General features: G+C 25.0%; 1 protein-coding gene across 2 annotated transcripts; it reads right to left on the bottom strand.

Annotated features, from left to right (window-relative positions):
* Window positions 1-297: 297 nt before the first annotated feature.
* On the bottom strand, window positions 298-30,439 carry LOC145849858 (uncharacterized). 2 transcript variants are annotated; one of them, XM_082954942.1, is made up of 26 exons: window positions 30,306-30,439; window positions 29,674-29,735; window positions 29,194-29,280; window positions 28,828-28,891; window positions 25,423-25,482; window positions 24,911-25,061; window positions 24,533-24,627; window positions 23,687-23,805; window positions 23,240-23,397; window positions 21,976-22,064; window positions 21,743-21,784; window positions 21,548-21,632; window positions 18,105-18,160; window positions 16,793-16,873; window positions 15,457-15,663; window positions 14,046-14,193; window positions 13,152-13,265; window positions 11,614-11,807; window positions 8,134-8,244; window positions 7,331-7,427; window positions 6,660-6,760; window positions 3,710-6,215; window positions 3,319-3,486; window positions 2,979-3,042; window positions 1,933-2,798; window positions 1,595-1,856 (listed from the first exon to the last, which is right to left on the bottom strand). In XM_082954942.1, the coding sequence occupies exons 1-26, from the start codon at window positions 30,390-30,392 to the stop codon at window positions 1,729-1,731; spliced, it is 5,940 nt and encodes a 1,979-aa protein (XP_082811068.1). In that variant the 5' UTR covers window positions 30,393-30,439; the 3' UTR covers window positions 1,595-1,728. The 2 variants fall into 2 exon arrangements, with proteins under 2 accessions (XP_082811067.1, XP_082811068.1); XM_082954941.1 differs by having other exon boundaries at window positions 298-2,798.
* Window positions 30,440-53,918: the final 23,479 nt, after the last annotated feature.

Below are 53,918 nucleotides of genomic sequence, written 5' to 3'. Positions count from 1 at the left end.
AAAAATATAAACCTTATCACCTTTTAAATATAACAAATAACAAAAAATTTCAAGTATTAGCAGCCAAAAATAAACAAAATACTTATTTACTATTGAAACTAACCTATATAAAAACAATACAAAAAGTATAAAGGTTTTATTTATATATAAAAAATTATTTTATTAGGCACAACAATTATCCATATACCAAGTTAGTCCTAGTATTAAACTGTATTTATATATATTTTAAACGATAATTTAAATATTTTACTTAAAAGGAAAGTTTTAAATAATCCTTTAAGCATTAAACTAGCAGATTTAAATACATATTCTATTAGTAACATGTTCAACTTTGAATTAAAAAACACTGTGTGCGCATGTTTCAAAAACGTTAAATTAAAAATCCTAGCAACTTACATTAATAAATATATTACTGTACAAATGGCCCCTATGACGTCATAATAAAAATGAGTCGGCTGCTTGCATAAAAGTTGCAGAGGTTTCAACAAAAATAAGAACTCAAAAATAGCTCAAGCAAAAGGCACCGGAATTTAAATTAAACGTTTGAAGCAACTATAACAGAGTTTTAGTAAAATATTTCGGATAACGATCTAAACTTTAAAAAAAAATCATTTTAAACTTAGGTCAGTAATGAGATAGTTCAGCTAATAGATAAGTAGTATGCGATATACTAAATAAATAAAAATGAATGTAAGTCAAACTTTCGGTATAGTTTTAAATAATTGACACTTAGCTGAACATTAAATAAACTCTGAACGACATTAATACTATAAAACCACAAAAAAAAAAAACATCCAAACAACAAAACTAAACTACAAACAAAACTCTTTAAAATGTTTGCATTTTTGTTGTAGTTTTAAGGAGAATTAAAACTTTAGTAAGATTTTCACTCTTAATAAGCTTTTAGTTTATAATGGTCATTGTCGAAAATTTCCCATTTTATAAACTACTTGTGCCTCTTTGACCCGTTTTTTCTTTGATCTTTGCTCCTCTTCCTTATCTTTGGTCTCGGAGGAGGCGGCGGAGGGGACCTTTTTTCATTGCTTGGCGTCGTCGGGTTGCTACGAGGTGTCTGGGGAGATTTTTCTTTAGGAGTTGGGGGCTTTTTCTGGGGAAAAAGGTTGACCGTCGGTTGTACAGTTGGAAAGTGGTGGTGAAGATCCGGTTGCATTTGGTTGCCCTGGTTACCCGTTATTGTGGGAATCGTCGAAATGTTTGATATCTTGCTCATGTCGGGCCACATCTGTCCGTATTGTTCAAGACCAGGCGTTGGATTCATTTGGTACAAATGTGTTCCGTAGAAATTGTGGGGCTGCGTCAAGTTGCTCGGCAAAGGCGAAATTTGCGGAGGGTTCAAAGTTTTTGTGGTGAAGTTAGGAGGGGGGTAATTATTCAAATAGGAAATTTGTGGCGGAGGAACATTTATCTGGGAGGTGGGCGGAGGCGGTGGTATCTGGGTGATTCCTAAACTCTGAGGATCGTAAGGCAAACTAATTGGTGGCATATTAAGAGGTGCGACACTTGGTGGTGGTATACTTGGCGGTGGGACATGTGGTAGTCGAATATTTGGTGGAGGCTGACCAATTTTCGGTGGTAGACCTTGCGGCGGTAGAGGTCCAAGTTGGGGTCTTTTTGGTGGTTGTCCCAGCGACATATTCAGAGCCTTTGGGGTGTTCGAAGAAGAAATTTTAGGACTCTGACTAATTTGGGAAATTTTTGGACTTTGGCCTAAACTTGGCGCGGGTCCTCTTGGTAGAGGCGGTCGTGGTGCAAACCTATTTGAATTAGGCGGGTAGTAGAAATTATCGTTGCCGGGAAACCTCGGTCTTTTTGCATCAGGAGTCCCTTGAAAGTTTCTGTTAATAGGATTATAAGGGAACCTAGAAGGTCGCTGGTTATTAGGCAATTTAAAGTTGTTGGTAGGGAACTTACCTGGGACTTTATTGAACTTTTTATGTTGCGGCGTATAAACAGTAGCTTTTGTCTGCTGACCAGCTAAAACAGGCTTGTTTTGCACTGGAGTTGTTGTCGTAGGTCCAACAGATTTTGCAAAACTTTTTGACACTGTCGCAGGTTTCATAGGAGTTTTTGAAAATGTTGCAAGTTTTGCAGGAGGTTTTGTCGCTGCCACAGGTTTCACTGGAGTTTTTGCTATTGTTGCAAGTTTTACAGAATTTTTTGGCACTGTCATAGATTTTACAAGAGTTTTCAAAACTGGTGATGGTTTTGCAGGAGTTTTTGAAACTGTTGGAGGCCTAACAGGAGTTTTCGACACGATTGTAGGTTTAACAGAATTTTTCGAAAATCCAGAAAATTTTGAAGGTGTTTTTGTAGTAACTGAAAAAGTTTTAGACGTCTCTGTTTTAATTAAATTCTTAGCAGCTGCAGGCTTTGTTACTGGTACTTTAGCTTGCAGCGGTTTTGGTGCAACAAGTTTTTGGGGCGCAGGTTTGACAGTAGTTTTAGCTGTAGAAGTTGACTTTGTGCTTACATTTTGAACTGAAACATTTTGTGTTGCGGGTTTTTGGGTTTGAGGTTTAACTTGAACCTTTGTTGATGAAGCTGATAATTTGGGTGTGACAGATTTTACTATTGGTTTAGAGGTGACAGGTTTTACTTGGGGTTTTGCTGTTGAAGTAACAGTTACTGGTTTTGACTTTACAAGTGTAGATTTAGCCACAGCTGGCTTTGTAGGTTGCTGCTCTTTAGCATGAAACTTCGTAATTGCTTGTTTATTAGAAGCAGTTGTTTTTGTTGTTGTGAGATTTGGACTACTTACCACAGTGGCTGGAAGTAACCTGAACAGAAAACAAATATTTTTCAAGTTAGATAGTTATTAAACATTTGGAAAAGTGTTTTATATAGTAAATAAAAAACCTTTAAAAATTAGTTTTAAATAAGTTGTCCTGTACGAACTAATTAAAGTTAATAAACAAATATCACTATCAAAATAATATACTTAATAAAAAAATATTTACCTTTTCTTTAAAGGAGAAGCAATACTTTTATTAAAGTTTGAATTCTTTTTGACAGCAGGGTTACCTGTAAAAGTTTTGTATGTTTATTTTACGTTATTCAGATTTTTCATATTAAAAAAATATTTAATGTACCAATTAATGATATATAGTTAGAGTTTTAAATCTATTTTACTAAGTATATGTTTGGTTATAGGAGGTTTATACAATTTTTGTATTATATAAAACTTTTAACAATATAAAATCCAAAAAAATAAAGCTTACAGAGTATAACATGATAGTATTAAGAATCTGCTAGTTCATTTAAAGTACTAGCTTTTTATTATATCTTTAACATTTTCACTTGAAGTTTTAGTAGTTGGTACGTTCACTACAGTACTAGTAGTTGGAGGCTTCTCAGTAACTTTCGGGACTGATGGTTTCGTTGAAGCCTGTACTTTTTCAGAAACAGATTCAGATGGTAACTTTTGGGTCTTGGTTACTGTAGTTGTAGCTGGTTTTACATTAGTTGCTGCAATTAAAAAGTAACATAGTGATGTACATTTAGCAAAAGTGAATCTAGTTTAACTTTTAAGTAAATAAAAAGTTGTCTCTTGGAGATAAATAATTTGATAAACTTATGTAAGTTTTCATGTTTTTTTATTTATCGAACTTGGTTTTAAAAAATTAGTGGAACAAAATTGCTTATTTAGATAATTAGTTTTAATGTAATGTTTTACAATACAATAACTTACCTTTCATTTTATTTAATTGGATAGAGCTAGTCCGTGCAGCCATTTGCTTTTTCGTTTTGGGCCAGTCTTCTTGAACCACTGGTTTTTCGGCTTTTTTGACCACAGTCTTAGCAACAGGCTGGGCAGCTTTTGCTGGCAAAACTGTATTTTTAGTCATGTTGACAACCTTTTTCGGAAGGACGTCAACAGTTTTATCAGCATGTTTCTTTTCAGTAGTTTGGGGCTTTGAAACTTCTCCAGATGTTGCAACTTTAACTTCAACCGGTTTGAAGTTTGTTGAAGTAATGTTGGCAATTTTCTGCGGTTCCAGAGCTTTGGAAACCTTAATTGTAGGTTTAGAGACATCAGCTTTTGACGTAGGAATTTTTATATCTGTTTTGTTTTCTTGAATCAAAGTTACCTGGGTTGGACTAATCAAAGTTGAAGACTTTTTGACTACTGACTGTTGTGGCTGAACAACCTGGACCAAATTTTGAGGTGTATTTTGTACAACATTTATATTGTCGATTGATTGTCGGGCAATGTTTTTATCTGCAACTGGTTGTTGGTTGACATTTCGATAAAAATTTGGTTGTTGGACAACATTTTGGTTGGTAACTAGTTGTTGGGTAACCTTTTGGTTGGTAACTAGTTGTGGGACAACATTTTGGTTAACAACTGGTTTTTGCGCTACATTTTCACCAGTTATCGGCTTTTGTATAAAACTTTGATGAGTAATTGGTTGTTGGGCTACTTTTTTATTGACTACTGGTTGTTGTACTAAGTTGTTGTTAATTAGCGGTTTGTGGACAGCACTTTGCTGCATTTTGTTAAGTGTTTGCTGTATTGGTGTTTCGATTGCAACACTTGATGTAGCTTTATCTACATTAGGTGAAGTCATATTAACAGGTGCTATTTTAACAGTTTCAGGTTTTAAAACTTTTGCAACATCGGACATTTTAACTTTACTAGATTTAGACGCATCAAGTTGCTGGTTTGTTGCTAGATACTTAACTTCAGATACCTGTTTGGAAAACAGATGGCTCTCATTGCTTTTATTGGCAATTACCATATTTTGATTTGTAACTTTATCCTTCGGAATTAATGTTCCCATTTGCATTAAAGTTTGGGCAGTATCGACCATTCTTGGATCATGTGTCGTCGTCAGAGATTGGTGTATAGTCGTAGTTGCTACGTATGGTTGTTCCGGACCCTTAGATAACTTTGAGATGTTTTCCGTTTTGTCTTTCTTAAAAACAACGGTAGTTTCCTTAAAATGAAGCAAATCTTGAATTTCTTCCATTGAAGTGTTCGATAAGGTGTTTGCTGTTCGCTTAACAACAGGGGGGACTGGCAGATTCTGTACGTTCGTTGATTGTAAACTCTGCTGGTTGTTGCTGATTGGTTGATACATTTTTTGGCTATTACTCACCGGCTGGTATGTTTGCTGACTTATATGTATCGGATGTTGCTGGTACTGTTGGTGCTGAAAAGATTTGTGGACAGCAGCAGGGTTGTGGACCATTTGAGAATGTTGAGCTTGAACTAATTGAGCCGTATTTTGATGAGGTCGCATACTTAGATGGGACAAGTTTTGATGATCAGCTACCGGCAGCTGAGTTTGACTTTTAAAGGATGCGTTGTTGATGTGTTGGGATTGCTGCAACGTGTTTTGGTGAGGCTGGACATTTTGGTAGACTTCATTGTTAGTTATCTGGTTAGAAGTAATCTGTGAGACCGTTAGTGACTTGTCAATAATATTTGGTTTGCCAGTTGGTGGTTGACTAGTCTTATCGATGATATTTGGTCTGATTATTTGGAATTGACCCTGGAACTGGTGGTTTAATATTTGTTGGTTTGGATGGTGGTACATGTATTGGGAATTTCCTGTTATTTGCGTCTGGCTTTGAGTACTCGGCTGATTACCAGAAACTGTTTGTTGGTGGCTAGGCTGGGAGCTGTGAACGGCAAATTGGTTATTAGGTTTGTACTGCACCACTGGTTGAGATCCCAATTTTCCAGGATATTGAAAAGTTGAAATTACATTGTTATGTTTACCTTGGGAGTTAACATTTCCTTGCAATGAATCCGGTTGGCTCATGGTCCTCCGAGCTTGCATAGGAACGAGACTGGGGGGTTGAACCTGCTTTGTTGCAGGGGACGATATCTTTTTGGGTGTATATTTGAGAGAGTTAATTTGGTAAACTTGAGGAGAGTTTTGCTGCATTTCTATTGCCGACTTATTTTTAGCAACTGTCGCCATAGCAACCTGAGGAATCTCTGGGGGGTGATAGAGTTCCCCATTGTTGCTAGGCAAAACTTGGGAGAACGAAGAGATTTTTCTATCTGAAATATCTTCAGTTTTCTTCTTTTTCCTTTCTTTGCCGCTTTTCGTTGAACTTCTGCTAGAAGAGGTTGATTTAGTTCTCTTGGTTCCTCTACTTCCTGGCTGCTTAGCAACGTGTTGGTTACCTGACAAATGTGGAGAGTTGAACTGCTGTTGGTTGTCAATATAACCGCTTTGAACCTGCATTAAAATTACCAATAAAAGGAACAACTTAGATATTAAAAAATAATTTATTTTTTATTTCTGAAAGCATTAATAAGAATTATTTATTTTCTTAAAAGATTAGTGTTTATTGAATTATTTGTAATTTCACATTTTAATTCTATTTATCAAGTGATATAAACTATTTAAATCTATTTGTTATGCAAACTTTTTTTATTTATACAAAGTATACTACATAAGTATAAGTTTGCAACTCAGAACTTAATTGATATCTTTGACCATATAAATAAGACAATCTAGCTTATGTTAAAAGATTTTTATTTTTCTAACAATTTCATCAATAAGTAAAACACTTCATAAAATAAACATATTAATATTTTATTTCAAAACCTATTTTTTTCATTTCTATAAAAACAAACAGTCCAAACATTTATTAAATTATCTATAGCTGGCTATACTAACTGGAATATTATTATAAGGAATTCTAATTTGTCCGCTGTAGCCTAAGTTTATGTTGTTATTACAGAGGACAACTTCTTCATGTCTATCCATACCCTGAAAGACTGTAACAAAAATATTTAATTTTTAACAGTGTTTTGAATTTTATATCATTAACACCAATAAAAAACAACATTTTTTTTATACTGTTGTAAACTTATTTAATTAAAAAAACATTACCTATTAACTGGTTGATTAATAAGTATTATCAGTACATTTAAATTTATATTTTTCTTGTTAAAGATGTTTCAAGATAGTTTAACTTAAAGTAATTAAAGTTAAAAACTATAATAACTTTATCTATGCAGTAAAAGCTTAAAACTAAAAAAAAAAAAATTAAATAAAAACTTAAGAATTTCACAACTTTTAACATGAAAGATTACAAACATATATTTATTTTTAATTAAGTATATTTTTCATCAGTTTTCATTGATATTAAAATGTAACTAAACGAATTTTTTTATTATATCTGAATGGATAATACAATTGTATAACAATCATAAAATGTTGTAAAAACTGTTTCCAAATTTTATTAAAAGAGGTATAAATACTTTTTAATCTAAAATACATTATAAAACAATTTTACTACAAGTATATATATATTTATTTCGGTAAATATTAGTAAAAATATTAACCAAAGCTTGGAAGATCTTTGTCTAGTTGATTTTTCATCTTCTCTAATTCTTGAACATTTTCACCCATTTGCTGGTACATCGGCTGGCTAAGTTTCATCTAAAAAAAGGTTGTCTTAGTTAAAATTACATAATAAGTTTGTTGTTGTTGTAATTTTTTTTCCTAATAATCCCAACTTTGTTCTAATAAATATTTTAGTAGTTTTTAATTTTGTATTTTCGAAAAACTCTATTTAATTGAAAGTTAATTCTATATCACGAAAATAAACCTTTTTCAATAAAAAAAAGTAAAACTATACCACTCTGATTCGATATTTTTTCGTAATGTAGAAAAGTTAATTTTTTGCAGAAGGCTACAATTATCAAAAAAAGTTTTATAATTTTTACATTCCAAACACTAATTAATAGAAATACTACCACGAATTAATAAAAATTAAAGAACTTAACTTAATTTAAAGACAAATTAAGGAGTTAAATAAAAGCTTTACATTTTACAATTTTTAGGTTATATATAAATTTTAAAAACTATAACACAAACAAAATGCTAGATTGAAAACGTTTACAAAATACTTTATAACTCAGAATTAAGTGATAAAATTTTTCAGTTTTATTCTTAAGCTTTTATGGTCAGATAAATGTTGTCAGTCTTAAAAATGATAAAAGAGCTGAATAATTAAACAATTTTTATAAATAAGAAAACTCAAAAAAGATTCAGAATTTCAAAATTTGAAATTTTAAGCGAATATCTACTTATTGTATTAATAAGATGTACTCAATAGTAAATATGTATTAAAATCTATACTTACCAGGTTTTTAAAAATATCATTGTTCTTGATAAATTGATTGGTAATTTTCTTGAACAAAGGTAGATATGATAGGAAGTGGTTATTAATATTCAGATTTTTGATCAACTTGAACTGTAAAAATAAACGCTTGAATTAACTATTGAAATAGTTAAATTCTTATTATTGTATAAACAAGTAGTTGTAGTTAAGCCTCAAGCTTTCTGATAATAAATGCAAATCTTTTCTTGTTTTTTATACATCAGGATTTGTCAAAAACATTTGGCTAATTTATTCCAGGTTTTTAAAATTTCCTCAAGGTTTTTAAAAGTAAACATTTTCGGGATTAAAGTTAAGTTTAAGGTAAAAACTGTGTTAAATAGAATAAAAACATTGAAAAGATAGTGTAAAGCTACTTCAAATGTGTTTTCTAATATATAAAAAAATTTGGTGACAAAATTTTTTTATCTATATGGTTAATTTTTTGTGTCAAATCAAAATTTTTCTACATATCATGTAAAAATTGATTGGTAATTTTCTTGAACAAAGGTAGATATGATAGGAAGTGATTATTAATATTCAGATTTTTGATCAACTTGAACTGTAAAAATAAACGCTTGAATTAACTATTAAAATAGTTAAATTCTTATTATTGTATAAACAAGTAGTTGTAGTTAAGCCTCAAGCTTTCTGATAATAAATGAAAATCCTTTCTTGTTTTTTTATACATCAGGATTTGTCAAAAACATTTGGCTAATTTATTCCAGGTTTTTAAAATTTCCTCAAGGTTTTTAAAAGTAAACATTTTCGGGATTAAAGTTAAGTTTAAGGTAAAAACTGTGTTAAATAGAATAAAAACTTTGAAAAGATAGTGTAAAGCTACTTCAAATGTGTTTTCTAATATATAAAAAAATTTGGTGACAAATTTTTTTTATCTATATGGTTAATTTTTTGTGTCAAATCAAAATTTTTCTACATATCATGTAAAAATTGTTTAAAATTCCAGGTTTTTTAATGATTTTTGTTCAAAATTCCAGGTTTTTTTTGTCAAATTCCAGGGTTTTCCAGGTTTCCAAGTTTTTTGTCAACTCTGATACGTCTTAAAAATAAAATTTAACAACTTCAAATTTAACAACAATTTCTAATCAGGGTTGCAAAAGGACTTTTCAAATTTTTTTCTAGGTTTCCTGAATTTATTCCAGATTTTTTAGGCGTAAGTTTTTTGTTTTTTTTTGGAAAATTAAATTTAAGGCTAAAAACTATCCTTCTTAATAGTTTAAAAGTATTGAAAATATACTGTAATGCTACTTTGAATAAATTTTATAATAAACAAAGTCTTAAATAAAACAAACAAAAATTAATTATTATGATAGACGTTTCGTATCTTAACTAAACTTCATTGTTTTCATGTAAAAATTGTTAAAAACTTCAGATATTTTATGTCTACATTGTCAATTTCTAGGTTTTTTCAGGTTTTATAGAAACCCTGTCTAATGCAAAAACAAATTTTGACAAGAAAACTTTTATATTATTTTTTATACTGATTACTGAGAAATACCAAAAGAATAAGTTGCAAATTGTAATACAAATTATTAAAAATTGATTTTATATAAGTAAGATCTTTGAAAGTGACTTTTATAAAACTTAAGAAAGACCAACGCATCATTAGCATTAAAACAATTCGAAAATTAATAATTAACGTGAAAAAAGTATTTTTTAACTTCTACAATAAACAAAAATAACTTGTTTTTTTTTTTATATTACAAACTTATTTTTGTTAGTAATAACTTTAAAATAAGTTATTATTCCACAGCAAAGAATTTGTAAATCATCATTGCCTAAGCGCATGAAACACAGTGTTAAACAATAAACTTTAATTCTAAAACAGTTACATTGATAGCTATAAACTTAATTTTATTTAAAATTTAATATGTTGAACTAGTTAAAAAAGACAAAAGTTATAAGATATTGTTGAAAGAATTATATATTTATAACAAATATAAAAAATGTTGTATTTATCTTAAGTAACTTTGAAAAAAATTAACAACCTCATAAAAATATTATGCATAAATAACACTGGGTGTTTACAATAAGTTTTTGTACTTTGTATTTCAGGTTTTACTCTATAAAACTAAACGTTAAACATGCTAAGTATAAAAGATTAACAAACATCGATTTGTCACTTAAAATTGGCAATAACTTTCTAAAATTCTTCTGCCAAATGAATAGAAGCTATTTAGTAGCAACGAATCTATTTAAATATAAAAACAAGCTGTTAAGAAAATTAAAGGAGACTAACTAGTTTTTTTCTATTTTAATAGTAATGATCAAAATTTCTGTCATAAATTCTAAAAACATTCAAATAATAACTATAAAAGTTTAAAAAACTACAAATTCAATGACGCTAAAATTAGTAGTAGCTCATAAAATCTTGCTAGTAAAATGAAACAAACAAGTAAAAAAAAACTTTTTAAAACATTAATTTACCAAGAAAATATAAGTTTAAGACTGTTTTATTTCGATATAATATCTAAATTAAAAAATAAATAAGGACTTTAGAAAATCATACAGTGCATCTTTACTTTACTTAATGTTTAAAAAAATTAAATGTATTAAGCTTGGTAACATAAGTAAACACTTCAAAAAATACTTTTTAATAGAAACATTATATAAAAAAATTATTGTTTTAAACTTAAAATTTCCAAAAGGTTATTTTGACTAGTTAATCTTGAAGTTTGTTTTGATTAAATTTATTATGTCATTTGATTGTATCTTTATAAAATAAATTTGCCTTTAAGTTTTATGCTCTTTTTTGTCCACAAAATTTTATTTCACTTCAAATGCAACAAAAGTTTTTGTTTTGTGCGATTTTTTTTTTAAACTACAAATTTAAGTGTCTATTTGATATTATCAATTTATTAATCTATCTATTTAATTAGTTTTGTTTAAGTGGCTCGGGTTTGATAGCCGGAGTCCAGCGTTTTAAACTAAACCACAGAAGAAGAAAAAATCATTTAAAAATATAGAGACATATTTCTCAAACTTAAAAAATTATATATTATTTTATGTGTTAATGGCTATATACTTATTAGAATACCAATATTAGTTAGATTATTTTAAGTTAAAAAAATTGTTTAAAAAAAAGTATAGTAGTTTGTTAAAAAATACCACAAAAAATGTTTAGCCTATAACTAATCGTATTTATGAGATAAAAATAATGTATAGTTTCATTTAGAGTAAAAAGTTTAATACTTTTATTCTAATACAACACATTAAGTTAATAATAAATAAACGTTACAGTTTTGCTATTGCTATCTATTTGAAGTATATAAAACTGTTTTTTTCAAAGCTTCTTATGAAAATAAAAGGTAAACATGGGATAAATAAACTAGACAAAATATCTGATCCGTATAAAAAGTATAATCATATATTATTTTCCTAATTTATTTCAAAAGTATCATCACTTTTTACTAAACAACACTATACATACAAAAAGCCACCAACCTGCATTTCTCTTTTGTCCATTTTTCTTTTAGTTTCATTTTCGGTGTGTTTCATCTGATCCTCCAACCTGTTCATTTCCTCCCTCAGCTGCAACTTGTCCTGTGTCCTCTCTTTCTTGTCCCTCTTAACCAGCGAGCTGTCTTCCGCGTTCTTGGCTTGCAGCAATTGCTCCACCATATTCTGCTTCAGCATCACTGCAAATTGTGTGAAAATATCTACCGGGTTGATTTCATGTTAACTTACAGCCGAAACAAAATAATTCAAAGACTTCAAATTAAAAGAAGCCCATGTGAGGTTTTAAATGTGTGAAAATTTTTAAAACACAAATAAAACAAGAGCGTAACTGCATCTTATAAGCTTAAAGTACAAACTACAAGCCAGTTTTTATAGAATTAAAAATCTTATTTAACTTTTGAGAAACTGTAATTTTTGAAAAAGTTTCCGATACAAACGTATGGACCAAATTTTTCGAGGTAAATTTTCTCGGAAATTTAAAAACTTACTAAAAATCTATTTTCTCCTTATTTCTTTGAGTAAGAGACGTCAAACTTTCAGGAAATGTTCTATTTTAGTTTAAAAGACTTTTACTGTTGCGATTTTAAAAATATTATAAATTAAATTATATAATTTTTTTTTAATAGGAGGTTTGGTTTTTTTATAAAAACTTTATTTTTCTAAATTAAAACCATTGTATTAAATCTTTTTTTAAATTTAATAATGGATTTTCTGTAAAAATTTGAAAAATATTGGTTAAAAATGAAGTAAAAGATAGATTTCTAACGAAATGGTCTTTTTTTGCGTATTCGGTTTGTGCCTTCCATAAGGAACCTATTAAGGTCACCGACTTTGATCGCCTATATCTCAAAAATTACTTTAAAATTTTTTAAGCAGTTAGAAATTTGTGATAACGCAGATAAAACTGTATAAAACAAAATCAAGTTGTAAAAGTTAAGAAGTACCCCCATATGCCCTTAACTTAGCATAGAATTTATTATATAAACTTTGTGATAAAAATTTGATAAAAAAATTAAGAGCTTGAAGAAAAAAATGTGAAAAATTATTTTTGTAATGGCTTTTAAGAAAGTAAATTATTAAAAAACTTAAAACAATACAACCTAAGAAATATTGAAATACATTTTGCAATAAATACAAAACTACACAAAATATAATCAAAATAGTTGAAAATTTCAAGCTAAATATTAAATTATAGAACAAACAATTTATAACAAAAATATTGTATTAAATAACTAAAGCTACTCAGCCAACAAGAAAGTTGTATTGGAGCAACATGCACTATAAGTATTTGCGCAACAAAAGCTACCTACGCATCGGTATGAAGGAAATATTTAAGTTGTAATCAAGCAAGAAGCAGTTAAATCATTTCAAATATTTTCTACTAAATAATATTAAGAAGAATTTTTGTTTTAATTCAAAGTAGACATTTACAATTTTATAAATCAACTAAATTAAAATACCAGTATTTGATTATTTTTTAATTTATTTTTTCAAAAATGATTTATAATTAGCTTTAAACTTACACAGGTATCTGTTTATTGCAGCAGTATCGCTTTCAGTAAGTTTATGTTGCTTATCATCATTTGTAACATATAGTATTGGTAAGGACAGACCATCAATATTAGCACCATTTTCATCTAAAAATATTCGTAGAACATTACAAAAAAATCAAGTTTCTATTAAAATTTATGAATTGTTAACTAAATCAAATAAATTTTTATTTAAAAATATTCAAATAAAACCATAGTAGGGTTTTTTAAAACAAGTGATATTTTTACATCTACTTGCAACAGTTGCTTTTTACTAAAATAAAAAAATTAAAGTATCTTTTAAGATATATGCGATCAAAGTTGTTGAACAGAATTTTTTATGAATAATTAATCAATTCAAGGTAAAACAATATTTTAATATACCTACAACACGTCTTAATCAAGAAGACACAGATCTGCTTAATTCTAATGCTAAAGCCTACACTATTTCAATAATTTTTGTATCACCCAGTTAAGGAAAAAGCAAGTATTCTATCAGGGTTGCCACTCGTTTTTTCAAATTTTTTTCCAGGTTTTCCAAATTTCTTCCAGGTTTTTAAAAGTACACATTTTTACATTGTTTTAAGTTAATTTCTATTTAAGAAACTGTGTTAAATAGTATAAAAATATTGAAAAGATACTGTAAAGTTACTTTAAATGTGCTTTTTAGTAAAAAAATTTTTTGATGATGACAAAAAATCTTAATTATATGATGGATTTTTTTTTATCAAATCAAAATTTTACAGCTGAAAATGTTAAAATTATTAAAAATTCCAGGTTTTTTAATCAAAATTCCAGGTTATTTAAGCCTAAATTGTCAAATTTTAGGTTTCCAGGTAAAGTGGCAACCCTGATTCTATGTTAAATTAAAGCATTAAAATAAGTCACCTTTGACATCACAATTACGAGTCTTCTGATCGAGATAGACAATGTTTTCGTTGATGACAGGCTGCTGCTGCTGCTTCTGCTTCCTTCCCCTCCGACTCTTCACAACTGGCACATCCTCCTTCGTGTCCTCTGCACTCTTGTGCATCTTCTAGTGGTTAAAATGTTAATTATAAAATAATTGGAGTCAAAGAAACAAAAGTATTGAAATTGTCAAAATGTATTTTAGAATTTAAAAGTCACAAAAAGCAAATAAATATAATACGTATATATTATGTTTTAATTCATACATTCATATTTCACCTGTATTTTCTAGATATATTTTTGTAATTAACTGAGTTCAAAAAACTTATTAAATTTGATAACTAACTGACATTGTTTGTAATAAAGTTTAAGCATACTCACTTATTTAAACAGTTACAATTTAGTTTACAATAAAAACCAATAAAATATTGTTATTTATAAAAGTATTATTCAAATTTAATGTCGATTTTTTTAAGAAAAAGGTCAAAAAAACAAGGTCAGAATCTAATCTGAGTTCACATTTATTATTCAAAAACTGTTGCAAACATAGCTACAATCAAATACAAGTCTATATTAAACAAAGTTCATATAATTTATATAAAAAATTAATCTTGGCTCAAATCAATAAATTAAATTATGAAAACGATTGATTTTTTTGAGTACTTTATTTGTATATTTTTAAAAATAGGGTTCAAATATAAATTTTGTAAAAAAAACTTAAAGCTACATAAAATACATTTTTGTATGCTGTTCTTTCTTAATTGAGATTTAATGTTGTAATAAGATAAAACAACTTTAAACATTTATAAAACTATACATGTTGTAAACAATTATTTTTAATAGAAAAATGTATTAAAATTGTAACGCATAACTCCTTAAGTTGAGTTTCAAGACAAATAAGTTATTTTTGAAGAAAATGCGTTTATAAGATATCAAAAAAACAGATTAATTTTAAAACATCCCCGGCGGCACTTAAAGATATTTTGTGAATGAAAGTAAAAACTAGCTTTTTTAAACAATTTTGTTATTGTAGTTTGTATAAAAATTTACTTAAAGTTAAGTTTATACTATTTATTCTAAAGTAGTTTAAAACGTAAAATCAAAACTAACTTATCTTTAACATTTTGATATAACAAAAGATTTGATCGAACAAAATAATCTTATAAAGACAATATCGTGTTTGTAGTAAATAAGTATATTTTAGTTTAGATGTGATTTTCTTGAAAATTTGTTATTATAACTAACTTTTTCAAAACTTAAGTTACTACTAAAAATATTTGAACTAAAAAATATTTAGTGTTTTTTTGTTAATTTTTATTTATTATAAAACTTTATAAAAAACACTTAATAAAACTATTTTGTTAATTATGTTATAATTGGAGAAACTAACCCTAGAAGTGTGATCAAGATTGTTCCTTTCACTTCTTCTTTTTCCCTGCGATTGATTTGCTTTTCTGGGAGGTCTCAGCTGTCGCTTCTTCTTTTCACTTCCTTCATCTTCAAAATTTTCTTTCTGATCTTCTACGTGCTCCTTTGAATCTACTTTTGATGTCTCGATGATGTTCGTACTTCCGGAAATTGCATGTTCGTCCGAATGCTGAATTACAAGTTTACTCGAATTAATATAAAACTTACTAATAAACGGAACTATTTATAAAGTTTTGTTTTAGTAAATCAATGATATTAATTAATACTTTCCAGTAACTACAATAATAATTTGAAGTTGAAAACTTTGATTGTTGCTCTCAAAAAAAGTATATAACATTCAATTTAATTTACAATGTTTGGGAATACTATATAGGTTATACATATTACATTTAATTAGTTTTTTATTAACAGCTTCTTTAACGTTTCTTACTTCTATAACTTGACTATTTCATTTTCCAAAAAATGCCTAACAAGAAATGAATTCAGTATACCCAACCATTAAAATTAAATTATGCACTAAGGTAAAGGTTGTTTAAGTTATAAAATTGACGAATAATACCTTACGGAAATGTTATTTCTTTTTTGTTGTAACTTTTATTCGTTTTATTTAAATTAATCAAATTTCCTTAAAAACTAATCAATCCACTATTCAAATATACAAATGACTTTAATTTAAATACAAAATACAACTCTAGTTTAAATAATCAAATGCAAATTTTATTTTAACTTGTAATCTTAAATACTATAGAGACTTGTGGATTGCATCTATTAATTTGAAAATTTGTAAATTAACAACATAATTAGTATAAAGTAAAAAATATATAACTTAAATGTTTAAAATGTATCCAATTACTTTTTCTTTTTCAAGTGAAACTAGACCGCTAAAAAATCTAATTAAAATTCAAACTCTATTATAAAATAAAGTTTGTATTAATTTAATTATTGTTATTTAACATTTGTTATGCCAAAAGAAAATATTTTCAAAAACTAAAAAATATAATTAATTACAATATTTCATTAATTTTTGCAACTTTTTAAAGTAAATAATTTGTAGTTATACTTAAGTCACAGCTTTCTTTGATAAAATTTCTAATTAAAAGCTTGTAAGAATTTTTATCTTTAAGTAAGATCATACTTTGTACTTCAATTTAAGAAGTTTAATAATCTTTATTGAAAACACAAAAGTGTTATAAAATGATTAAAATATTTCAAGGTTATACTAAGTTGGTGTATGATACTAAGTTAACTAAATAAAATAAATATCATATACTATAGCAAAACTAAGACATAAGCTCTACCTTCAAATCCTGACTAGAAATACTACTAGAAGATGACTTCAGATCTTCTTCAGAATTTTGGTTCTTTATTCTGGTTCGAGTCTGAGAAATTGAAAGAAAGAAATATGAAAAATCTTATTTTTGAACCAACTAACATGTTTTTAAACTATATGACGTACATTAAAAAATAATATAATTTTATTACAGTTCTATTTTAAATTTATATGTGATAAAACAAATATTATAAATTAATTAAATTTTGGCTGAGTTTAAACTTGCATAAATATTTTCAAGCAAGTGTTTACTATGTCAATTTAAAATAGAAACATTTGTTTTTAGAGTTATTAAAAGGGTTGTTTAAGCTATTTAGGTGAAATAATAGAATTGATTAGATTAAGTGATAAATAAAAACTGAGCATTAATATTTATCAACTTAAGGTCGTTACGCGTTTTTATAAAATTAATAAAAATAATTTTTAATCTTTTTATATACTTCACGAGTTATAAATTTTTTGTCCCTTTGTAGAGTAAACTTAAAGTTTTAAAAACATAAAGAATACTAATTGCTTGAATTAACTTAAATTAAAATTTGTTTACGTTTTAAATTATTATATGTATTAATTGTATAAATCACAAAACTTTTTTTTATGTTTTGTATTTTATTTTTATGCTTTTGAAAAATATAATTTTTCGTAGGCTGCTCCTAATACTAGGAACAACTATCGTGTTAAAATCTAAAAACAATTTTTAAAAGATCTAGCAGGTACTAATCTAGCCGATCATTTTAATCATAGATCACAAAACTAGTACTACAGAATAAAGAATGAAATGTGCTAGAACAATTATATGGTGTATATGTAAAAAATTGTTTTAAAACAAATAATTGATAAAAATATATTTTTGGACATATAAGACTAATTAATAGAAATCAAAATTTAATATATCTTTTTCAGAACTATATTTTATCAAACAGTGAGAATATTTAATAGTATTTTATATGAGAGCTGAATTTAAAATTGTAGATTAAAATTTAAATAAAATTGTAGTCTTCCAGTGACTTTTTTGGTTTGAGTAAAATAATTTAAACAAAAAAGACTTTACATTAGTATAAGCTAAAATATAATTTGAATCATATTGTTCTGTAAAGCATATTTTAGCTCTTCATGAAAAACCAATCAATTTCAATCAAAGCAATTGCACGTATTTAAATTAAAAATTAAAATAACAATGTTCAGTCAATTCAGTAACTAAATACATTTATTAACTTATTTTTAGTTGTTTGAACTTAGGTAAAATATTCTTTTTTCAAATTAATAACAATAATAACACCAACTTTTCTTTGTTTACGCCCCATTACTGATTTTTCTTTAGCTTTTCTCTCTTGGATATCTGCATGTTATTTATTAGTATTTGTTTACTCTTTTTAATGGTATAAAAACTTCATGTTTATTACATCTATTTTAAAACTCTGATTGTTTGAAAGAGCTAATGTTTTTTTTAAATAAAAAATCACCCTCAATCATTTAGAATATTTAAATAATAAAGTCACACTTTCCAGTTTCAAAATTTCAAAACTATTTTTATAATATAAAAACTATTCTAATATTTTCAAATCTGAAAAACTTTAATCAAAAATTAATCGCAGTTAAATAATAGGGGTAAACTTTTTTTTTAGTTTACATGCCAGATTTAGCAGAAAAGGTCTTTCCAAGCCAGATTTTTTTTAAACCCTTTACGAACCAGGGTTGTTAAATAATTATTCTCGACAGCGTAGTTTAAAAAAATTATATCATGAAAATTAATAATGAGTTTTTTAAACTCAAATTTACAATTCAGTTATTATTTAACAAATACAATTGTGCACTGAAAACCAAATAAGGAGCACACTTCAAAACATATTTGTAAAAATCTCAATTTTATCTGTTTTTAAAAGTTTTTTAAAAGCTAACACGTCGCTGGCTAAAGAATTTTTCTTAGCGGGCAAAAAAATTACCATTCTTTTATTGTAAAGTCACACTATAATATAATATATATACAATCTAGCCACAAAAACAATCAATTTCAAGGGCATAGGGGAGTCCAACACTTATTTTTATTTTTAACTAAAATAAACATTAGCTCTTATTTCGAGGCGTGGAGTATATACTATAAGATACATTTTAGAGAATAAAAACCATCAATAAACTTTAAAGATACAACCAGTTTAAAAAAACACTTAATACAACCTTATGGAATCAAAGTTTTTAAAGGCTGACTTTCTCAGAGTTTTGAAAAATTCACTAAAAATCTATATCGTTTTTAATTTTAAAGCTAGTGACCACAATTTTTACGAAATGTTCCTTGCACTATAAGAAAAAATTGTATTATAAGGCATAAGAAAATAACAATAATAAAATTTATAACCAAAAGAAAAAGAAAAATTAATATTTTTTTTTATAAAAAAATACTTTTACTCAAAACTTTAAAAATTCCTAAAAAATGATTGTTTATTATTAAGTTGAGATTAAACTGAGAAATTTTGACAAATATTGCTAAAAAATTATAGGAGTAGATAGATTTTTAATATAAAAGTATTTTTATGCCTTTTTACTTTAGTTCTTCAAGAAGAATCCTGTCGAACTGTCTGACTGTGTACCCTCATATCTAAAACTAATTTTCTTTATGACAAGAGATAAAATGCGACTGTTATCTAAGTTTAAAATCTTTAAAAAAAACCAACATGTAAAAAAAAATGCCTTAACCTATGCCCTTAGTTTATCTTTAATATAAAACATCCTTTTGAAAATTATTTAGTATATCATACTTTAATAACTTTATTAAAATAACCTTAATTGACTTGAACTAAAATAATTTGAATATGACTGGTCAAATAAGTATATAAAGAGTTAATGAAGTTGTAAATTGATAAGTGTAGTTTAGCTAAAAATACAACATACTAGTAAAAATATTTTCAAATATGATTTTTGATTTTCTTTTTTGCATTAAATAAAATGTTCATATTTAAATTATAAGCAACTATTTAATCGAAAATGTTTGAAAATAAATTTTTTTGTATAAAATAAAAAATTGGTTGGATATTTCAGATAAACCGAGTAAGAATACCTTTATACTTAAGGATATCATTTTAGATATAAAAATAATAAAAATTTAAATAAAGAAGTTTATATCCAAACACATATATTGTAATAATTAAATCAAAACAATGCAAGATTACTTGGAAAATAGTAAAAAGTAAAATATTTAGTTTAAATGTAGACAGGAAATAATGAGAACTTAATTAGAATTAACAACCAACTAGCAAATAATTTAATAGTAAATTGTTAAAAATAAGAATATCAGTTACACTACATAGAATTGCAAAAAAACTCTCGGAAAATGCAACGGTAGATGAAACCAACAGAGCATGACAAGTCACACAGTTCTCTCAATTTTCACAAACGTATCTCTCGTTTTTACAGCTACTTGAAAATCTCAAGCGCTTTCTTTTTTCCCGCCGTGAAAAATTTTACTTTAAAACTTGTAATATATGTAAATATATTTGTATGCATTAAGTGCAGTATTATCTATCATTTGTGTTCAACTTGCAAAATAATCTTTGATAAAAAAACTTAAAGAAAGTACTGACTAGGTCGTTATTCTATTTTGTGTCCTAAAACTTTAAAGGTCAAAAACTACTTTCTAGTGAAAAAATTACTACGTGTTTTATAATATCTAGAAATTATGTAATACAACATACTATTGTTTATGTGTTGACTACGGATTTTTTAAGCTATATATTTTTTAAATATAAACTTAAATAGTAAAGCAATTACACGTAAAAGTTTACTTGAAATAACAAAAATTAATATTAAACAGATATTTATGTTAACTTTCTAGTTTTATAATATTTAATTTTAGGAATTAAATATCTGTTAAGCTTAGAAAACTCAGAGAGGAATTACGAATAATTAGTGTGAATATTTATTTTGTTTAAATTAAAAGCTTTCCGCCTTTTATGAAATAGTTTCAATGTGAAATAAAATGAGTCACTAGAAAAATGATCTTTATGTCACTTATACTTAATAGGTCTGATATAAAACTGATTTCTGAGTTTATTCCAATGATTCATATTAAGTTTCATATTAGTTATTTTATTTACTAAGATTCATTTATTAACTCAAAAATTCATAAAAATTTAAGTGTACAATAATTTTTTTTTTCATTAAAATAGGTTATACATGAAGTCCAAATTACATCTACTTTTTTTAATCAAACAAAACACCTTAATAAATTTAGTTTAAAAATAGTCGAGAAAACCCGCTTGCTTATAAGTATTTTACTTGAAATGTTTAACTAAACTCAAAATAACAGTCCTACTTACAAAAATAACTTAAAACTTAAAACCTTATTACGTTTAGTTTTCTACTTAAAAAATTAATATACTTCATTTGTTTTTTTAGTATGACAAAAATCAAAATATACACTTAGTTAACTTTGCAGGAATGAAAAAGTTTAAAATATAAAAAAACTTTACAAAAATAATAATAAAGCGTTCGTAACACCCTTAGTTTACAATTTATAAAAGTCAACACAATTTTTAAGTAATTCCATACAAAACTATTATTTTTTACTACAGCAGTAAAAATGCTGTTTCATATAGAAATATATTACTTCGCTATTTTTTAACTTCGTTGACATTGATAATATTTTGCTATTTTAATTTTCATTGTTAACTTTTGTTGTATATTTTTTTTTAGTTTTCAAACACCTTTAGTTCACTTATATTTTATAACTAACTTATTTGTTGTTCATTGTTTGGAGACGGAGAGTGGGTTTCCATGGTATCCTGAGAAGCCACTGAATTAGGTCGAGAAGTTTTAGCCTAGAATTTATTTGTAATTTTTCAAAAAAGTTAAATTTTGTTTATAGAAACAAAAAATAAGCAAAAATAATAATAAATTTTTATAATGTTAATATTAAATATTTTCTTACTTGAGAATTCATCCAGTCGTACAACTTTGATTCATCAAGTTTCTGTTTAGTGTAAAAGTAATTAACAATCTAAATTTAGTTTGAGAACTTAAATTATAACATTATCACGCAAATACAATGATCATATAGATACAACTTAGTGTTAATTACAACTTGTTTTTTATACATCAAATAATAAAAGTAAAAAGATTACTAATATAACAATTATTTATACTCAGAAGTTAAACTCTTACGTGTATAAAGAAAGTAACTGGCGTTGAAGTCCAACTAACTGAATGACAATCACCTTGAATCTCACCATAAGTCATAATTGACTCAAGTTCTGTAATTCAAATACAAACTTAAATATAATTAAATTTAAAATAAAAACATTAAATATTATTTTCACGTTTATTAATTATATTTTATTTTGATTTATTATAAAATTGGTTACAAAACTACTTTGGTACAAATAGAATTACCTCAGTATATATCATTTAATTAAGTTAAACTACATTTGCATAAACGTAAACTAAAAGTATATAGTAGAAATAAACCTTAAATCAGAGAGTAAAGTTTTTTTTTTGCAAAAATTAAGGCTTAGTATTTTAAAGGGAATATTTATTTAAACAGAATTCAATACATAGAATCAATTTTTGAAATAAAGTCAGTTTTGTAAAAAGTGTTGGTTTCGTTTTAAGTAATTTTATAAACTTATACTTACTAGAACTAAGAAGTATGAAACATATCTATATCTTCTTAAATTTCCAAGAAAGACTTTTTTTATTTAAAAACATTTGAAAAGTTAACTATACTAAGTATTAAAATAAAATATTTAAGTAAACAAAATAACGGAAAAAAAAATATTTCGAAAAAAATTCTTATAGCAATTTTTAGTTAAGGCGAAGATAGCTTAAATTACTTAGGATAAAATAAAGTATTTAATAGAAAAATAATTTTTTTTAGTTTGTAGTTTTTTTCATAATAAAACCTACTAAATTATTAACTTCATTTTTAAAAAGCTTATTCTTTTAATTTCTAAAGCATATGATTGCTAAGATATTGTTATGCATATTTAGGTCAATTTTTTAAAACTAGTTCTTTTTTATTTTGAAACTACTAATAGTGATACATTATTACTCTTTGAAAAAAGTAATAAAAAACCATAATAGTCAAGAATTATGAAAGAAACTAAAATTTTAAACGGAGTCAAGAGTGACTAAAACTTAGTGATCTACCGGATCCATGAACTTATAAAAGCTTTATTTTTGTAAATTAAATCTATTTTAAATTCTTAACTGATAAAATACAATAGTGTTATAAAAAAATTAAGATTGGCAATCAACTGGACTCAGTCTTTTTTGTTAAATTATGCAACCCGCTATACCTTGGTTTAGAAAAAGAGATTCGTAATCCGATGGATAAATACTTAAAACAAATAGTACATAGACCTATTTTAAGAATCTATTGCTATATGTTTTTTTCAAGTAAATAAAAATATTAAAATACACTCCTAACCTCTGTAATTTCTACCAGTTATTTCCCTGTCTTTCATAGTTCTAAGAGGAGCGCTGACCACTATTCTAAGACTGTTTCTATGTTCATGTTGCTCTATTATCTTTTTAATATTCTCGTTCAATTCAGGTCCAAACTTGTAGTTGTTTGAAAATATTGCACTGTTTTTTATTGTGGTTGCTTTAATAAAACTGATTCTGCTTCAATGGTGATTTTTTTTTCACACAATATTGGCAAGTTTTATTCAACTTACACGTTGATAATAAATAAAATATATTTTCTAAAAAATATACTCATGATATAAAAAAAAAACTTTTTAGTTTAAGAATAAATATAAAAATTTTTGATGTTATAAATAAGATTGAAAACAAACAGCTTGTTACCAAAAGCAATTTCCAAACTTTTTTGTAAAAACCAGTTGACTTCATTAATATATCGAAAGTAACTAACGTGGACTGTTTAATTTCTTCCACCCAAGGTTCGTCTAAGAAGCTGTCTTTCACAAGTTTGAATGGCTGGTACTTTTTGCCATACCAATCCATAAAAAATTTGAAGTGAAGCTCCATTTTCTTGAAATTTGACATTAACAATAAATTTTAAGTCTAACTTTTTTTTAAATGTAGACAAAATTTGTTAAAATGAATACTAATTTTACTAATTTGATTTTTTTATGAAAGAAAAATTAATTGTTTTTAAGTAAGCTACAACCTTAAAATTACCTATAAGTTATATATTATGTACTAATTATTTTCGATTTTTATAAATTTAAAGTTAAAACTTACAATGTTTAAAGAAATATTTCTTTGCATCATGAGTTAGCAAAAGTGTTTTAAATACAGGGTTGTTGAATGTTTTTAAAAAACTTTATTCAGGTTTTTTTTTCAGGTTTTTAAATATAATTGTTTTTTATATTTTAAGTTTAGAATTAAATTTAGGGTAAACAACTGTATTAAATAGTATAACGACATTAAAAAGATATGTTAAAGCTTCTTTACATGTGTTTATTGATAAAAATATTTGATGGTGACAAAAATTTTTTTATTATCTATCCAATAGATTTTTTATCAAATCGAAATTTTACTACTTAACATCTTAAAGGTGTTTAAAATTCCAAGTTTTTTAGTGATTTTTTGCAACCCTGTAAAAAGCCTTGTGTAACTTAAATGGTAAAAACGATGATTTAAATATCTAAATTTTACATCTTATCAATAATCAAATGATAATTTAAAACCAGTTAAGACACTGTGTGTTAGATTGTATTTTTATTCAAAACAACATATATCTAATCTTAAATACTTTTGCAAATTCAGCGGGTATATCTTGTATTTCGACTCCAATACATTCCTTGCAATCAGTATAAGCTGCTGCAGTAAGGACCACGTTTCCAACTCCTTTAAAGTATAAATGAAAATAATAATTAAGAATAACTCAACTTCAACACTAAAGTAGGAATTAATAATATTTTTTAAATGTGTCTAAACATTTTAATTGGTGCAATATAGAACAATCCAAATTTCTGTTTTACAATTGAAAGTGTTATTTAAACAGATGGTACTAATACATATTTAAAAACCACAAATTTTACATGTATTTTTTTTTATAACTCGTAAGTGACTATTATTATTTTAATTCATTTTCAATTAATTTTCTCTAAAAACATATTACAGTACAAACCACTTCCAAGATCTATGAATTTGTCATTTTCGTTTAAATTCATTTCATCGAAAATTTTAGTGCTAAAATCAAACAAGGTCTCTCCATAAACTCTAGACTCTTGTGGACCTCTATTTAATTTGTTGGGATCTGTAACTGCCCTTAAGTAAACCTAAATAAGAGATGAAGTACTTAAGCGATAATTTGAGTCTTTATACACTGTATACAATTTTTTATTGAGTTCTAAAATTTGTAACTGTACACATTAGCAAGTTACTACAAAAAAAGAACTTTTTTTCATTAAAAAATTACAGAACTTTTTAAAACTTATATTTTTTAATATAACATATTAAAATATCGCACTTAAGTGCAGTTTTAATAAAGAACTCAAAAGGTTCAATAACCTTTCAGATCTAATTAATATATTCTTTTAAAGTTATAAATCTATTATTCTTTAAATTATTAAATTTGTTTCAATAACTTTTAAGAACTAAATTGTTGCATGCTAAATAAAAAACAAAGAATAAATTAACCTGTTTCATAATATGCCTAAGTAGTGACTTTGAAGCTTTATGTTTTTTTATCCTTGTGCTCTGCAATATTTTTTTATGAAGAAAAAAGTACTAAAATAATAACTATTTATTCAAAACATAATATAGACTTTTGATAGTGCAAAAAAAAAATTGTTTTACATCAATAAAAAATTAATAACACCTTATTAAAATATTTATATTATATTATATAACAAAACAATTAATTTTATTTTAAGAATTATTTTTCAATTAAATGTAGATAGTGGACCATATATTAAAAAATTATATCATTTTTATATCGTATAAATTTAAAACAAAATTCAATTCAAAAATAAACACGTAGTCAATTCAAACAGAAGCATTTATTTTCAACTAAACAAGTAACTTTTAATTTTGAAACAAAGCAATTTATTCTATAGAAAACATAATTTTAATAATTATATAGAGAGTATGTTCATTTTATTTAGTTTTTAATTATGTTTATAAATAAGTAGTAAAAATTAAATATATTATATTTAAAAACCAAGTATATTGAAATCAATTTAAAATACAGGTAATATAATACTATTTCAATACAAAGCTTGCAGATGAAAATATTAATTATTTTCAATTAGACTAAAAAAAAAACCTTTTTTAGTTCAGTTTTAAATCTTTTAACCAAAATAAAATTGATTACAAGGTTGCCAAATGTTTTGGTAACTTTCTTCCAGGTAGAAAAAAAAAGTGTTTTTGTCTATTTCTAGTATAAAATTAAACTTAAGGTAAAAATGTCTTAAATAGTATAATAACATTGAAAAGACAATGTAAAGCTACTTAAAATTTGTTTATTTTTATGAAAAAAAATTATGATACAAAAAAATTATCTTTATGTCAAGTTTTTTGTATTTTATCAAAACTTCGTTACTTTATGAGTAAAAAATTATTCCAGTTTTTTTAGTGATTTTTGTTAGAAATTCCAGGTTTTGTCAATATTTCTTAAATTCCAGTTTTTCCAGGATTCCAGGTTTTTTTCTAACTCGGTTATTAGCAACTGTTTTAAATTATATGCTTTTTTATACATATTTTTAATATAAAAATAAACAATTTTTTTAATACTAAACTGAGAAGTTTTAAATATTTTAGAAACAAATTTGAACTTCTTACATGGCTTTTAAATGAACATAAGCTCATAAAAATATACAAAATAAAGGTTTTAAATTTATGAAAAGTCTAAGTTTTTTCTATAACTTTATTAATAAAAGTATAATGAAGTTAACTGAAACTATAGACTATTAAAATTTATCAAATGGACAGCATAACTCAATTAAGTTTACCATTTGAAAAAGGTATAATAATGAGTTATCATACCTTGATGTACTGGTAAAAAGAAAAAATACAGAATTTGTAACTACTATTTCAGAAAAGAAAATTTACAAGTGATTATCTGAATTTTCAGTCACAATGTGGTCTGAAACGAAAAGTCAATCTAACTAAGACATTGTGTCATCGTGCGAATTTAATGTGTTCACCTGAACTCTTTGAAAAAAAAATTAATATACTAAGACTTTATTGTATAGGAATGCGTATCTTCTTGAACTAGTAAGTAGAACTATTAAATCTCACCTAAATGGTTTAAAAGAGATTTAATCATTTAGAATTAAAAGAGAACTCCTTATTCCGGAATAAGGCCAAATAGTACGAAATATGAGTTTTGTTATCAATTTTTACTTAGCTCGAATTAAAAAAAAAAAATTGAATTTTTTTTTTGTTATTTATATATGAATTAATGCCATACAGATTTTTTATTTTCCAACTCTTAATATTCCGTTTTATTTGGCCTTATTCCGAAATAAGGAATTCTGGAATAAGGCCAAATAGTACGAAATATTAACAGTTGGAAAAAAAATCTGTATTGCATTTATTCACATATAAAATATAAAAAAATTAAAAAAATTAATTAAAATTCTTTTTTTAATTCGAGCTAAGTAAAAATTAATAACAAAACTCTTATTTTTTAAGGGGCCCCACACTAAGTCAAACCCAAACCCAATGGATTTTTTTTTATTAAAAGCAAAGGACCGTTCTCTAGAATACAAAAAAAAATTAATTAGCTATTAAGATAAGGAAAATAATTTGGTCTAAAGTTTGGACATTTTTTTTAAATTCTTAAAAAACGTTACCAAGCCAACTTCACACTCGTAAATGGAACCTATATGTATTTTAAATAGAAAACCTACCCTTTGGAAGCAAAAATAATTTGACTATATATTTAATGCTGTTTTTGGTGTTTATATTTTTGTATTTAATTAGCTTCAATAATTAGTATTTTGATTAGTTTTGTGTAATTGACTTTGTATTTAATTAATATTTGTTTATGATGATTACTACTGTTTCTATATAAGTAACTATTTTATTTATTGCTATGTATCCACTTATTAAAATAGCGCGAAACACATTTGAATTTGGTACCTAGTGTCTTTTGTATATTGTTTAAAGTTATATAAAAAAAAATTAAGAGAAAGAAGAACAGGTTTTATTTTGAGTATTTAAAAGTATAGTTATTTGCCTTAACTAAAAAAGAATGCTCAATTTACTGGGATGTAAAGAGCTTATAGTATTTAAAAGAGTATTTAAAAGAAAAAATATCAATCCATATTGTTAAATGTTTAAAAAAGTATAAGTTAAATAAAAGGAGACGAACATATAACAATCGATAATAAAAACTTTTTTTTTACAAAAAGTTAAAAGCTATATTTTTAAAGGTTGCGACATTTTTTAAGCTACATTAATTTGTGTAAAAAAACTAAATTTCAGTTAATTTTTTCTGCAAAAAGGCTTACTATAAAAACTTTTGTTATTGAAAACTGCATTTTTTATTTCTACATATAATATGAAATGTTATATAGCTGATAATCCGATATAGCATTAATTATATTATATATATATATACAAAAACAGACTTATATATTCATGCAAGTAAAACTATTTAAAAACTTGTAAAAGTTTCAAGTTTACTAAACCAAGTGTTTAGTACTGTGATTTTTTAAATTTTGTGAGTTGTAATTCTACAACTATCATCTAAATTAAATAAATAAATTTTAATCAACTTTCGCTGAAGTTTACAATGAATACTTAAATAAAGTCAATACTAAAATAAACAAGTTTTAAGGAAGTTACAATATTTAATGTTGGTATGAGTACTTTGTTATGAAAACTTAACCAATAAACTACAATAATATTCAAAACAATGATATCTCTCGAACACTAGTTTTCAAAACTTATTAGGTATAAAAAAAAATTATTACACAGTTTTTATAGATTAATAAATATTGTAACAAAGATTTTTTAACTAAAATCAGTCAGATTACACAAGTTTTAAAGGTTAAAAAACAACTGCATTTGAAGCTAAGCAGTAAAATTACTCACAAGTTTATACATGGACTTAATCGCTTTGTTGAATTTCTGGCAAATTTTTTCTACAACTTCGAACCTGTTGAAAGCATTAGCTGTTAAACAATATACATTTCTTAACTTTAACTTTTAACTCCTATAGTAGAAATATTTAAGTTGATCAGCTTGTTTCAACTTGATAAACTTTTTGTATATTGGTGTTTTACAAAGTTTTACCCTTAGTGAAAAACCAGTTGATAAATAAAACAATAAATATTTACTGTTACTATAAAATTACTATATTACTTTACTGAGAAGCTTTAAGTGTTAAGTTTTAGTCTATTAGTAACAACTAACAAAAATTTTCAAAGGTTTTACTTATACAATGAGACATTCACTTACTTTGTTAAATCATTTAGATCACTACTATTTAAGATATTTTTATCCACTACAATCGCTGTGGATGCAGGAAGCTCATCCCTTACCAATCTAAAAATAAATGTATAATTTTATTGGTTAGTAAAAGCAAACTGTAAGAATCATCCTTTTGTAAAATAGTTGTGTTTCAAAATTAATTACTATTTATTAAACTAGAAATTAAGAGTGTAAGTTTTAAAAAAAATATGTAAATGTCTTTACTGCTACAAAAACAATAATTTGAAGTTAAAATATAGATTTTAAATATAGAACCTGGTGCTATAGCATATAGTTTTACTTTTCAATAACATGTTACAAATAATATTTTAATTTTTTCAATTTTGAAATACTATAACAAAAGTTTTGCTTAAAAAATATAATTGTAGGCACTTAATATATATCAAACCATAACATTATTATTTTTTCATTTTTTTATTTCTTAGATATTTTAAACAATTAGAAAACCTAATAGTTTGAATGATCTCTTCACCAATTCTTCTAATTTCCTCTGTGCTGGGCGAACCATCCTGTAAATACATATAAATTTATACATTTATTTTGTTAGATAGTATGTAAGAAACTTTGAATACAGTTTTAACATTATTTAGTCCAAGGATTTAAGAATCAATATAGCGTTTTTTTCAAATTTTTTTTATATTAAATAAAATAGTATTTTACGTCCAATATTGACTTCGCAATTTTTTTCAAATTAGTAACTTTGACATCCTTAAATAAAAATCTAAATTTGTTAGAACTCCAAATATAACTCACGGCAGTATAGATATGAGCTAATAATATGTTTTTACAGTATTTAAGAAAGACTAGTATAAAACAGTTAATTTGTACACTACATTAAAAATCATCAAGAATATATGCACTAAAAACACTGTTTATAAGTAGTTCTATGTAAAAATCAATATATCTTTATATAACTTCATTTTGCCCAATAATATCAATTTAGGATTTTAATAACACTTTTTAATTGCATCATACTTATTGTATACAAATAAGATACATTTTAATCTATTGATATAATAAAATAATAATCTAAAAGATAGGTATAATAAAAACTATTCAAAAACTTAAAAATTACTAACATTTTTGTTTTTCGGCCAATTATAGATGATAGGCTTGGCTCCAACAAGACTAGTTAGTGTTAATGTCTGTACTTTTTCACTTGCCATCAAATACTATATACATTTGTTTTAAATTTTCTAACTTTTATAAATATCTGCAAAAAAAAGTTGTTCACATTGTATTTAAGCCAGTTTAATTAACTATTTTATTACATTAGTTTACAACAAATATATATGTATATATATTAAAGGTTTTATACAAAGTTCTGATCGATAGTGCTCGACAAATCAAATTGGAGCTTAATATTTATTTATTTAATTATATAAAAACTATAATTCAAACAGCTGTTTCACACATTGAAATGTAAAATTTCATGTGATCGTCAGTGAGTTGTAGTTTATTATAATAGTGAACAGAAATTTCGATTTTAGAATTTTTTATAGTAATTATGACGTAGTAATGGTACAGTTTATTGTACGATTAGTTGAATTTGAAATACGCTGTAAATGTTATTCTATGCTTTTTAGGAAAGTTTAAAAAGGTTATTTTGGAAAAATGTTTTAAGCTATTAGAAAAATTTTTTAGGCTGTTGGGAAAAATGTTATAAAATGCTATAAAATACTCGTGTTTGCCGCTTCGATTTTATATTTAGTTGTATATTTAGTTATACTAAACAAGAAAAGCAAAAGACAAAACATATGCATCCATTATCAAAAATACTTTTTTAACAAAATTAAAACCAACTAAATATTAAAACAAAATAAAATCGAAGCGGCAAACACGAGTATTTTATAGCATTTTATAACATTTTTCCCAACAGCCTAAAAAATTTTTCTAATAGCTTAAAACATTTTTCCAAAATAACCTTTTTAAACTTTCCTAAAAAGCATAGAATAACATTTACAGCGTATTTCAAATTCAACTAATCGTACAATAAACTGTACCATTACTACGTCATAATTACTATAAAAAATTCTAAAATCGAAATTTCTGTTCACTATTATAATAAACTACAACTCACTGACGATCACATGAAATTTTACATTTCAATGTGTGAAACAGCTGTTTGAATTATAGTTTTTATATAATTAAATAAATAAATATATGTATATATATATATATATATATATATCTACAAGTTATTAACCACATTAAATACAAGCATTCTAATCACTGCATTAGGATATTAGTATTTTTTCAATAATTTATTATTAACTACATAAGCTTCCATACATTTGCTTCTTTGTAACTTATTAATATCAATATTACTGTATAGTATATATATATATGTGTGTCTTAAGCTATGCTTTCTTCCTAAAAGAGTTACATTTTCAGTAAACAATTTTAAATGGATATGTTATTTTTAGTCTAAGAAAACATAAGCAAAAATGTATCAGGCCAAAGCCTGGACTTACAAAGGCCATGAGACAAGCTCAAGTTAACATAATTAAGTTAACATTTCAGTAATTTTTAATTAAAATGTTTATTAAATAAATTCAAAACACAGTTCATAAACAATTTTTTTTAATTTTAGGTATGCCTGACATTTTTGAGACAACAATTCATTTTGGTTAGTAATTCAGAGAGATTTTAGAAAAAAAAAGAATTTTAGAGAAAAGAGCTTTGGCATAGCTAGTTTAGAACTCATGTGAATTGGCAAATGAAACTATTAATTTATTACTTGACTAGTAAAAGTTTAAATTTTTACTAAGGTTGATTATTCAAAAACAAATGTTTTAAGTCTAAAACTGCGACAATATGTAACTAATTTTTTGATCCAATTGAATAAGATGTGATAACTATCAATCTTAATTTAAGTGACATAAAGTTACTGTTAACAAAAGTTTACTATTTTATTCACACCGTTGAAGTATCTTCAGCTTATCTAAAAATGAACAAAAATAAATATTAAATTTTTGCAAAAATTTGCTAAAATATGATCTTCTAAAAACCTAAATATTACTGAAAACATTAGCTTAAATAAGTTAAAATTCTAAAATATTTAAAACAATATTTACTGATGCAATTATATATATCTTCATAAAACAGAAGCTGTAGAAGTTACCTCAAAATGTTTCAGAAAGTTCAGAATTATGTAAAAACTTATATTGAAAGCTAAGTCTCAATGCATACTTATTGTAAATTCAAACATACTCTATTCAAACATAATTCAAACATCATCATTTATATGCAATACAAACTATAATGTATAATTAAATACTAAAACTGATATTTAATGTTTTATTTTTCAATTTTTGATAAAAAAATAGAAGAAAAAAAAATGTTAACCCAAATTCATTGTAAAAACTAAATCCATAATATAATTATTTGAAATATTAAATCTAAGTAACAACTTAGCTGTTCCTAAATGAAACTTTCTATATCCAATTTGTAGTTAAAGTATAGAAAAAGCAACTAAATAACTGTTAAGCAACACGAAAAAAGCAAGGCACAAGAGTATTTGTTGTCATTAAAACAAACATAGTATAATTCTTATGTTGTTTAAGCAAACAAAACACTAGCTAGCTAACTAAACTTTATATTTTTATTCAAATTTTGTGTACTTCTTCACTTAAATAATAATTTTTGTTTGCAGTATTACAATTTCGATATTTTTTATTATTTTTGCATTTTTAGATTATGATTTTATATCACTGATTTTCTTGACTTGATAACTAATTAATAGAGTCTAAATTGATATTTTGAACTTTTATATTTTACAGCTAACAAAGACACCCATAAATATTTACAGTGCATGTAACAAGTAAATTTTTCCAAAAAATATGAAACTTATTTATCCTTTTTGATAAAGCTTTTTTTATTTGCAAAAAACTGTAACACAATGATTTTTGGACCAAAAACTAACTATCAAATTTAAAAATTTGTTGACATGTTTTTATACAAGTTTATATTCATTAAAGTTAGTGAATTATTAGTAGTTAATCAAAATAAAATATAAATAACCAATTATAATTTCATGATGAAGCAACAGATTTCAACATACAAATATGTAGATGTGGATCACAACAAAGAGTGAGAAGTGTTATAAACAAAACCCAGTTTTTTGTATAGTAAAATTTTTAAAACTTCATTAATTTTTCTTTTACAATACTACAATTCACTGTATGAGAATTTAGATTGTTTGAAAAATTGGCATTGTTTAATAAATGAATAGTAATACTTTTCAGCAAAGAAAATGAAATTTTGTTATATAAAATATAATATTACATAAGTAATTTTAATAACTTGAAAATTTAAAGAGAAACATATAATTTCTAAAATAAATATCATGGAAGTTCTCTCGACTTTAGACTTCTAAATTTTATGATACTGACAAATTTAATTCCAAACTTACAGTACATAGATGCCAAATCTAGTTTACAGCTACTATCTTAAACTTAAACTGAAATACTACATAATTATGGTCTTGAGTTTGATAGAATTTAATCTTGCTAATTCTTTTTATTTTTCACTAAAACAACTAAATATACAGAAAAATCCTAAAATAACAATTGTTTTTTAATCCAAAGTAGTTTGCCTTCTTTGTTTTAGAATGCGTAGAACTTATTGAATTTTTAATCTTTATACATAAATAATGAAAATAATTGACACTAAGTTTTGGGAGTGAACTAAAGTAAATGCTTTATTATTATAAAATTAAAAGATCTTTACATTAATCAAAAAATGTTTATACAATGATTGTTTTATTTATTGCATTACTTAAAAGTTTTTTTTTATTGCTTTCTATTAAATATTAAAATAAATATTTTTAAGTACATTTATAAATCTACTTAAACTTTTATAAAACATTATTAGCTATTTATTTAAATCAAGAAACTTTATGCATCATATAAGAAAGTATGCACAAACTTTTTAGTGTAAAACTTTTCAAAATAAAATCAACAGGGTTGCCAAATGTTTCAAGTTTATTTCTTTCAGGTTTTAAAAAACAAAGTTTTTGGTCCATTTTTAGTATAAAATTAAACTTAAGGTAAAAACTGTCGTAAAAAGGGTAATAAAATTAAAAGAACACTGTAAAGCTACTTGAAATGTGTTTTTAAATGAAAAAAAAAAAAGATAAATTCTTTGTATCTAATCAAAACTTTGTTACTTTACAAGTAAAAAAAGTTTTAAACCCTGTTTTTTTTTAGGTTTTTTAGTGATTTTTATTCAAAATTCTAAGTTTTTTTATTTCTCATATATTCAAAAAAGTTTAAACTCATAAGTAAATAGAATAATTTCATTTTTATGTTTTATCTTATTTTGCAACAAAACATAAATAAATTATTTCTTACTTTCAAATATCATGAAAGCCACACATTCTTAATGGAAAAATACTATAACTTACTAAAGATTTTCCAATTGCAAGTTTTCATTCCTTATGATCATCCAAGATAAAACAATGTTATGAGTCTTAAATAAACTTTTCAATTTAAAAAATATTGAGGTTTTTTAAGAACAATTTTATTTAATTTAAGATAATATGTATCAGCTACTTAGCCTTAAATTTTAAAATAACAAATTTTTATTAGCATGTTACTTTTATGTGGTAGAAATAACACAACTTTATATGTAAACACAGGACTAAAATTTAAAAAATAGTTATGTATTTAAATGATTTATTCTAAAGAATGAAGATAAACAAATTAAATTAACTTTAAGAACATAATAACCAAATTAAAATCTAAACAATATTTATAATAATAAATTAGATATTATTTGGTTTCTAATATGTTTGTATGTACAGTTGTTACTGAACTTTTTAAAAACCTGAGTTGTTTGTTAAGTATTTTTTTAAGTGTTATAACAATCTTGTGGGTTAAGACAGTGTTTCCTAAAACTTATTAATATTTTGTACTTAATTAATAAACTATTTAAAAATGGTCAAGGACTAAAAAAAATAATAAAACCTATGTTTTTTGTGATTTTTTTAATTTTATTCAATGTTTTTTCTTAAGTTACAATTATCTATAGTTACCTAAACTTTGCCAGTGAAGCAGGAAATCTGTTAAATACAACTTAAAAAATTTATAACTCAATAACTTTTCTAATCAATTATTATTTATATTAATCGAGTAACTAAGTTTATTGAAATAAAAATATAGTTAATACTATTGCGCTTTTAAGCTATTTTAATTCAAGTATATCAATCAGATAAACTTTTTATACGACATTGGTTTTTGTCATCCTATAGTAAGAACTTAGTTGTAACTGTCAACTTTATAGGGTTTGTGTACAAATATGATAGTGTTTAGATTTAAATATTGTATGAAGTGGGTTAGGAGTGAAGGTACAAAAAATTAAATAATCAGAAAAATAAAAACTATTAATTGAACCATAACAAATTAACAGCTGATAATTTATATCATAATTTTTTGAAGTATTTGTACAAATTTTTAAATGAAAACTATATAAATTCAAAAATAAGTAAAAATTAGATTAATTTACTCATTGTATCAAAAATAAAAAAACAAATTTACTTAAATTTCATAAGCATTTAATAGGTAACAATAAGTAGGATTTTGAAAAAATTATTTAAGTGAATTGCTAATTAAACTTTTACTACAGAGAAATACTACTTTAGACTATTATCTGATCATAAAAAAAAATTAAGAAAAATAAAAAAATTAAATTTAGTAGCAGTACTACTAAATTATTATATTCATTTGATATTGAACTTTTTCTTTTTGCTACACTCTTTTTCAGTTTCATTTGATTTGTATCAGCTTATTAATGTTTAGCAGTTGTTTAATATGAATTAATTGTGTTTTTTTTAAATACAGGGTTGCCACTCGTTTTTTCAAAAATTTTCTAGGTTTTCCATATTTCTTCCAGGTTTTTGAAGGTACACATTTTAAGACTATTTTTAGTTTTAATTAAATGTGTTTTTTAATAAAAAACATTTTTGATGATGACAAAAAAATCTTATTTATATGATAGATTTTTTGTGTCAAATCAAAATTTTACCACTGAAGATGTTAAAATTAATTAAAACTCCAGGTTTTTCCAGGATTTTTGATCAAAATTCCAGGTTTTTCCAGGTTATTTTTACCTAAATTGTCGAATTCCAGGTTATTCCAGGTTTCCAGGTAAAGTGGAAACCCTGTAAATATGAATAAGTTTTTGAAACTATAACACCTGTAACTTAAAAAATAAACATGTAAAACTGTTTTATGTTAGCACTACAGCAATTTGCTAATACAAAGGATTTTATAGTTAAATATTATTAAATACCATATATTTTCTTAAGCAATATTTTACAACATTATTTAAGTATTGCATAAGTATAAATGTAATTTATGTTCCTTTATTTAAGACTTAGAAAGAAGTTTACTCAACTTATAAGGTAAAAACAGTGTAAGAATTTCAATTTTTAATTAACTGAGAAATATTGGTTTAGTTTGTAAACTAAAGCTTTGAATTATCTTTTCATAAGTAAAAAATAAAGAAATCAAAGAGTTATGCTAAGGTATATTACAGACAATCTTTTTTATAGTTACATATCTAATTTGACTGCCACTAAATTTTATTTGAACCCTCTTTAAATGACTTCTTACCAATTGACATGAATCGTATTCAACATGACCACTGTTTTTATATTTAATTTCTACTAGGCGTTAACTATAAAGGCTTTGAAAACTTTATGATTTTAATGTTACAAGATTGAAACTCAATGGTCCACACATACATAATTATATCCACACACACATAGTTTTATGGTTTTCTTCCAGATGTTTGAAGAATGAACTTTCTTATCATAAATAAATTATCTAGGGTATAAAATTGTTTGTATTATTAAAAAATTAATGAAGAGAAAATGTAATGCTACTTTAAATATATTTTATGATTTTAACTCAAAATAATATTCTTGTTTTTGTACACATTAGTTATATCTTATTTATCTTAATGTCATTGTTAATATTAATTCTTATAAATTCCAGGTTTCTCCTGATTTTTGATCAAAACTCAAGGTTTTCCTAAATATTTTCATGTAAAATGGTCACCCTTATAAAAAGTAATTTCTTATTTTGTTCTTAGTTTCATATGTAAAATCAACTTCTAATAAATAAATCTAATAACAATCATTCTATAAAATTGGTCCAGTAAATTTTAAAGTTTTATCTAAATGAAGTACTTATAACAGTTAGCAAAAAATAATACATACTATTGTTTCACAAATTAGCTGGTAAAATAACTAACAATGGTCAAAAATAATTAAAAAAAGAAAACCAAAAACTTATGTACTAGCTAAAAAATAAATTAAGAGATAAGAAACAAACCATAAAAAGCTAATTTCATGCATATAAATTAAATTTGTAAGTTAGTTTTAATATACTTTTTTTTTTATTATGTGGATACAATTTCACCTAAAATAATGTACAATAACCAACACTAGTTTGTTTTAATCAAAAAACACTTTAACTTTTTGTAAAAGGATAAAAAAAAATTTAATGATTTAAGTATCCATACATTTCCAGCAAAATATAGGAAAAAATCAATAAATGTAGACTGTATGTACAGCTTTGTTTGGTTTCTATACAAAATTAATCTTACACAGGCTTTTATTTCAAGTAACTTAGTAAAATTAACAATAAAGGAAAAAAAACTTAACATTTACAAAATAAAATTATTAGTCAAAAATATAAAATAGAAGTTGTCAAATTATTAAAATTTTTTATTTAGCCCAGAGTTTTATAAAGTGTGCAAAATAGTGTAAGTTGAAATTAATTTACAGATAATAAAAGTTTTGATTAGCAGTATTTTTTTAAATCAATGTACTTACTTTATCTTCTTTAAATAGTTACATAAATATTTAATGAACATTGCCACTCTTTGAGGTAAAAAAGCCAGCCTAATTTATATCAAGCTAGCCTGAGTTGGCTGAAGTTTATATATAAGAAAACTATTAAATTCTAAATTAAAACTGAAAGTAGATGAGTACAAATTTTAAAAAAAATAATGAAACTTAGATACCTAAAATACCAAAATTGTAGCAAAAAAATTACTAAAGAAATTTTTTAAGGAAAATAAAAAGATTTCAAGTTATAAAAAATCTTATAAGTTTTATAAAAATATGAAAACTAGATTAAGTTTTTTTTTTTAGTTCAAAAAAACCAGAAATTTTCAAAAATTTCAAAGTAGTTTGAGATACAGAAAGAAAGGAATAGCAATGAACTCTCACAATTGTGGTCAATAGATTGGTGTGGAGGAAGACCTTTACGTCATCTAGCTACCAACAATTTGCTTGTAATTACAAGTCAAACATAACTAACTTTCAATAAATAGTTTTTTTTATAAACAATAAGATTGTTAGCACTGATATTTTTACAATGCTTTAAAATAAACATTTAAAAATTTTGGCAAGCACTGACTTTGACTATGAAAATTATAAAAAATAAAATAAAGAAAGTTTATTGACCATATTTGTGAACAGTTGTTTTTATTTTATCTTATTTATTAAGTTTTATTTTGTTTTCTGTTCAATTAGCTATAGTAATTAATTAAGATTTTTTTAAGCAAGTACAAATTCAAATTAAATTATTAAAATATAAACTTTGTTAACCTGTCTAAACAAACAGTTATCATTTAAATTGTAAACTAAAGTATTATTTTTTAGTAATAAAAATTGACAATGTGTGACATAATTAAAACTATTTTAAAAACAAGAAATAAATATAAACTGTGAAAATTTGGGTTAAAATAACTATTAATATTAACTAATAATAACACATTAGATTTATTTAACATATTTGTTATTATTCCCACCAGATTTCAATTGTTAACTAGGATGGTTAAGAGGAGACTAAATTGGTATCTTTTTTTAACAAATTTTATAAAAGCAAAACTAGTTTTATGATAAAAGTTTTAATGACATCATCGTATCGTATCATCTGAACAAGTTTAAAAAATTAAAGTAGCTTTAACTTATTTTTTTTTTTAATTGTAACCAAATTTTATATAAATAATTTAAAGTTTATATTACACTCTGATGTATATACGAAACTTCTTTTAGTAACAGTTAAGTATGTGTTTTTTTTGTAAAAATTTAAATTAAGTCTTACTGTAGTAACCAATACGTAGTTTAAATAAAAATTTTATTAGACTTAAATCGAATATAAATAAACTTCTGAAATGTAGCATACACAAATAATGGTAATAGAAAATAAACTATATGTCTACACTTAAAAATACATTGATAAAAGTTAATTTGTCACAGTTTTAAAAATCATTTCAGTTAAAGTAAATTCACAATAACTAGTTTAAACTTATTTAGTTCTTTTACCTTGACTATGGTTTAATGTTTTCACATGTCTAAAAGCATACTAATTCTGTTTAACAAAGGACATAAAAAAAACTATGTTTTTTTCTTCCGCTAAATACTTTGTTTCGTTTCAATTAAGAAAAACAATTTGCTTAAGTTTTATGTATAGTTTAACTTCTTTCAAGTATGTACTAATATATACATTGCAAACTTTATGTTTTAAAATTATATTCTTTTATTATTCTTTCTGAATTACTCAACTCACATGTATAAACTAGTATTTTAGTTTTTTGCTGTAATTCTTGGTTCATTATATGTTATATAAAGATATTTTTTGAAATACGTTGTTTTTTTGTACAGGTTTTGTTAAAACTAGTTTGATTTAAAAAATGATATGTTTAAAGACACTTATAGCCTTTTTATTTCCGCTGATTATACGTAAATATTTATTGATAAGCAGGAGGCTTGCCAGTAATGAAACTTTCTAAAACCTAGCCGTTAAAATTGAAAGAACTTTGTTCGAATTACAATAAACTCAATATATACAAATTACAAACTATTTAAAAGTGTATAAATTTTTAAGGCACCCTACATATAAGAGTTAAAATTGTCCAAGATCAAAATTAAAAAAGTAAACTAATTTTATTCCCATAAAAAAAGGGTAAAAAGAACAATTTTTAATTTAATGTAGCATTGGTATAAATAAGTTTGAAATAATAAAGAAAATTTCGATATCAAAAATTTTCAAATAATAATAATGCTATATGATAAAATTGATCATTCCAGTCTTATCTAGTTTAACATATTTAAAGACTCTTTGTTAGACTAGAAACAATTATTGATAAACTATGAAAGCCGTTTTTATTAAATTCTATTAAAGTTAAATTAATAATTAATTTATTCTAATTAATTCTTTTATTAAATTAAATTAGTGTTTTTGTTTTAAATTGTGTTTTTGTCTTACCGCTTAATATTTTACTTGTTGTGTGCAAAAATTTAATATTTGGAAACGATTATAAATTTGTTTTCGAAATAATATTAATACGGGCTATTTTTTTATAAAAATTTAGCTAAGATATTTTTGTTTAAAAAATTATACAAAAACACTGCGTCAAACTCAAACAGTTAATTCTACAGCAAGTTTTTAGTCGTTCAGTAATAGAATAATTATTTGTATTGAGTCGTAAATTCTTTAAGCCTCATTAGTTATGTACTGCAAAATTCTTTTTTATATGACTTATCAAATGCAAATAATGGCAATTTGCGAAAAACAGTATTTTATAGCTATTAATTGATAAATGTTTTTTAGTTCCTTGTTAAGAAAGAAGTTTTCTATAAAAATGTTTTTACTAATTTAATTAAGGTAAGTACATAACAGTTTTTGAATAAGCTAAGATGAAACAAAGGAATAAAAAATGATTTTTTGTACTTAAAATCTAGAACATGGTTGCGCTTTATAAGAACATTTGTTGACAAGAGCATAAAAAATGGGAAACGCTCAGTTCCAACCCGCGCACAATTCCCACCCAAGTTAATAAAAGTAAAAATAAAGTTTACAAAACATAAATATTAATTTATTAATTACTGACCAAGATTAAGTACTACTTACTAAGTCGTAAAAGTGGTAATATATACAAAAATACAAAAATAAATAAGTAAAAGTAATAAAATAAAGTAATACTACATAGATAAAATAAAGTAAAACTACATAGTTAAAAAAAAAAAAGTTTAGATCAGGTAGGAGTGGATTCGGGTGGGTATCGTAAGCAGGGGAGTATACCATTAAAAAAACTGAGAAGAACAGCTATATAATCATTTTATTTTTATTACATAGAAATATAGGTCTAAGTTTTATAATTTTTCAACTTGGATAAAAAAGAATTATATTCACTATAACTGAATATTAAAAGTTTTTACGTTATTCTAAAAATTATTTAGAAAAACGAACAGCTTTAAATCCGCAGACGTTTATGGTAGATTTTATCTTAAAGTGTTATTTTACAAACTTGTTTAAATTAATATAAAAATATTGTTTTATTACTACTTAATAAACATAAGCTTTTAGAAACTAAATCAAAAAGTTATAAAATGAAAAATAAAAACTATATGCTTTTTCAAGGAAGAAGTTTTAACTTATCTAGGCTTTGTTTTTGTGTTAGATAACATAGTTCTGTGTTTTGAGAAGTAGAACTAATTTAAAACACCTATGGAAACATTTGAATGCTAAGATTAAAGCTATACAGGAAAAAAATTTAAACTTAAATGTTTGGTTAGATCACAACAGCGGTTTCTCGCGACTATTCCTGCCTGGTGAGTTCTAATTAGGACGAAACCGGTCGTAAGATTGTCTCGGATGCTGTTGTTGTTGATCGTGCAGTGAAGTTCATTGTTTATTATTTATAAATATATAAGTATATAAACTTAAATGTGAAACGTGGTTTACTTTTACATAAAAAATATAATAGTAAATAGATAAGTTCCTTGAGTAAAAGACTTAGATCGCCCAAAGTATTTTTCCGTCACTAAACAGCAATAGGCGAGCCTTTTGAATGTTTAACAAAAAACTAAAACCTTATTTTTCTACAACCGACAAATGAGGTTAGATCAATTTTAGATGGTTCTGTAAGTACCTTCAGAGTCCATTATCTTAGTACAGATCTTTGCAAATAAAGCTTCTTCTTCTATGATTTTTATCAATAATTCGAGACAGATCTTATACAGGTTATAAGTCGAAACCGCTCTTTTGTTTTTAACAAGTAAGTTGTTTGTCTTATTCGCTCCCAAATACTCGTGTAATTTTACAATATTTGAGTTTTGTAGTGTAAGTTAAAATGATAAACAAATCAAAAAGGTTACGGTTGTGTTCAACAATATTTTTACATAGACTTTCAGCTATAGACCGCATATCTCTCCGGTTAAGTCCTGGTCTGTATACTTCCTCGAAAGCTGAAAGTTTTTTGTGTAAGAAATGGAACTGCATTTTCTCTAGTTTACTCAATGTTTTAAAAGATAGTTCAATTTAAATTGTTGATTATTTCTTCTACACTTGGTATTTTACAGAAGAGCTCATAAACTGTTCAGCACATGTATCAGTCTCAATCCCATGTTATGCACTCGTTTTAGTTTTGTCTACAACACTGTTGCTGGAATGTTATTAAACATTACGGATGTGTGCTGTTTAAACTACTTCAAGATCTTTATTGCGCCATACAAATCTGATTTTTACCATTTTCATACTTAAGCTTATTTATTTTTTTTCAAAAACTGGTCTTTATGAAAAATATATGTCAAAGCTAATGACAAAAAACTTTTGCAATTAAAAGGTCATTTTGCCAGTTTTTATAGACAGATACTAGTTTATTTCAGTAAAAGACAGCATAAAAACGAACTTTGAGCGTTGAGAAAATGACTTCGTCAACGTATTTTGCTGTCATTACTAGTGCAATTGGCATTAGCTTATTTAAGTTTTTTAAGTTATATTATACGATGGTCTACCCAATAGTTTTTACTATGTGCAGTATGGTTTCTTTTAAAACTTTATTATTTATTTAAAAATATAGAGTTTTTAATAGTTTAATTTTAATTTTATTTAAGTTTTTATGTTTTATATAATTTAAAGTTAAAAATATTACTCGTTTATATATTTTTTCACTTAGTGATAGTTACGAGACTAAATAATTTTGAAACTACTTTTGGAGTACCGAAGACGAAAAAACTCGTCAGAAAAAATTAAAGATTATTTTATCCGCAGAACTTAACTCGCTGTAATAGAAAGTTGTAGGACAATTGAAACATTTCCAGCTGATGTATCTTACACTACAGATCAATTCATAATAATATAATTGACTAAAACTTTGCTTTTCTAAAGTTGTACTTAAAGAATGGGTGTATTAAAGTTTATTCGTTAATTAGACCGTAAAATTAACACGATCGTTAACTTGGCTTGAATGGATTTTTTTGTAATTTTAATTTTTAACCAAACTTTAAAACCAATTATTTTCAGTTTCTTATTAAGTTGGTTAACTTGGAACTTTTTTTTTAATTCTAAAGAACGTTCTTTGCTTAGCTTTTCACAATAATTTTCATCAAATTGGGGTTTTAGTTTTGTAGTGGGGCCCCTTTAAAATTTTAATGTTTTATAGCATTTTTTACTTTGCAACGTTTTTCTCCAAAAATATTTTTTTTATTAACATACTTATTTAATTAAGTATTAATACGTTATTTTCTTTTTTTTCAAATATTTTTTTTTATAACATATGCTTAAATAAATTTTTCAGAATAGTTCCAAATATGCACGGTTTTGGTTCTTTTTTTACATGGTTTTATAGCAAAAGTAAACAATTTTTCTAATAATTTTTATTTTTAACAGACTTATATAATCAAGTTTTATAACGTTATAAAATTTTTTCCAGGCTTATTATTATTTTTCAAATATATGACCCATACAAGTTTTACCTGAATTTTTTGTTTACGTAATTTGAGGGATTTCTTGATCAAATACTAAGAGTTTAGGTAAAACTTAAATGGGTCATATGTTTGAAAAACAATAATAAGTTGGGAAAAAATATAATAACGTTATAAAACTTGATTATATAATACTGTTAAGAATAAAAATTATTTAAAAAATAATTTACTTTTGCTGTAAAACCATGTAAAAAAAGAACCAAAACCGTGCATATTTGGAACTATTCTGAAAAATTTATTTAAGCATATGTTATAAAAATATAAATTAAAAAAAAAAAAATTTAGGAGAAAAACGTTGCAACGTAAAATATGCTAAAAAACATTAAATTTTTAAAAGGGCCCCACTATAAAACTAAAACCTCAATTCGATGAAAATTATTGTGAAAAGCTAAGCAAAAGAACGTTCTTTAGAATTAAAAAAAAAGTTCCAAGTTAGCATTAAAGAATTTCAAAATAATTGGTTTTAAAGTTTGATTAAAAAATAAAATTACAAAAAAAGCCATTCATACCAAGTTAACGCTCGTAAAATTAACAACATTAAACAAAAAAATAAATTTAAATAAGTTACAGCAATTATCAAGTCATTTTGTCAAAAAAAAATTATTTGGTTAGGATAAAATATACTCAAAGTTTACTTTAATTTAAATAAGTAAAAAGCTTAGATACCCTTTGTACATTTAGCTGTAGCAGTATTAAAACAATTATGCAATTAAAACAACTAGTTTTATAGCTAGGTAAAGTATTAATTGTCATCCTTGATAATTAAATATTATTATGATTTTATTTTTAGTTAATGACGAAAAATACAATTAAAAAACTTTAGAACATAGTTGTAATTATCATATTTTTAAGAATTAAACCCTTCTACGCTTAGTAAATAAGTGAAAAAGTTTAGGTATTAAAAATTTTAATTTACTAAAGGTTCATTGATAATGATGCTGCTTTAAAATCAAAGAATGTAGTTATTAAATACTGTTGTAATTATATCCAAATTGCAATTATGTGTCATAGTCTTAAAATACTTACTTCTTTAATATTTACAAATTGGTTTTTTTTAACAAAAAATAATACCGTTATACTTTATTTTACTTATAAATATATTTTAAAATTAATCTGCTTGTTTTATGCTAAAAAACAATTAAGTTTAAAGAAACGTTTTATATATTTTTATTAACAGAAATCTTTCGTATTTTTTGTTTTTAATAAAATTTAGACTGAGTTTTGATATTAATTACTATTTTTGAACATATAAAAACTAAAAATGTGCAAATTAAATGTTTTATTTACTACCAGGTCTCGGTGGCAAAAAAGAATCGACGTTTTCAAGCATAACAGATTTTTATTTTTTATTTATTATTTTTTATTTTTTGTTATGCTTAATAAGTTTGAAATCTTTTTGCCACCTAAACCTTTTAGTAAATAAAATGTTTAATTTGCACATCTTTATTTAAATAAGCTTTTTACATTTCAGTAAATTTAATGATCTTTTTTAGTTAAGACAAATAACTATAGAGCATAATACTTTATCAAACAAAATTTGTTAATATATTTTATCCCCAAAAAACAAACTTAATAAAAAAAATTCTTTTAGTAAAAAAATCTCGAAACACTTTTTTACTTATTCTATTGGTCCAATTAGAAATGATATGCTAACAAAGTTGAAAAATAAAGTTTTATATCAATTTTTAGATAATTAAACAGTAAGAAAAAGTAACACTTATAATTAACTCTGTTAGAAACAGTTTGATGAATAATGTTAAAAAATCAAAACTCGAAAAAATGTCAAAAGACTTGATGCATAGAAACATTTTTTGGTCGTCATCAAAAGTTTTTCTGAATACTATAAAAGTTCTAAGAAAATTTTTAGATATATCATTTTTGCAAAGAAAAAAACTTTAGTCACCACTATATTTATACTTTTATTTATGTAAAATAATAAAGTCGTTAGCCAACTAAAATTTCTTTAAATATCGTTACTTTATTTACAATGTATATAAAATTATCACAAGAGCGTTAAAGTTCTTGTCCTGAATTAACTTCCGTTGTATCAATATCAAAATTATTAAATTTTGATACAAACTAATAAATAAGTACTAAATATCTAATAATTGTAGTCTGAAATCTGATTTTAAAAAATAATTTTTACTCGATCAATTTAAAAAGCTTAACCATTAGCTCCTTTTCAACGCTTAATATTTAGTCAATTTTTAGGCTTACTACTCTAGAGTCGTGTCGTAAAATCCAGACTTAATTAGTCAACAAGATTAAAATTTTAATATAAATGATTTATCTAATAAAAGTGGAACACATCAAATTAATTTGGGTGCAACAGTAAAATTTTGGATTTTTTCGTTAATATTAAAGTAAGGGATAAAGCAGACAACATATAATACAGCCGTACATAACTAACATTCAGACCCGTATACTTAACCCATTTTAAACAAAATTTTAAATCTAAGCCCTTTTTTCTAACCTACCTTACTGAAACACATGACAATCGTAATAAAAAGATTATAAATAAAATAATAGATATATGATTATTACTTGTTTGATATTATATCTCTATCTTTAACGGGTATAAATAGTTATAGCAACTTGATTTAGTTATAAAATAAACGACAAAAACTATGTACAATTTATTACTTCCACAAACAAAAGATACAAAATGGTGCGCGACGCTTGAGTTTTCTACACATTAATCTTATACGAGCTTCAATATCGATAAAGGTGGAAAAGACAATATTTCTTAACGTATAAATTCTTTCAAAATTGTTTCATATCGTAGCACAGCTTACGTCTTCGGCCTCGAAGTCCTACGTAAGCTGTTTTATATCGTTCTATAGCTAACCTCTGCGGCCGCGCAGTCCCAAGCCAACTATTTTGTATTGTACTACCATTCACGTCTCCGGCCTCGAAGTCCCACGTTAAAAGCTGCAACTACTTCCACGAATGAAGAGTCGCCCCGTTGAAGCGGCCTAGATCCGCTCCGTAGGGTAGTTGAGGTATAATAACCTGTTTTTCGATGTGCTTCTTTGTTTATATACATTTTTACTCTCTCTTTTGCAGGTGGCTTGACATGTTGACAGTTGCAGGTGTCTCGGCATATTTTTATTAGCCAGCTTACATAATCACCTGGCTTGCACACGGTTTTTAATAAATACAAAACCGTATTTTTTGCCTTTGTCAATCGTAAAATTTCGAGTAAAATTCAAAATATAAGTTGAAAAACTTATTGTTTATTTATTTGAAACTCGTGTTTTAAAAATATTTAATTAAAAAAGTTTTTTACATGCATCGATATATGGACCATTGAATAGAAAAGAATTTAGTTCCACATTAATGTTCAACAATGTTAACAACAGATAATTAAATAGTTAGTAAATAAAATAAAAACTATACAGGAGTAAAAATTTAGCAAACCAGAAACGCATTGAATTTGCAGCTGACAAACTAAAACTTGACAAAGTGAGTTGAATAAAAGTTTGTATTTTTATAGTTAAAGATCTGTTTTTATACCTTAAGTTAGACTTTATTTATCTAAGAGATCCTTTTTTTTGAATTATTACTTTTCTGCAACTACCTTGTTACTAATATGTGATAAAATGAAAGTTATTCACAAACTGAAATGCTAGCTCAATTTAAATTACCCTTAGTACAAATCAAATTGTTTAAACCAAAATTTAACAACATTATATTTAGACGTATCAATAAGTTTCAGTTATCCTTAAACTTACGCAAGTAAGTTTTTTTGTTATAGTAAAATACAATAAAAAAAAGTATTATAGAAGTTGGAAATTCTGTATATTAACATAGCTAAAAACATAGATAAAATTCTAATTTTCTATATTACTTACTAATTATAAACATACTTTAAAAAAAATATAATAAGTTTTATGCAGTTTCTTAATTTAATAAGTAAAGAGAACTTAAATTTATCAAAAATGTAGCAAAATTATTACACAGTATTAAATATTTTAAATATAATAGTAAGATATATTATACAAAACATAACAAAAAGTATAGTATACTAAAAAAAGTGCTGAAAATGCATACTTAAGTTAATTATTAAGAATTATTCAGGGTTAGCTAATTGTCTTAAGGTTTTTTACAAGTTTCTTCAACATTAATACAATTTAATTAAAAATAGAACATAATTTATAAGCAAACAAATAAGACCAAAAACAAAAAGCAACTAAAAAAAGACAGTAACGCAAAGGAAGATAATCTTTTTATAAAAAAAAAAATCATAGAAATAAAAATTTTCTTAAAATTTTAAACTTTTATAGTATGAATAAGGTTTCGAAAAAACCAATGATAGGCATGCTAATGTATTCAATTAATATGCTTGTTTATAACAAAATAGATAATTTATATAAAGTTTTGAGGATCATCAAACAAAAAAGTGCTGATTAAAAAAAAATTGGTTTGTTTAAATTTAATGCATAGCTTTTTATTCGAGTAGTTTTTGGCTACACCGCACATCGGCAACTATGCAATTAGTTATACTCTCATGTTTTTTTATCAGTAAAAAGTCATTTTGTGTTACATTTTCAAAAAAATTTGCGCTTGCTTTCAAATTATAAAAGTAAGAGTTAAAAGAAAACAAACAAAAAGCATTAATGTATCACATCCAATATACAACATTTATCAAAAAATAGAAAAATAAATTTTATTAAATGTATGTTATCTGTAATTAATATTTTTTTTTATTAAGTTAACAAAATTCTTTGGATTGCAGAAAAAGGTTAGAAAGTTATAAGATAAAAAAGTTATAAATATGTTTTTAAATATCACTTTTTCTGAATTTTTTTCACTATTATTGTCTAAATGTTTAAATTTATATAAATGTGTACCCATCAATATTTATTACATGTTCAAAAACATTTTTTTTTGTATATGTATCTGCCATGAGTTTTGATCTTGCAATGTTCAACTCAAAGAGTGATTTTAGAAAACTACCAACTAATTCAAATTTCATTTAGTTCAAACAATAACAAAAAAAATTGTGTATAGTTGTTTATATACAAAAACACACATAAAGAAGCTTTAAGGTATCTTTTCAATGCCCTTATACTATTTAATTAACACAGTTTTTTTTACCTTAAACTTAATTTTAAACTAAACATAGCACAAAAATTTGTATATTTAATAACCTGGAAGAAATTTTTTAAACCTAGGGAAAATTTTCCAACAATATTGGGCAACCCTGTGCACCTTATTTAATATATTTTAAACAGGATTTCAGTTTTGGAAATAATTTTTTTTTTTAATTTTCAACTTTTATTATAAAAAAATTCTTTTGACAAAATTTTCTAAATATATTGAGGAACACTTTCTGAAATTTTGAGGTAGTTATCTCAAAAAACGTAGGAGAAGATAGATTTTTAGTGATTTCTAGTTATTTTGCCGTTTTAGTTTGACCGACTATATCTCAATAGTTATTTTGAATTTTTTTAATTGGTAAAAGACATCTTGTAGCTTAGTAAAAACTATATATTATAAGATCAAATTATGAAAATAAGTGCTCACCCCCCTATGCCCTTTAAATATTCTTAGTGTTGGATTTTTAAAAACTTAAAAAAGAAGTTGAACAAAGGGGTATTTTTTTTATATAAAAAGTTATTATTTCTTTAAAATATTAAAATTGTTCAAACATAACAAAAAAATGTATATATATATTAGTAAAGGTTTTACTGTAAACATTTGAAGGAGATAAATTTAGAAATGAAGGGTATGATTTTTTTTTTGAAATATTCTTATATGCTGTTTTAGTTTGTGCATTCCATTAGGAGCCAATTGAACTCACCTACTTTGATGGCTTATTTATCTTAAGTTACTTTGAATTTTTTCAAGTGCTTAAAACTGTCTGATATCAAAGATAAAACTTTATAATAAGATAGACTTGTAAAAAACTAGGTGAACCAACCTATAGTTAATAAAGAATAAAAACTTATAGGATACTTTTTTTTAAATATATTATTTTAGTTTTAATTTTTTTTTATAATTAAAAAACTGCTCTGAATGACAAAAAAATACCCTGAGTGACCTTAAACTACCTGAGTCATCTGGAGTTTTTTTTCTCAAGTCCTTAAAAATTTTTTGATTTTGGCTAAAACTACTTATACCTCATGGCCATTTTTCTTCTAAATAATTAAATGCAAGGTTGTATGTGTATGCTTCTGCATTAGATGTTCACTAAACTCATTAGAAGATTTAGTTTTTGAAGATTCAACAAAGTTTAATTAAATCAAGATTTGTAATATATAATATATTTGGCATTTTAGTTGAATAACTTTAATCTTACCACATAAAGTACGTACTTAATGGTATTTATCAACTTTAATTTATGTGTTTGATGAAAAATTTCCTAACTATTTCTGTTTAAAATAAACTCAAATCATAATAAATATTAATTTAGATATAAAACAAAAGCTTAAATGTTATTTTTAACAGGGTTGCCACACACTCAGGGAACTCAGGGATTCTCAGGGAATTTTCAAACTGTAGAAAATCTCAGGAAACTCAGGGAATCTCAGGGAAACTCAGGGAGTTTTGGCATTTTTCTTTTAACTCAGGGAAACTCAGGGAAGTTTTGATTTTTTCTCTAAATTTCAGGGAAGTTTTTGAAAATCTCAGGGAAATTTTTTTCTAGATCTAGAATGAGGTTTAGTTAATCCAGTTTCAATATTTTGTTCAAAAGTAGTAATTTTTATTATTTGAGTGGTTATTTAGAATTTTTTTAGCCTTGTGGCTAGTTCTTCAATATTCTTAGTATTAACATTGTAGTTTTTTTAAGTTTTAAAGTTATATTTACTTAAGTAAAATCAAACAGTTTAGAGAAATGAAAGTTGTTGTTTACTATTCATTGAAAAGTTCTAATAAACTTTTTATTTTTAGTTACTTATGTATTTAAAAAAATACTATGTTGTACTATTAGTTCTTATTTTTTAAATAATAAAGTTATTTGTTATTTGTTTACAACTACTTGTTTTCAGTAAGAAAAATTAAAATGAATACAGATTAGTGTTGTATTACTTTTGTTAAAAAAATAGAGGTTAAATTTTTGTTTATAAATAATAATTTCAAAAGTAGTAGCAGTAATGGTAATTAATTTTTTAGTGTGAATGTTTTAATTTACTTTACAACTTTTTTGCACATTTAATTTAAAAGCTTTTTTAAGTATTATGAGTAAAGTACAGTTTAAAACCTTGTTTAAAAAAAGTTGGCTTAACCATGAAGACTTCAAAGATTGGTTACTTGAGGATGTAGACAAAGAGAAGTTTAAATGTAAGTGGTGTGGTAATGATACACCAATGGCCTTATCCAACATGGGTATAAGGGCATTGAAATCGCACAGTATGTCGAAAAAACATCTTAAATTGAAAGCCTCTAAGAGTAAAAATAATGCAATTACTTCTTATTTTGGTGGGGCTAATAGTTCAACTAGTATATCAGCTGCAACTTCTTCAACAGCTGCTGAAATTTATTGGGCTCTCAAGTGTACCAAAGAAAACTGGTCAGGAAACTCTTGCGATAATAATAACACTTTATTCACTACCATGTTTCCTGGTAGTGAAATTGCAAAAAAGTTCTGCATGAATAGAACCAAATATTCATATATAACAAACTTTGGTATAGCCCCTTTTTTTAAAGATGTCTAAAAAAAACAGTTTTGTGCTCGTCTTTTTATTCCATTTCATTTGATGAGTGTTTCAATAAAGTCTTGCAAAAAACTCAACTAGATTTGGTGGTGAGATGCATGAAGAAAAAAAAAGTACACTGTCAATATTTTACTTCAGCATTTTTAGGTCACTGTACTGCAGATAATTTAAAAAAAGCCCTATTGACCGAAATTCAAGAGTTAAACCTAAAAAATTTGATCCAAATTTCAATGGATGGACCAAATGTGAACGTTGCTCTTGCAAAAAAAGTTGACTTTGATAGAGAGGCTTCAGGTCTACCTCAACTTATTAACACAGGGTCCTGCAGCTTGCACATTATTCATTGTGCATTCAAGTCCGGTGTTGAAGCTACACCTTGGAAAATAAAAAAAGTTTTAAAACATCTCCATTGCTTATTTGATCACACATCGGCCAGAAGAGATGACTATGTAACTGAAACCACCTTTCCTTTATCATTTTGCGCCACAAGATGGTTAGAGTCAAAGCAGGTAGCTGACAGAGCCATTTTAATTTGGCCTAATGTTGTTAAAATGGTACAGTACTGGAAAAAACTGCCTGGTTACAAACAGCCACCAGGTCAAGATTTTATAACTATAAGCAATGCTATAAAGGATGATGTATTAATAGTTGTGAAATTGAATTTTTTTAGCTTTGTTGCCTCAATTAAAATTAAGAATGAGGTATTAATAATTTGTGTTAGAAGAGAATTTTTTTTTTTAAGATTTGAAAAATACTCAGGGAAACTCAGGGAAATTTAAGGTTACTCAGGGAAATTTTTGGTCATTCAGGGAAGATTTTTTGGCTCAAAGAGTGGCAACCCTGTTTTAAGAATAATGAATAAGTGGCTAAACAAGAATTAAATCAGTAAAAATTATTTTCTTAAACAAAATTGGGTAGACATTATAACAAAAAATTGAAATTTGATCAAATAAGTCTCATTCTAGATCTAAGAAAAAATCTACCATGAATTTAAAAAAAACCTTACAACTATACTGAGATTTATATAAAAAATCAAAACTGCACTGAGTCATCCTTAGTTTAGAAAAAGTCAAAACATCTTGAGTCTCCCTGAGATTTCCTGAGTTTCTTTTGAGTACCCTGAGTGTGTGGCAACCCTGCTATTGACAAAATGATAATGTCTCAAAAGTTGATTGTAATTATTTTGCATATAGAAAGTACTTGCAGTATAATGGGTGGTCAATTTTTCTGAGCAACAATAGTGGCTGGGATTTATTATCAAACATATTTTGTAGACAAAACTTGTTAAACAAAGTATTCATGAACTGAGATAATTTTGAAGTTCAGGAAGACTCTTTAGAATAAAAAAGTAATGAAATAATAATTTTTAAGGTTACATGACAATTCAAGTTCAGAAAATTTTTATTCTAAAAATAATATTTAAGAGATAAATTTTTCAATTGTGATATATAAATAGGGATGGGTCTAAATTGACAGGGTTACTAAATTGCACAAGAACAAAGTTGCAGGAAAGCACAAAATTGCACAAAGTCAAATTTGCACAAGGGCAAAAAATTGCATGAAGGAACAAAATTGCATAAAGACAATTTTGCACCTAGGGTCAATTTTGCACGATAGTAAACAAATAAAAAATAAGCAAGAAAAAAAAAATTAATAAAAAAAAAATACTGGCAGAGGGTAAGGGTTAGGGGTAACAGTGATAGTAAAAATGAAAATAGAAAAATAACTAATAAAAAAAATTAATAAAAAAAAATAAAATAACTTACCTACTGAGGGTAAGGGTTTGGGGTAACAGTGACAGTGAAAAAAAAAATATTAAAAAAATTAAATAATGTAAAAGAAAATTAATCGGTGCAAAATAGTGTCTTTGTGCAAAAGTATCTTTGAGCAATTTTATCCCTTAGTGCAAAAGTATCTTTGTGAAATTTTGTACCCTCGTGCAATTTAGACAGCTACTCATATATATACATTTGATAAAGTTTGAAAATGCATGTAGGTCTTATTAATATAAAAAATTTTTTTTTGCAAAATTTAAAATATTGTTTGAGATATACTTTAAGGGCATAGGGGGGGGTAAACACCCTTTTTTGGTTTTTGATCTTATTTTATATAGTTTTTACTAAGCTACAAGATGCTTTTTACAGATATAAAATATTCAAAATAATTTTTGAGATATAGCCGGTCAAAGTCGGAGGCAACAATAGGATCCTTATGGGAGGCACAAACTAAAACGGCAAATAACTAGA

Source organism: Thalia democratica, chromosome 2, assembly GCF_965202585.1.
Source record: "Thalia democratica chromosome 2, ktThaDemo2.hap1.1, whole genome shotgun sequence".
Lineage (NCBI taxonomy): Eukaryota > Metazoa > Chordata > Thaliacea > Salpida > Salpidae > Thalia > Thalia democratica.
Note: the sequence above shows the minus strand (reverse complement) of the source record. Positions and strands in the feature narration are given on the sequence as shown.

Bases quoted from the DNA above. Each gene is read 5' to 3' on its own strand.
- LOC145849858 (XM_082954941.1), bottom strand. From the start codon at position 30,392: ATGGCAAGTGAAAAAGTACAGACATTAACACTAACTAGTCTTGTTGGA. The intron at 21,633-21,742 runs GTAAGAAAATAT...AATAAATTCTAG, and splicing joins ACGACTGGATGAATTCTCAA to GCTAAAACTTCTCGACCTAA. The intron at 8,245-11,613 runs GTTGGTGGCTTT...TTATTTTTACAG, and splicing joins TGGACAAAAGAGAAATGCAG to TTCAAGTTGATCAAAAATCT.